Consider the following 72,089-nt stretch of genomic DNA (forward strand, 5'->3'; position numbering starts at 1 on the left):
AGAGGGAAACCATTTGATGCACTCCAATGGACATTGTCAAGGATGTTTATATTTTCAGTTAGACGTAGAGTGATAGGGTAGTTAGGAAAATAAAATTAAGAGTGAAAACTTTGATGTCTTTTTTTCTGCTAATTCTTGCATTAAAAAGTTTTAGTGATATTTGGCCAGTGGTGAATCGAGCTCCATATGTGCACTTACATACAAAGAGTTATGAATGAGACAAGAAAACTTAATGCTGCCAGCTCACACCTCTTGTGAAGCAGATACCAGTGTTTGAAACAGTACCCACAGAGTAGCTGAACTGAAAGACTGTTTATATCTCTTTGCACTGAAAGGATACGGATGATTGGCACCAGAGCTGAAACTTTAGAGGAAATAGAAGCAAGACTAGAATTTCAACAGGGCACCTCACATTCCACAGTGGCAAACCACGTATTTCTATGAATTTTGATGTGCTCGTGTCATGTTTCTTTTTGAACAGTGTATATGTAAGTTTCCAGAAGAGACACACAAATAAAATGTGAGGCCACACATTCAGAATGGAGGTCGATGTATTGAACCCTTTGAATGGTGCTAGGATTTAACTGGACTATTTTTGCTGAGAGAGTATAATAAAAAAAATTATATTCGGCAAACCAATTCATAAGCCAGTCTGTTACTGTTGCTATTGTCTTTGACCTGGAATGAATGAAATAAGCCAACAATGATGACAAATAATTTTAAATGAATAGAATTAAACAGGATTACAGTCATTTCTTATATGCAGTCAATTGACATTAATATATGTGCAATACATAGAGTATCTGCTTTGTTTATACTTTCTGGTTTATGCTTTTATTGAACCAATAAAATCTAAGAAAAAGTAGCAGCCAAGCAATGATTCCAGTCTCTGAAACCCATGCATTCACTGTGGGTGCCCTGTTTATTTTTTTACCATATTTATTTTACTGTTTATTTGGAAAGTTTAAGTTTATTTTAAATATTTTCCTGCTGATTTCTGATCATTCCTATAATTCCAGAATTTCTTACTAAAATCATGTTGATTTTTGCAAATCTAGTGCATAACTTGGTAAAAACGAATACAAAATTTATGAATGAAATCGAATACGTTGAATAAATGAAGAAGCATCAGGGAATGGAGGTTTGTAAAACATCTGTTTGTTTTACTTCAGTATTTCACTAATCTACTGGTGAGTTAAATCAGACTATGCAGTCTATTGTATACCAACACTGGTGAACAAGAACTGGATAACTAAAGGATGTCATAATGGCTGTCTTTTATCAATAAGGGCGTATGGTTAGTTGTTGTTGATGTGTTTATCCTTACTCAAGATGGTTGGGAAGGATGTGGTGTCAATAAATGTTGCAATTCTGGATATTAATGTTTTAATAAGTTTTGCCTTTAAAGAATTCCCTCATATAATGNTTTTTTCCTGTACTGTATAGTAATAATGTTTAACAAAGAAATTAGGTGATTGTAATACCCTTTCATGAGGTTTTGCTCGTCTGAGCAGCATATGAGACTGTTGTACACATACCAGTCTGGAAACAATACTTTAACAACATCACCTTAATGCAGAGCAGTGGTAGACAGGATGATGATACACTGTTGGGATGCCTTGTTTTGCATTGAGTTAATGCCAAAATAATTCTCTGGGGGAAAAAAAACAGATCTCAGTTCAAGCATCTATTTCTTTTACTGAGCTGCTCTGATTGTGCAGGAGAATGTTTGTTAGTTGATTTGATTTGCTCTGGGTCTTTACCTTGCCTGTCAGTGTTAACTGTTTACTGATTTTGCTCACATTACTCTAGACTGGTATCTAATTTACTTGTTGTTCGTCCACTGACTAACGTGGGACACTGAAATATTTCTGACTGGTCAGAAATGAAGAGACATAGTTCACAGAAGAGCAATAATTTATTTCCTGGTATTCTTTGATGAAAGTAACACTGAAAGCAAAACTCGTCCTAACTGTCTTACACCTTCCAGTCCTACATCACTGTCTGCTTTATTAACCAGTCACCTTTGTCATACTGCCTCCACCATGCAAGCTCTCTCAGCTCATCAGACGCTTAATGCTGAGAAAAATGCAAAAACATTTTTTTTAAAGAAAAAGGCTCTTCAATCTGTGTCACGTTCAGTAATAACGGCTGGCACTGAGTTCTGAAGCACTTTGGTGGCATCTCTAGTATTTCCTGGTTGAATTTTGGCCTTATAGTTCACAGTTCACTATGAACCAAAACTCGACTACAGCCATAAGCCTCTGCAGCTGAAACTTGTTTTATCAGAGTCTTTGCAAATTTTCTTGGGCAAGAAATGTTTCCAATTGCAGCTCCCTTATAGTAAGACAGGACCTTATACTTCAAAATAACTGTTTTAATATACAAAACAGTCACTACACTTGCCTGTAATTATATGTGAAGAGCTTTGAGATGTATCAACATAATGAAATGCAAAATACCATCTTTATATGAAGAACAGCTTTGTTACTTCTCACTAACTGTACATAGGTTTCACTAAAAATTACCCACCACTGGATAAATATATGGATATACTTTCCATATAACCCAGACGATGGTTTCTGGTGTCCCAAAAGAGTTGGCGTCTACTGTATAAAGCAAATCACTGAATGGGTTAAAACAGACCAGTTGACCTTGTGTTCAAACCCAAACAGATTTGTCTAAAACAGCAATAAACATTTTGAAATATCATTCCTGACAAAGGAGTGTAGGTCATATTATTAATACGCGGGCAAGAAATAAATGGTTAAATACAGCTAGAATTATGCAGGCAGAACACAGTGGAATACAATAATTGCGACTTTGCATTGTGCAGCAATGATAGCTGATACATCTGACACAACAATGAATATAACTGATGTTCCTGGTAGTTATTGGAGGATTCCAATTTAGCTGAATCAGTTTCAGCATAAGACCCAAATGTAATGTTTTTCAAGGTACCTGAGAGTGAGGCCTCTGATCAGCAGCTGCAGTCAGTGACTTGTTTCTTCAGCAGTATATCAATGCATCCTCCAGGCTTCAGGACCATCTATTTTTTATAATTGCCTTTCTTCTATACACCTCAGGGCATGCTATTCTCCTCTTTATTTCAGGCAGTGCAAGGAATACCATCTGGTGCTCTCATACAGTTCCCCTTTATTGCTTGTAATTTGGAAGGTTTGTGTGTGCACTGGCACACAGCCACCTCAGACCCCTCTGTCTTTGCTGTTTACCTTTCCTTTGGTGAAACGGATTCAGATGAATTGGAATGAAAATTGGCCAGTATCATTATTCACTAAAGCATGGATCCTGACTTGTTGGTGCAAGATTTTCATTTTTGTTTTATGGCAGTCAGGTTTAAAGTGTTTTATTTTAGAGAGAAGGTAGTGGAGAAATCTTGCGCTGAAAGGGGCTCATTGTAACATCCCTCTCAGAAGCGAACTAAGGGTGTACACTGCTTTGCTCCTCTTGGAAAGACCACCATGGAGCAGGGGGGCAATCATTTTATTTGGTAAATCCACATTAACTTAATCTTTTGCTCTTCAGTCTTTTGATTAGACACTGGTGATAATTATCACATCACGCACTGTATAATTCCCTCCATGATCTTTGGACATTGAGGAATATGTTTTCGATAAGGGTGAGTCTCTATAGCATTGCAGAATTATATCACAAATGTAAACATTATGTTATATAAAATATAATACAAAAATACAAAATTACATTTGTATAGTGCCTTTCAAGAACTGTACATGAATCCACGACTGTTTGTAGGACACCGCTGTGCGCAATTGGTTGCCGCATTTCGCCCACAAAATATACAGTCAGTCCACTCTACAGTGTATTCTGCGAAGAGCTTTGAGGCGTCTCGAAGACGTGATAAGGCACTATATCAAATGCAAGGATTATTATTATGAACTGTACTGTTGTGCTTGTTTGTGCTCAGCTAAAGTGGGCGCTTTTTTTTCATAAATAGAAACATTATGTTTTAATCTTTTGGAGGCTTGTTTCACTCAGTAGGTTTGTGAAAAAAAAAGGAGGAATCTATTCATTGATTTCCAGCAGGAGTCTTTTTAGCCTTTGTAGTCTTTTTTCCGGAGATGTATTGTCCATCAATTTGGCTTTGAAATCCATCTGTACTTGAGAAGGCCTGATTGACCTCAGAAAGGGAAGTTTTGCTGCCTTGTAAGTGCCCTTTCTTTCTTGCTCCAATTTGAGATGCTTTAATTTATTCATTCTCAAAATCTGTTATTGATTTGACCTTATGATCTCAGCCTCATGGTTGGGTAGCCTTGCTCTTTCTTGCACTGTTTATCCTTGCAGGGGAAAAGCTGCCTTGCTTGTGAAAATATCTTTATACAAAGGATTTTGAGTAAAAACTAAAAGGTCCATAAATCCTGCTAAAATGCATGCTGCACCTTTTCTAAAGAGAACAGATTTCAGTCCAATTTTCCCTGATTTTGGCAATGTGACTGAATTTTTGATCCAGTACATTTCCAATATTTGAAAAAGATTTTGTTGAATCCTAGCGAATTCTTGTGTTCTTATGTTCTTACGTTCTTACGTTCATCCAGCAGAAAGAAGCCAGTTATACAAATGATTCTATTTTGCACAAGATTATGCGATAGAGCTGGGTCCTCTACACTGCAGCCTCAAAAGCTTTTTCCCATTAAACAACACCCCTCAACATGGCTATCTTCCTCTAGCAGAAGCACATCCCGTTGCTACATGTAGACATGTGGTTGTGTGTATATGTTGTCCAGTCACATTGTCTCACAATCTATCACATTCCCAGAAAATTACACACATATACACACACACACACACATTGCCTCTGTGTAACATTTCTCTTTGTTCCATTTCAATCATAAAGCTCCAGGCGCCCCGATTAAAATATTAAGAGAGGCAGAGTGCGGTATGTGGGAACTATTACCAGCAACAATTATCATATCATTTACAGCATTTCTCCCCACTGCCTACGTTTTTGAAAAGATGGCAGACACGAATATAATTAATATATAAAAAAGATACCATTAAGTTAGCACTGCTCTGACCTTGTCAGTCCTTTGAGAGCTAATAAACAGAAGCTGCAATCCATCCAGCCTGATAATAACATTAACTGTACTACCGCTGGCGCTTCACCAGCTGACAGTTCCACACAGCAACATTTCTGTGAGATTATTGTATTGATTTTGATGCTGGATGAAGGATTCTGTAGAAAATCCCAATAATCATGGGCCAGTGAGAACAGACATTCATTGGGATAGCCTGTCCAGGTCACTTTCACTGGGCACAAATTTCACAATAGAAATCTGAGCATCCAGATATTAATTGGTGCTTTTTGGTGCATTTCCTTTCTGTACTGTACAATAGATAAACACTGCAAACAGACAATATTTTTCCTTCGGAGAGGATATAGTGTGACAGACGGTGATAACATGGCCATTGGCCATTGTTTATGTGTGAATCAAGATCAGTTAGATCACAACAGTAACAACAAACAACAAGCTGTATTTGTACAGCACCTTTCATGTCAGGGGGACGTCCCAAGGAACTGGATAGTCAGGGATTTGGAGCTGAGTTGGAGGTTGGGGTCAGGAGTCCTATGCCAACTCATGGGAACAACTGCTCTGACATTAAGTTCCATGATCTGGGCTGAGCTATTTGATCTCAGCCTGGTTATGGTAGAGGCACTGCAATTAACCTGATAATAATAAACCTTGCAATTCAATATGACGACTTATCACATTGTTGAGATGCCTCAAAGCGCGTCACGGAATACACTGTGACAGTATATTTTGTGGGCGAAAGTGGATGAGGAAGGGGGAGAATGAGATCCATTCCCATTTCTGTTGAAAAGTGCACAAGGATGGACATGAAGTGAAGACGATGGCAGTATTAACATTGTGACCTACACTGCTCCCTTCTAAGGAATGGCAGATTATGACTGAGCACAAGATGGGTTGCATTCATGTGCCTGGATGTGACTGAGATTTTTGGGCTTGTTTAATAACCCGTAACATGAATATGTTATTTAAGCACCTTGTGTGCACTCTCTGGGTGGCTCAGGTTTTCACAGCCCACCTTTTGACCTTATTATTTTTAATGGGAATCTGCCAGAATAGTGTGATGTAATGCTTTATTTGCCAGAATAGGTGGAACAGCAGAAAGATGTGATCGCTGAGTGGCTTTGGCAGCCTGCAACATTTTTTTTCATCATCATCTTTTAAGGATTCGAAAAGTATATTGTTAAAATTAACAGGAAATAATAACTTCTACTGGAGTTGTTTATAAAGGAAACAGAAGTACACACTTTAAATGACACTTTGGCATAATTCCAAAGGAGATAAGGAGGTAAAATCTGTACTGTAATTTCAACCCATTCCTTGTATTAATTAGCACAAGGAATGGGTTAAAAAGCACAGTAAATTTTACTCCAAGATTTAACTTCTTCCCATAGACTCGGGTAACTCTTTTTGTTAACTGTGTTGTTTTAAAGTGAATAAACATTACGAATAGTATAAACCAGTCAGTACCTGAACTAAGTGCACATCAGAATAGTAAATCATTTTAAGAATAGGGGTTGTGAAAAGCATTAGGGACTCCAGCTTAGTACCAGGGCTGAAAATGAACCTATTCACTTTGCTGTAAAATTACTGTAACAAAAGCAATAATTTGCATTTCTATTATGTGTTTTACTTAGGAAAGTCATCTCAAAAAACCTTTACAGGGACAATAGAACACAGAAACACAGTAAAGAGTGTCCAGAACACAGATATTAAGATATGTGTCTGGAGAGAAAATCCCAAAGCCTTCCCTGACAAATTGTGTTGGTATTGAAGTACCCAATGATAGTGACCCACGCCTGTCCTTTGCTTTATTTATTTTATCACACCATTGTGGGCACTTTGTTGGCCTCTTGAGGGAAACACACACACAGACACATCCCTCAAAATGATTGACTGGAAAGTTACACTTTTGACCAGACAAATATTTATGAAATGAAAGTATTTTATACAAAACTGCGACAAAGTCATTTACATTTTGACACATGCTGCATATAACCAGTCGAGTAATCTAATGACTGGATTATTATTAACCAGTTATGTATGGTAAGCCTGGTATATGACACTGGATCTCTAGAATGACAAGGTTCAGATTGGTATACTGTCATTATTTTCTGGATATAAGATTGTGTCCTGGTCTTGTTCTGGAGAGTGGTTGTTGATGCATTCACAAAGTCTAATTGTTTACCATACTGCAATGGAGAAATGCTACATGCCAGCTAAACATCTAACAAGAGCTCAAATTGGTACATGTCAAATGCCTGCCGACCAACAGCTGGAATACTGCAGCTTTGGCTGCCATTCATTGACCAGGTGTGGACTTGGTGAACTAATGGCTACATGCAGGACATTATTATTGGTTCACCAAACCACCTAGCTTTTTTTTACTAGGAACGAGAGGGACAGATATGCAAAGTAGAGGACTGAATTCTTGCCACTCGGATAATCCTGTAAATCAGTGTCTTAATGGATGGTATGGTCCTAACTGGACAAACAGAAGGAAGTTTGTGAGTGCCTTGCACCAATGTACAATATCAGTTGGTTCTATTTCAACGGTACCACAATGTACATTCTTACGTCCCTAAATGCTTTTGCTTCTGTACTTGTGTTCTCTGATCAAAGTGTAGTGTAGTATATATCGCCAGGTCCCCAGGGAGAGAGAATACGCACGGCAGAACTAGAAAAACAAAAATTTTTGCTTTTATGGGATCTCGGCAGCTAGGTTGAGAGATTCTTGAGCACGGCATGAGGTCTATGCGTGTGTCAGACTCCCGGTTGACTAATTTTTTTTGAAAAGTGACGAAAAATGCAGATGAATTCGAGCTTTATTCTAATGTTATTGCTGGCACTGAAGTACAAACACCGTCTTTGACACAGCTGCATATGTATGTTACTGTGGGAGCCAAGAAAGGAAATGCAATCGAATTTGAAACACATTTATTGCTCCCCATTGGTTTACACGGATAATGAAATCAGTGCCATGTTTGTACTGACTACTGGTGGCTTGATCCAGGGCTCTGGGTATCCTGTGCCAGTGTATTGAAGTAGTCCCAATTGCACTGCCGGTTCTCAGCAGGGTGTATTATACACACTAACCTGAGTTCTACATGTGCAGCGAGGCAATTTTTGAGCATCTCAATGTGAGCAGATTCCATGATATTGACACTCTCTGTTATTAGCCGTGGGTGTAACGGAATGAGATCAGGGGCTATATTTTTGAAAGAAAAAGTTATTCATTACTTGCTGCATATATCCATATCGAGCACAGCGAGGTAAAGCACCAACCAAATTAAATCAATATTGACTTTGAATTTGTGGGCAGAAATTCCGCCCTGGGATCAGTCTTTGATTTTCTTCTTTGGGTTTCAGACTGTGCAGATTTAACAGAAAATCAGCTTGAACATCAACACTCGATTTAAGAATAGTCCAAAATAAAAATGCTGTGAAATGCTAACAAAAGAAGCTAACAAAACTGTTGGATGTTCCAAGTATGTGCTGGAGATTGTACATTGTCATGGGAGCATATTATATTTTCATCTTTCAAAATCAGGTCACTGGAATGTTAAATTATTTCAGAATATCAAAGCTAAGTTCACTGCTATTGCCATACAACAGAAAACTTCAATACCTTTTAAGTTGCTAATATTCAATGCTACATTTACTGACATGTTATCAACTTAATTTGATAACAAAATAAATCGAGTTGTAACTTGGCTCTCTTTTTTTCAGTGTCTGAAAAGCTTCTCTTGAGTCTATCACAAGGAACATTTATCATAGTTCCTAATAAACATGATTATTAGAGTAGATTTGGTGGTTTTAGTGAACTGTTTATTTGATTGGTGATTGGAGTAAATGGCAAATAATCCTCCGGTAAAGCTGGCTTTACAGAATTGGCATGTCTCTATTCAATGTTTGTGCAGGATTGTGCTTCAGTCATTGTATCACCTCCAGTCTGCACCAGGATGTGCAAAATAGTACATTTGGTAATTATTCCTAACCTTTAGGATTTATACTTTTGTTTCTTTTAAATAAAGGATGACCATTAAGGCAGTTTCACAGGGCCTGGGAAGTATTTTACATTGCTCAATTGATTTTTTTTATATAGCTGTGGAGCCATGAGCCAGGAAGGAAAGTTTCTTTAAAATATAATATTATCCAAAAACAGTGTAGTGAATAAGGAGCTGTGCAAATGCAGAGAATCGCAGTTCATAAGTATGTTGGGATTACAGAGAATACAATTGAAACAGGGAGATTTGGGAGGAAGACGAGGTGAAAAGCATCTGTTATTTGTTTTTAACATATTCAAGCTCTGATCTCAGAAGCGCTTCAACAGACATTCCTGTTTCATTTATGGTTTCATTGTAATTTGTCAAGATGCTCCAGTGTGTAGAAAGGAACCATTTTAAAACAATAATATCCACCTTCCACCCCACACACACATTTTCATGCAAAAGGGTAGGCCAATTTTTTAAATCTGTTGCAAAATGAAATTCTGCAGTGTCATGAATACATTAACATTTGGATCCGAATTCTCAACCATGTCAGCTAATAAAAGAGTATAAATGGACCGCGTTTGCTATAAATAATTGTCTATTAATACTGTGGCACTGTGCAGCAAATTAAAGTCTCACTTGACTGAACACAGCTGTAGCAGGGAGGCACAGCTCACATGGAAGGGTGATTGCATGGGAAGCACACTCAAAGGGTGAATAACTTCCTCTTTCATATTTAAGTACATCTCAGACAATTAATATTTATTTAAACCTGAAAACAGAACACCTCAGGATTTAATAGAAACGGACATATTCTAGGCTTGGTTTATTAATCCTAATTTATAGGGACAAGGAATTCTTTTCAAAGTCTAAGGTTCTTTAATATGGTTTAATCAGTAGGATTTAACGCAAGAGGTATTGCAAGTCAGAACTATTATTGAAATGCATGTATAAAATGATGTGTTTAAATATAGAGAACCTTTGAGAAGAGAAGTGCTTTCTCCCACTTCAGTATAAGATCTGCCTTCACTGTTCTCTTTTGAACACAAAGCAGACGCAATTTACTCTTCTCTGCAATACTCAACAATCATTACTTTACTTTTTTAAACATTCGAGACAATATGCATGTTTTAATCTTTCCAATCAGCATTTGCTTACCTAATTGAATTTACTGTTAATATTGCTTAGGAATACAGCATTCCTTCCCAATACATTTCTGAGGAAACCTGTTTTGTTATATTTATAAGAATCCTTTTCGAATATACAGTATTTAACTGTATTGCTTTCAGTTTGTACTCACAATGCACACTTCAGCAGCAGATTAATGGTCCCAATTCTCTCGTTTCCAAATGCGAATTTGTTAATTGTCCTTCCAAACAGGTCAGTTTTACACCTCATTATTCAGTATCTACCAGTCTAGGCAGTCTATATGTCATACTTAAGTCCCCTAACTCCCTTAAACTGTCTTGTTATTTTAAATGTGAAACAGTACTTTTTCTTAATAATGGGGTCTTTGCACTGCATCATACTTCCCCCCATTTTACCCCCTACAGGCTCCCCTGCCACCACCCACTAGCAGACTTCCTCCTTCAGTGGACCAGTCTGGTTTGCAGACATTTTCATGATCACCCTCAGTGCCACACCATGAGCAGCTGACAGGAGGTGCACTTCTGATGTATGGGATGGTTCCTGTCAGTTTTTCCTCCTTTCAGAGATGGAGTGCTCCACTGCCACCAAGTGTTCTGCTTAACAAGTGGTGAAATGCAGTGTGCAAGGACCCTGATTGTCAACTCGTGGCTAGATTCGAACTGACTGGGGATTATTAATCTCCAACACCAGCGCACCGTACTTTATGTATGCACTCCTGTGACCCAAATAAGTTTGGAACCAAATTGTGCGTAATCAATTCGAGACGCACACACAAAATCACGCCGTAATAGTCTTGAACTCTTTACCCCATAAAATCACAAACAGCAAATACATGATCTTTATATCTTTATAGCTCCTGTTTTTTTTCCCATGACATCTATGATTTGCATTCATTCCACATCACACTTGAATAGTAATGGTCTTCCAGAAAGGACCTGGGTCTCCAAGTGTTCAAATCAAAACCATCAGACTGGTGCAATCTGGGGAACTCATTTCACTCGGAGCCAAAATTTCCACAGCATATTATGCCAATGATGCTTTCTGCATATGAACGATTCTCCTCGTCAGACAGAAACCTTCTCTCAGAACAGCCAGAGGGCATCTCCAGAAGAACCTCGGGAAAAAAAATGAACAAAGACAAAATGAAAATGAATACAGTAATTTTCGACTGATCATAAAATGACCCATTATACATCTCATGTTACAACATTGCAGTAATTTTGAATAGATAATGTTAAATTGTGCGATTATTATTTTTTCGTCTTTGTGTTCAATTAATTCATTAACAGCATAAGTAACTCTTTCCCTGTGTAGCTTTCACAACACAATCAGTTTCTATTTGCACAAAGATAAATCTCCTAAAAGCATTCTGCTGGCACTTTCATCTGTACAAAATATCTCCCTGATGGACACAAGTCTATTTATCATTGGCTTCTTTCAACACTCAGTGAAATCCTGGAGCGTTCCACAAGCAACGAAGCAGACAAACAGTGCTTGGCAGATATGCAAAACCAAGTTATTTGTAAAATAACAATTCGGAAACAATGATGACACTCACTGAGACATTTCATGAGCTTAGGTATAAAGTACACAGTGGAATGGACAGCTGAATACTGGGATTGCACTGAGCACTAAGTAAAACACGAATGCTTTTTCACCAATAGTAGGCACCCCCCAAAAAGAGTTGGATATCTGAAATAAAAACAGAAAATACTAGATCTATTAGCATCTGTTCTGTTGACGAGTTCCTCCCAAAATGTCAAGCTATCTGTCTTTCGAATGTTGATCAACCCAACGCACTTTTCTATCAGTTTCTGTGCTTAGTTCCTTATCAGTGATGTTCAGTGCAGAAGATAAAGAATCAGAAGCAGCATATGTTTCTTTAAATGGCACAAAAAGATATTTTATGGGTTAATTAAATGCAAATCATTTGGTTTCTAATTTAATAGAAAGGGATCGAGGAATCCTTCAGGGCACGCTATAAATACTTAGTCAGTCTCTAACCTTTTCTTATTGATGTTTGACTGCAGAAAAGGAGCAGCTTTTACATGTATGCCCGCCATGAACTCTTTGAATTCACAGAATGCAATAATACAGAACTGCATAAATTATCTTGCTTCTTGATTCTACAATGAATCAACCATCTGGTCTAATACCATTCCGACAGTGATATAAGACTGAACATTCCACGCCTGGTCTAGTGTGTGCAGAGGAACATATTTTAAAATGTCAAGATACATCAGCTACATATTTAGTATTATTTATATTCATAAAAATTAATAGTACAGGATAGATTGTGATTCAAGAGCTGCTTAATCACACTTGCCCGTGTGTTGTGTTAAAAACGTCAGTGTACTTGCTCCCTCCTCTGCACTACACAAAGACTTACAAGAGAATAAAATGAAATGACTTAACATAAGCAGTGTTTTAGCCCTAATCTCAACCCGTGGCATATCTGTGTAAATGCTAGTTATACTGGCCCAGGAGATTTGGTGCCAAAGGCCTATTGCTGAGGCTGCTATTTTCCTTGGTACCATATTGGAAGGAGGGAATCTACTACTTACATTTGAGCGAGGGAGAATCGGCATGTAAGGTATGAGTCAGTTCCAAACTTTCCTTTAACATGGAGAGGTATCAGTAAAGGGAAAAGTATCACTGCTGTTAACCAAATTGTACAATGTAAAAATAAAGCACTTAACAGAAACAGTGGATCGTAGGAACATAGGAGCCTGTTCCGCCATTTAATTAGATCATGGCTGATCTGTACCTCGACTAATCCTTTCAATTCCAATTTCCCTCTTTCTCTCCATATCCCTTAATACCCTGACCTACCAAAACTCTGTCAACCTCACTCTCGAAGCTGTGGATGGATCCAGCATTCACGGCCTTTTGGGGGAGAGAATTCCAGATTTCTGCCACCCTTTGAGTGAAAAAGTGCTTCCTGATTTCACTCTTAAATGACCTGGTTCTAATTTTAAGATTATGCCCCTTGTTTTGGATTCCCCCACCAGAGAAAATAGCTTCTCTGTATCTACCGTATCAAATCCCTTTATCATCTTAAATACCCGATTGATCTCGGATGAGACAGGGTGAGACAGGGCATTACAACAGTTGCTCTGTTTTTAATTTTTATTTGATGGATATGCCCCAATGCATTTTTATTGCTTCAAGGTCTTTAGTTCTTCCCTCCCCCAAACCACCTTCATTCTCTTAGGCTCTCAAAGGCCTCAGTGCCCATGTATTTAGTCAAAATCTGCAATTCATTTTGACTGTGCCTATCCAGAATTGTGATGGGGTCAGGCATGCAGTAGGCCTGAAGGAACGTGTATATCTGTGGCTGTTTTCGCAATTCTAAACACAGTATCTGCCTCACTCACTCACTCACTCACTCACTCACTCACTCACTCACTCACTCACTCACTCATGTGTACAGATGTACAGATGTCCCATAGATGCCTGTCCACTTGTTTGTCTCAGGGAATATCAATTGTGTCACCTCCAAGGGATTATAATAATATTCTTGTTTGGCTGGACTGTTGCCAGGTTTGAGTGTTTGGACAGACTGACATTTAGACAATTTGTGTGGGATGTGGTATACTCGGTACAGGAGATTGTACCGGCCTCTCCTATTCTGATGCAGGCTACTCGTGTGTAAGCAGATGGCTAAGGTTTGACACTGAAACATGTCGACTGACTCCAGGAAGGTCTGAATCTGTTTTTTGAACCTGTAGCAGACAACCAGGAAGCTCTGCGAACTGTGAACATCTGGAACCTGTGGAGCCATCGGCCCAGGAGCCCCCTATCCTGGACAAACACCTTCCCACCTGGAACACAACCACAACAACTTGCATTTATGTAGCATCCCTCATGCAGGTGGGCATCCCAGAGTGCTTGACAGTGATGACATCAAGCCAGGGGGAGGTGGAAGGTGACCGTAGTCACGGTCGAAGAGGAAGGTCTTGGTTCAATCCAAACAAATTCCCCAGAAAAGAAAATAATTTTCTTAAGAAACGCTAATAAAGGTGCTCAGTTGTAGAATAAAACTTTATTCAGGTGTTCAAACAGCAAACAGACACTGCAGGCAAAGAACACATGTAGCACTTTCTATTTGCCTTCTTTCCAAGCCAGACTTTGCCAGCACCAACATCTGCACTGACTGAAAGAATTTTCCTATTTTGAGGATGACAGCATGTTACAGCAGATTTTTATTAACAAATATCCAAGTCCATGTTTTGGAATGAAACATCTGCAAAAATAATCTGTTGGTATTTTATTTTAGATGCTAAATAATAAGCAGAAAAATAAAGTAGAGACCTTTGTGTGGGTTATAATGTGCTCCAAATAAAACAAAGTAAAATAAAACTATTTATAGTTATTATTTTTGCACTAAAATACCGTAACATTTCTCAATAGGTTAATTTGCCTCCATAACTGAAACAGTAGAATGGTTGCCATGGCTGCGTACAATTTCTGAGTTTGTTTCAGAATATTATTTTGAATGGGATGCTGAATTCTTTTCTTGCATATTTAAAATTAATATTTAATTTTTATTTCGCATCAGCTTTTCCGGAGTACTTTTTTGATGTGCTGAAATACAGGGTAAACCGCTTTCAACCCGAAGAGCTGATTTCATTCCTGCAGTGGGGCAAATTATGAAGGTTTACAATGTTTTTGATCTCGTAATCAGAAAGGAATATGCTCATGAAATTGAAAGAAAACTGCTATTAAATACGGCAACCTTTAACGTGAAAATAATTGTGCTCAGAATTATTAAAATATAATTGCAAATATTACATAAGGCAGTTATGGGACAGATTCTTTCCCCTCCAAATATCACAAGATAATTATAAAGAATATTCACATTTCTCTCCAAGCGTGAAGGCAGATAATAAAACATAAACTCCATTTTTTACTGTCACTCCTTGCTTCTTCATGAATTAAATGAAAGGTGGATTCATACATCTTTGCTCTCAGTAGCTGTCCGCTTTGTGTTACAATGACTGTACAGATTTAAAGAAAGAGTGCATTTCTTACATTAAATATAATGATAATCCTTGCAACTGATACAGCACCTTTCACGTCAGGAAGATGTCTCCAAGTGTTTCACAGTATCCATACAATATTATTTACATTGATATAACACCTTTCAAATCAGGAGGATGTCTCAAAGCGCCGGATAGACTGCAAAGTGAAGTAACTATGAATTTTGTTGGTGAAAGTGGTTGTCAATTTTTATATCTAATAATAGAACCAGTATCTTATTTCATTTCTTAAATACAATTATCGAAACGTAAGGTAAATTTCTGTAACAGATATTTCCCTGGATTTTCCTCTCAGTGGATATAACAGGTTACTGCATTTTATCTCGGGCTGGTCATATTCCTGTTATTGCTGAAAAACAGGAAATTGAAAGTCACAAATTATATTCCAGCTGTTATATCTTTTCCATATTGTGGTAAATGATCTATTTCTATGTTTCCACTAACAGCTAAATTATTCACGACCTGAGAACACAAAATTGAATTAATTTTTCCACCATATACCTGTGGTACAATTACCACTAATAATAATGTTCAGGTCATTGGCTGGAGCTATTTCAAGAGATGCTATTTGTTACACATCCAGACTATGTGGATAGCAGCTTAACAACAACTACCCAAGCAGCCTGCAGCCCCTCCAGTATGAAAGCTGCACCTTTTCCTATCAGCTATTATAATAGGCGGCTCAAGGTCTAACAATTGACCTTTGGAAAAGAAAGATACTGCCAGACTAAAGTTGTCTCCAACTACGTCATCTCATCTAATTCAGAAAGTGGAAAATATTAGCAGATGGCAGGCTAAAGCTAGTTACGCTTATTTGCCAGACTAAATAAGATTGCAACACAAAAGTACAAAGGAGAGTACTGCATTTACAACTAATTAAAGAGTTCATTCAGGAAGTTTCTTATAGTTTTTTACAGACATAATAGATGATAATCTGAACACTGTTAGACGCAGAACTGCAGCTCTGGATGGACAATTAGGAAAGGGCTCTAGATTTTCTCAGAATAGATTGATACAAGTATGAATGTAATTGAAATTTCACAGCAATTTCCTGATATGTGCAATATCAACATGACAGTGTTGGCTCACAGAGTACTATGACCAACCTAAGTGTTAGAAAGCTACTTCAGAACAAATCTAATTGTTTTCCAAAATTCCCTATTTAAACTATAATAATTATACTTGCATTAAGTACAGCACCTTATCATGTCATTGAGACGTCTCAAAGCGCTTCACAGAAAACACTGCAAAGTGAATTGACTGTATATTTTGTGGGAGAAACACAGCAGCCAATTTCACACAGAAGTGTCCCACAAACAGTCGTGGATTCAGTGACCTTATTATTATTTTTTAACTTAATATTTAATCTCAGAGCCTTTTTTAAAGTCAGTTTCACCTTCAAGGAATAAACTAAAACAATTTTCACATGTTTTACATATTTATGACTCTTTGAACTGAAGACAAAAGCTACTCAATTTGTTTAATGGCTGAGATTTTATCTTCCGATGACCAGATAAAAGATTGATTGGTATAGTTTTCAATATATTTTAAAACCTGTACAAATCTCACTATTTGTCTCGTTTCTCTTTAGTTCAAAAGAAATAAGTATTTTAGGATCTGACAAACAGAAGTTACACAAGGTCATTTTTAACACAGCCAAAACTAAACGATTGGGTTATTTGAAAGGGAGATAGTTAGAGGTAAGGGAATTAAGGAATATGAAAAAAAGGCAGTGAAATAGGAATAAAACTTCTACCATGATCTATTAAATTGGACGATCAGACTCGATGGGCCAAACAACCTATGTTCCTATCTAAACTTGAAATGAAAACTGATGACAGTTACATTGTCTTAATTTGCAATACACAATGCCTTAGTCTGCACAAACAGTAGTACGACCTAATGGTATTTTTTTGTTGAAAAGGTATATTTTGTATTTTGACTATTAGACAGCAATGACCAATTTATTGAACAAGTACAGGAAGTGGAAAACTGGTTTTAAATCAGGTTGCTGTCTTGCTTTGATGTTCGACAGACCCATAATCCAACCTGGACAGAACTATAAAGTATACTGGTGCATTTTCCAATATGAACTGCTAGATCTGCAGCAGAGAGTGAGATGCATATCCTTCAGTAGAAAGGTATCCCTGAAGATCAGTTAGATAGACCCATGTCAGGAAAGGTTGTACATGTTCTGTGGTAAGCAGTGGACTTGATGGGTCAAATGCCATTTCTTGTGCCATGCTTTCTTATGTTTTTATTATAATATTCTTGATCTGAGCAATGGAATTCAGCAGTTGTTGAGTGCAGTACTCCCCTGATAACACAAAATGGAATTAATTTGTCACTGCTATAACACAGTGCTGATTTACATTACCTGTAGTTCAATAGGTTGCACTCCTGGCTCTACTGTACAATCAATCTGTAATCTCTAGGATAGCTATATAATGTAGATTTAAATGATAGGGTTCAAACGATGCATAACATTCATTTTCATGCTTGGCGGGTATTTGCAAGCACCCAATCTTACGGAGAAGCAAAAAATCTTGTAAGAAAGCGTTTACACTCGAAGACACCATAGATTTATTAGTGGTGCATCTCTTCAGTCAGGCTAATTTATGCATTTCTATTAAAATAATATTTAAAAAATTGTGTCAGCTTAAAGTAACAGAAAAGAATACAACACATGCAGTTTATGATCACTTCTTCATAACATTACTTTCAATATAACATCTGTATATTTTGTCACTTATGGAAAAAGCAGATAAGTAAACTGGTTAATCTTGCCCACCACACACATACTATGCTCTTTCACATGAATCCTGAAAACAGTTTCATAAAACATCTACTATGTTAAAAGCATTCAATGGGACAGTCAGATTCTTTGTAAAAAAAAGATTGAAATTTCGATGTGCAGGCATGGAGGAGAAAGTAGATATATTAAGAGCAATGGCTCAAGTTCATTAGTTAGGGGTATGTTTCATGATATATCTATAAATTTACAATTCATTTCAGTTTTATCCTCAAATATATCTCTGCACATAAGCTTTGCTCTGTCACTTATCCTATTTGTTCAGGATGCTGGGCTATATTGCCAAATCAGTTCACATCCCCAGAAGTTATACTCAAACTGAATAGTATTCTGCTCAGGCCTGCAGATCATACTGCATACGGCTCTGATCACTATGATATAAGGGTATGCCCACACCCTAGAGGCAGTAAAGAGGACAGCAACAAAGATGATTCCCAATTTAAGAGGAATAAGCAATGATTCAACAAGCCAGGATTCTTCAGCCTTGAGAGGAGACATCTCTAAAAAATCTTTCAGAGATACATAAGATTTTAAATGGGATTGAGAAAGTAAACCCAGAACAATACATTTAGATATGCCAAGGGAGCAGAATAAGAGGGAATAGGTTTTGGGATGCAAAGGGCAGGATTGACGCTAGGAAGTATTTCTTTACTATTGAGGCCAGAACCCTGGACTCATTTTAGAAACAGCTTGATGCTAGAATGGGAGGATTTTAAAGGTGGTATTTGAGAAAAATGAGATCAAATGTGCCATTTGGCCTTCTTCATTCAAATTTCTCTTGTGATGTTGTGAGCTGGGGCAGTATTGAGTTTGCAATTCCATAAATTTGGTCTTAATTTGGGAGCTGGTTTGTATTAGATCTCAAATAAAACACACAAAATTAATTCCCAATTAAGACAGAATTTTGGGAAACTCTGAAATTTTAAGAAAAAGCTGTACATCTAAAACCAGGCGGAATTTCAGACCACTGGTCGATAAATGTAAATCACACCAGAATTGTCATATTTGGATCATTTTACCTTGGTTGGATCTGAACTCAACGCAGATCCACACTTTGGAAAAATAGGTCATACACTCTCATGGTTTCGAGAATCTGAATTTCATAGATGGGGACTAAGCTGACAAGAGATAACTAAAAGATGTACATTGGCATTGGCTGGGATAAGCAAAGTGCACTAACAAATATCCAGATGTTAAATCTTCAATGAGCATACAGATTTCATTATTGTCATTAGATTACAGATTTATGTTTTTATTGTTTATTAACATCTGATTTTGTTTTGTTCTGCTGTGTCTGTGGTTCTCCTATTTTCTCTTTGGGATAACAACAACAACAACAACAAAATGACATTTATAGAGCGCATTTCACGCCAGGAGGACGTCCCAAGGCGCTGAAAAAACAGAGGATCTGAGACTGTTTTCCTTCGGCTTAAAACCCGGATCGCATCCAATCGCAAAGCTTCCTAAGGGTTGCCTGTGGATGAATGTTTCTTGCCTGATTGATGTAATGTATAGTGTGACAGGCCAACTTGCAGATTGTCTCCATCTAACAGACAGATGAGGCTGAAGCTTATCTTACAGTGTGAACTCTGTCTACAGTGGTTATCTAACCTCTAACACACTTTAAGACTGCAATACAATCTGCTGAATAAACTCAACACCCCATATAGCTTCTTGAATAGAAATGAGTGATAAACCGTACAATTCTGCAGCTCAAAGACAGAGGTGAATGCATGGATGTGATCATTATGTAGAGAATATAATTACTAAGTCCATTGGGACGTCCCTTAGTGTTTATCAACAGTCAGCAGATAGAATTATTGACCCTCCTGCTAGACAGGAAATGCGACTTCTATTGCACCATTGTGTACCGTGGAACATTCCCACTGATGAAAAGCACTGCTCACACTCCACATTTCCTTCTCAAACACGCAAGCTACATCCATGCAGCAAAAGTGTTAAACCTGAACTCCTAATAATTTGTTAGCATTAATTTGTAAGCTTTAACCATAAGAATGAGATAAGAAGTTATTTGTACCTCAATGTACTGATCTTGTAGCACTGTTGCTCTGATAATTGTCTCTCGTTATAAAACATTAACCATGTTTTACATATTACATGATATCTTAGTAACACTGTGATACTGAATCTTTGAACTACAGATGTAACCTTAAAACCTGCAGGGAAGGGGCATTTGTTTCTTTTCACAGAACATAGCTTTTTAAAATGTGTTAAATTTATTTCAATGGATACTAACAAACATGCTTCAAGTTTTTCTCTTTTTCTTTCAAATAGCCTACTTTATGCAGAGGATTGGGTCTCAAAGTGTTTATTCCACTGTCCAGTTCTGAACACACAAATCGATTGGCCACAATGCACATGTATTAGGCTGCAATATTACCCACAGTTGTGAAGCTGAACCAGAGGTCCAATAAAATGGCTTTTACGATTTAAAAATCTCATTGGCGCACGCAAGTATGATAGATGTATTGTGATGGACAAATTAGGCTCAAGGTCATAATTAGAAAACACAGATGACAGGTGGAGGTAAACTACACACAAATCTAATGGTGATATGAATGGTTTGGAAAGACCCAAAAGGAAGTAAAGTTCTCCAAGCATGCCCATAAATCTCAAATCTCTGCCTTTTATCTAAGCTTGGAAAGACAGCTCATTATGGATAGCTGCCTATCTAGGAACAAAAGTAGGTCCGGCTGATGATTTCCAACATCAAGCTATAGGCTTCTAGTAATTATTTTGATCACTAGTTTTCAATTATTTATGCAGCTGTTGGTCCCCATAGATTAACTCAATCTGCCCCGGCAGAAACGAGCTCTGCTGTTATGTTTCCACTGCACAGAGAAAGAAAACAAAACACGCCTAATGCAAAGCACACATGGGAAGCACTTTATTATTTCATCATCCTCACCTACTGAGATCTGGCACTGTTACATGCTTAGGAAGAGCCTTTATATAACGTGGTCAAACAGGCTGCCAGTTTGTAATTTCCTCTCTGCTCATTCCAGAGGAATTCGGTTCCCATTTCCTTCTGGCACACCATGTTTCTCAACCCCCTTTCCACACAAGCAATGCCAAGCTGTTATTTACTTAACCACATAGTGGGCTGGAGGGAAGAGAGAGGGAGAGAGAGAGAGAGAGAGAGAGAAAAGCAACTTATGTAAAATAAAAACTGGGATTTCTTATAATTATGTCCAGGAACAAAAAAACTTTTCCGTGCATTTATAATTCCATTATCTTGCGATGAAAAAGTTCAGAGCGGTAGATGAAAAGCTGAATTTTGAAGCGAAATTCTAAAAACCTTTGTGATTGCTGAGGCATATAATGATCTCGAGAAACCTTTAATTTCATCACTTTTAACCACTCACCATCCCGTAAGCATTGCAGCCTGGAAATGTTTTCATCGGAATGAACATGGTAACAGATAACTTCACGATTCACAATCCTTAAGACAACTGCAGTAAGCAACAGGCCAAACAGGATAAAAATATTGGGTATAAACAGAAAGGAGTTTAACCACACATAATCTCACCCAGAGAGTGCCTAAAATGAACCATACAATGTGTGCATTAGTTCAATTGCTAAATATTTATTGAGGAAATTTATACAAACAATTTTCCAAAAAACAGATAATTTGCAGAATTTGAATTTGTGGCCTAATAATAATTTTTAGGTTTCCATTAAAAAAATGCATGGAGAAAATTACCATTTGCTGTTAATCTTTCTTGTTTTTCCATCATTCAATGACAATTTTCCACAATATTTGTTTCCCATACCTATTTTAATTTTCATAGCATTGGTGCAGTATTTCAAAATTAAGCCAAAAGCACAAATGTTATTTCTACTTTCTTTTTGCCTCAAGCTCTCAAAGTGCTATTAGAATATACCACAGTTCATGTTGATAGCTTCATCACACAGGAATGCTCCTTAAACTAATGAACAGTTTTAATAAATCACTAGAGTTAAATCTGTTTTATATCATCGACACAGACAGACAAGCACTTTTCCTGCACAGAGGAGATCGTTAACAAGGTAACAGGAAGTGCAGCCTGAAACAAAAGGTATTCATTTAAATGCACCATTTCTCATATCACGAGTAGCACTGCTGGAATTTTCCAATAGAAAAGATGCTTAAGCGAACCTCAGTTTTCATCCCCCTCCCCATTCTTCTCCTCACTCCCTTGCCGGCAGCTCAAAAACTATTGGGAAAAAATACCCCCAATCTGTGCGTGAGATGCCAGATTAACTATTTAAGATTTGCAAGCTGCCTTTTGGTTTCTAAGTGAATTTACCTTCCTTCATCTCTTGCATCTAAGATTATAATCTACAAGCATTGCACTGCTTATGATAGAACACAAAACAGGAAGCACTGAATGTTTCTTTTCACTATACAATATAGTGAAATTAATATTTCACCTTTTCTCAGACAATACACAAATATAATTCCAATTCTCAGACATCTGCAAGACTATCTTGCGTGGTAGAATGCGTCAAAAGGTATATTTCTCTTACTTATTTCTCTTTCTGTGTCATGACTGGTAATTAAAGGGAACAAATGTAATGTCGAATAATTGTCCAAACCTTTGGTCCTCACTGTGAATCTCTTCTCAATCTGAATAACTTACCTGAGCTCAGCTGTCACACAATGATCCTCTCGAACTCTTTCTCTGCCTCTGTTGGAAGATTGTGCTCTAAAATCTTTGGGGTAGCACAAAACAGAACAGAATCAAATTCACAAAACTAACGAGACATAAATGCTGGGCTTTTTGATACCATAACGGATGATGTTGCCTTTCAACTCATCCAGTTTTCTAAGTGATTGGTTGGCAGCTGTACTTGGTTAGATGTCAAGGAGAAGGAGGAGGAGGAGGAGGTTGTCATCCTTTCTGAGTCTGTCCATTTCTGTTTTGCTAAATTATAGGATAATTTTGGCTTTAAGAATGTCTTCCGAGTCTGTCCAGGAAGACTGTGCAACTGAAGTGTTTGGTTATAGAATTTCCTTTTAAGGGAAATCCTGAAATTTAGGAGAGTGTTGGTCTGAAGGAATAATATAAATAATATAATCCTTACATTTGATATAGCGCCTTATCACGTCTTTGAGATGTCTCAAAGCGCTTCACAGAATATACTGTAAAGTGAATTGACTGTGTATTTTGTGGATGAAATGGAAGAATACATGTATTAATTCATTATCGAGCCCCATCATAAATTGAAATTTATTTTCCTATCAGCTATTCTGCTTATTTAAGAGCAAACACATTTTGAAAACTAGCATTTCTAATATGTTTTTAGAAAGGCAAAGACCAACTCGAACATATTCAAGATGACTTGGGACACTTTACAAGACAGGAAAGCATTGTGCTGGGGATACTTTGTATTGTTATTTTGTTTTCAATAAGCATCTTAATGATCATATATTAGGAAGCAGAAGAAGGTTCAGTCTACATTTGTTAATGAAGGTTTACAAAGAAGGTTTAAAATGAAGGTTTGCAATGCAGTGCATGAATATGAAGTGAAAACTGCACGAGGATAAACTCCTACATCATAGATGATGCTGTAAACTGTTTGGAGTTTTAAGTACAGAAATATTAAATCAGGCAGAATATATCTGTATTTAAAACTCATTCACCCTCCCAGAATCACAGTGCCCTTTCCAGACTCCCTCCTTCCCTCTCTCTAGACCATCAGGAATATCAAACCTATACATAAATCATGTGGTGTCATCATGGAGATCAAACACACACGTGCATGTACTCAAACACAAATCAAACACACACATGTGCATGCACTTACACAGATCAATTACACACACACATGCCCTCGCTCAAACACACACATCGATCAATCACACGTGTACATACATTTACACGGGCCAAGATTAATCACACGCACATACACTCACACGTACAAAAATAGGAAATAAAAACAATCAAAATGTTTTAAAAGATTTATTTGCCATTCTCTTTCAGCCACCATGATAAAGACCACTGTATGTGAGACAACAACAACAACTTGCATTTATATAGCGCCCTTCACACGGGGTAGCATCCTGGAGTCATGGAAGGCTCTCGCTTTTGGAGCAGTGTCATACTACTACTGTGCAGGAATGGAACAGGCGACTGCAACAACATGCAGGCAGTAGTAAAATGACACCACTAGCACCTCAACTCCTTTTTTGCACAGGTAAAGCAATTTGTCATGCTTTAAGCCCACCACTGCTTCCTCGAGCAGTGACTATGGGAATATCTGTAAAATGTGGTTCCCTGCTGTATCTTTATGTATTAATATTCGGTTTACTTTCCCGGGGGATACTGAAGGCTGACACAATTTCCTGGAATTATTTAAACGGCACAGATAAAATCTCATTTACACCAACACGCAAAGGAACTCCAGGTACCACCGAGATAAGGAGTGATGGCAACACGTTGTGTTAGGACATCACAACATGCCACGGATGGTGTGATTTGAGCTTTAGCAATGATCCCACTACCTCACTACATGTGTGCTGCAAGTGGGGGCAAAGCCTGGCAAAGTCACCTGTGAAACTTATCATGTAAATCTAGGTGCTGACGTAAACTCAGTGGTGACCACACTGCTAAGAAACAATCTAGAACTGATGAGATGGCCTTTGTGATGGTGCATTTGTGCAATGTTTGTACGGATGGTTCTCTAGCCACTAGTACCTCAACTGAAACGGTATGATTTTGTTGATGGTGAAGGCAGAGACTTTTTAATACAATAAGTAGTTACACACTGAGGGATCTATACCAACAAGGGATACTGTGAGTCATTATGCAAGGCAGGCAACAGTATTGGATTTAACCTGGAGTAAAGTGCACAGTGTAAACAGCAAATAGTGTCGTGGGCCCTCCTGGGCAACTATATATTCTCATTCTTGCCTATGCTGACGTCAGCACCAAGTTTTGCAGCGGATTGAAACACAAGCAAGTAGGATTTTATTTAACAATGGGCATGTTGTTAACTGTAATTGCTCAGGCAGTAGTTCTTTTTCCGACTCTTTCAAATGGATCTACAATATGGGCCACAGGGGTAAATTGCTCTGGAGCCAGTGCTTTTCAGTAAGATGGTATACACTCAGAGCTTTGAAGTAACCTGTTCAAATGCAGTCAGTCGTGGCAATCACCTCTTCCTGATACCTTCTGAGGCGTATTGTGTGTGCTTTCCCACTGAGGCCTGGTAGTTCTCGGTGACATCATCCCAAGCTCAATTGGGAACTTATTTTTAATAATTCATCTTATTGCTCACTTTGACACGTTGCAAAACGATAGGTCACAGTAACAAATGCAAGATTATTATTATTATTTTGAGCATTATTGGTTATAAAAAGGGTTAACAAGCAATTAGCAAGAACAACATGGGACAATATCACCCAAACACTCTTAAAAACCATTGCTATTACCATGAGATAGAATGAAATAGAAATGAGTCATGAAAGGGAGGTAGAATGAACACATCTGACTGAAGTGGTGTGGCCCATACTCCTGACATACTTACAAAAGCCTTTGTAAGAACTACTTTTCACTTCGGAGAACAGGAATGTTCAAACATGCGGTTCATGCTGTTACTCTGCTGCCAATTATTAACGAACAGTAATGGTATTAGGTTTCTGACAGAATATATAAACAGCTTACTGCTCTGTGAAACACTTTTCTGTTAAACCACTAATATTTCAGACTAAACAAAAACTCCTGTCTCCGACTCACAACGTTAGAATTTATCAGACCTTTTTAAAGCTTTCTTTTGTTGTTCACTTATCCAAATGGTCTAATCGTGTACATCAGTATGAGATATGCATTAAAGGCATAACAGGCAAGTTGAAACCTAGCACCAAATCTAACAGCTTTTATGACTTTCCTTGATGCATTACAATCTAAAATTAAAATGTAACCAAGACAGCAATTGTACATTTTCGCACCCCTCTGGCTATTGAGAGGCAAAAGAAAGAAAAAGCACAACATTCTTCCTCTGAGATTTCCAACCATCAGTTGGAACTGGTGGCACAGAAGCACAGAAGCTCCTTTGGCAAATCACACTGGATTAGCTCGGAGACTCTCTGTGGTTTATTTTTCATCCAATTTCTCCCTGATCTGTTCCAGTGATGCTGAGACGTGTTGGGTTACAGTACAATGGGTGGCAGCTGTTCTCACTCACCTTTCCCGAATGGTCATTCTTTGTGTGTGAGCCCAGATTGTAAGTGCTGGTAGCAACTCAATTCAGGGCACATCTTAATCTTGTTTTCATCCAACATGCAATTTTCAGTAGAGGTCACTGAATAGTGATCAGATACAGGAAACCTGGCTGATTTTCTCCTCCCTAACCCAGGGATGCTGAGGCTAATTGTTCTACCCCTAACGTCCTTGCAGCTGACGTTAACTAATTAAACACAGCCTAGAAACACTATGCCATTGACAAGTCAAATAGCACATTGCATTCACTCCAGAACGGAACCATATATCTCAGAATATACTCATGAGGTTTCATCACGAAAGAGGCAGTATGCATCTTAAATTGCTATCCTGCCAGGCACTCACACATGCACCTGTACAAAATTATCCAGCAGGAGTCTAGTGATTTCCACTTATTCCCCAATGTACCACCAAAAATCTGATACTATCATCAGTATTAGACTGTATAATGTCGACTATGCAACCCCTATGCAACATAATGTCAACCCAGGGTTGTAAATACTCCTGCACTTCCCTCCCCACCCTTTCTAACACTGATGATTTTCTGCTTTGGGTTTACAATATACAATATCATCGAAGCAATGGAAAGAATGAACGACCCATTAGTTCCAAATCTTAGATCTTTGACCCTAGGACACTTAATCAGTTCACATTGGCCAAAAGAAGATGAATAGGGTTTTTATCAAACAACATAGAAAGAATGAGTGTGAAAGTGGAGAGGTACTACAGTATGTTTCAGAGCATTTGAAGACAATCGGAGGCCATCGAGTCACCATTGGGGTGTTGGGTCGGCGCAGGAAGAAAGGAAGAAAGAGTTGGATTTTAAAGCTCAATGGTAGGCAGACGATTTCAGCAAAGTGATGATGATGTCAGGGTCTGTTTACTGCTCAATACAGAGGGCAGATTAATATGATAAAATATGAGATGATTTTCTGAAGTGGTTTCAGTGCAGTGACATTGATATTCAGTGATATGATGGTGAGGAGCTGATTGCTAGGCAGTAGGCAATTTGCCTTGCCAATACCCCTCTGAAGGGTCTCCATCCTCCCACAATGACAGTTCTTTTTATTTAATTTGATTTGCCACAAAAATACACAGTCAATTCACTTTACAGTCTATTCTGGGAAGCGACTTGAGATGTCTCAAAGATAGAGAATTATTATTACTATTATTAATTGCCCCAGACTCTCTTTGCACCAGGCTCTTTCGTACTTTCCTTCGTCCTCACACCTGCCAGGTCTTGTACAGAATACCTAAGAAGAGAAAAGCTTCTCCTTCAGAGAATCCAAAGAAATAAATGGTTTGTATGCCAGGTCCCATGGAATCCGGACCCCATACAAAGTGACGGGACTCCGGTCATGACGGGACTCCGGTCACTTTGCCCCAACTTCGGAAAGTATTTTTTCAGTGTCCACAAATGGATGTTTTTTTAAACTTACTAAAACTGTTCTTAGCAATAACAAAATGAGACTCAGGGGCAGGAGATGAACATTTAAGATCTTAGTGTCCAGCCCAAGAGTGCCAACACACATGATGCATTGGGACAGGATATAGGCAGATTCCTGATTGAATTAGGAACAGAGGGCAAGGACTTGGCAAAGAAGCAGGAAGTAGGTGACTGTGATCTGTGGGATTTTTGAACAGGCTAATAAATGACAGATTGAACTGGATGGATTGTCAAGGCCTTCAACAGTTTCTACTTTCTTGTCTTTTATTTTCTTTGTAAGTACATTTCTGAGACCAGCCTTCCTATCTATTTCTTCCCAAACGTGTCATACCTATCTTGTCTCTCCTTACGAATTGAATTACTACTGTTGCTCCCTGCTTAAGGACTCCGCACTTCATGCTGTAATGCAGGCTTACCTATTGCCTGCTGACTCTCACGCGTGCGTTCAAATTTATGACAGGTTACAGCTTTGTTTCGATAAATTGGGATATGTGAAAGACAATCCCAGCAGTTAGCAGTGGAATGTCTGCACCCCCTCTCACCCCCAGACTTTACTGTCATCACCACCCGCTACAAGCAAATGCTTTAGGTGGCTGGTCGACTCTGAGTAACCTGGCCTCCAGTCAATCATTCCTGCCTCAGCTCTGCTGCTGCAAACAGGCTATATAATGTTGTAAAACGTGTCACATTCTTTACAGCTGAGGCGTTCATCAAGTCTTATTGCTTTGGCATACAGTGCTCGCTTACAGCCATCATTCTTGTGTGTCAAATGCTGTTTAACAGGAAAGACAGATGAGACTTTCAAAGCAAAATGTATCTATAACTGTTTGCTGATATATACATTAGATCTCATTTAGTCTAATATGTGGTTTTTCAAAAGGACAATGTTACCAGCAGTGATTTATCTCTCCCCTTGTCATGTAACCCTTTCACTTCTACTTATTTCCTGGATATTCGGGACTGTCAGACGTTTCAATTGTTTCATAATAACAGAATTGGTGTAAAAGAAAATTTTACATGAAGTTTATGAATAATGTGTACATAGGAAACAACAGCGGAAGGTTGCAGCTTGTTATTGCAATAAAAAGGCAACTTTACAATCCAACTTTCTACCATATCGATCTATGGTTTAAACCTTTCGGGCTGGCAAAGCACAAGGAGGCAGAATTCCTTTATCTTGTCCGTATCAGCAGCATTTTCTTACAGTGCTGTACTGTAAGCCAAAGCCTCAGGTCAACATTCTTTACATACTCACAGTGACAAGTTGGTAAATTGGAAAAAGTAATTTATAGTAACTCCAGGCTACTAAAATATTAGTTGGCCAACTAAATTTCAGATATTGGAAACCCACAGTCTGGCTACTTATTTTTTTGCCAGAAGGAGCTCTTTGCTGTGGCAGTGGATGTGTGCTGTGATAGCGACCATAAAAAACATTCGCTGTCAAATTGCTGAAGCTTTGATCTCCACGTGACATGAGCAAGCATCAGTATATTATGTTTTTATTATGTATAGATCATTCCTCCCGTATAAAGTATGTTGGAAAAAGGAAACTAAAATATCCTGGCATGGGATCAAGTCACTTGGGTTTGTAAAAGCCTTGGTGGCCAATCTGATGTGATCTGATGTGTGCTGTGCCAACTGGCATCCACCAAACAAAATTAATTTTTAGCTAGATTTACTTTAGCAAATAATAATTAACATTCTGGTTACAGAAATTTGCCATTGTCTTACAGGCCTGTGAAAAATATTATGAAATAAAATTGGATTTATTAGCAGAACTGCAGATCAGAGTCTCAACATAACCCTGCACTTAGTGTTGGGACATAACCTGTCTCCCTCAGTCTTTTATCTACTGAGTTACTTAGCAGTGAGGCCAGAGAGGTTTCCCAGGCTACCAGAACAACAGTGGCATGATGGGGGCCTGAAGTGAACATTTTCAGTGCCATTTTTATCAAGGACTATATTTCTTTTAGCTGGAACAGTGTTTATTAACAAAGTTGATGCATTTGCTTAAGGCAGTTCGTCTTCCACAGTTTTTAAGGTGACGTGGTGTTGAAGAACAAGTTACAAACTGCACCATTAATTTCCTAATCTGTGATCTTCTACCTCTACTTTATATTTCATATAATTGAACTTCAGCCTCGCCCGTTGATTATTGTTTCAGGATGGAAGACTTCACATCCACCCCTGGTAATACTAGGAAGTAGAGCAGCCACACAACACTGAGGGAAGACAGAGAGCAGGTCCTCTTGTCATATCCTGCACTATCAATGTCTCACAATCCTGGGAGATGATTGATCAGAGGAAAGCCCTGAGAAGGTGTGAAAACCCTCGTACTGGGAAAGGGCCATTTTACTGAAGCCTGCAGTAAACTGTAAGCTTCACTGGAGGGAGCCATAGCAATACACCTCCAACCATGAGCATTGTAATGCAAGATGCTCTGGTGTCATTTAGTATCTACTAATGACTAGTAAGAATTGAAAACTGAAAGGCTCAGAGCAGACTATTCATTTTGGCACAGCTTACATGTAAATATATCACTTCGGTTACACAAATTCATCTAAGTTATTAAAAATGTAACTCAAGTTAAAATATTACTTGAACGAGCTTCAAAGCCCCATTTCTACCAGCAACAGGAAATGCTTCTTGCGTTCTATTGTTCCATTGACTGAGCTATCCTGCTTATACAACCTTCTCATTGGAAGATGTCAGGTAATCAAAATGGTGCAGTTTTACAGATGAAAGCGTAGGGAATGAAGGTATGCTATTCAGACCTTCATAACTCATGGAGATGCAGGAGTGATTTGATCATTGGTACCTGGCATGACTGAGAAAAGGGTCAGTCCATTTCACCAGAAGCTGCAGTGATCTACATGCTTCACTGGAGGGAGCTGTGCACCATCAGCATTCCTGCCATCAGCATTGCAGTGAGCACTCCTGTATTACTGCTGAACCTTCATCAATGCCTATCGTAATCATTATATTATTAACCCTAGTATTTGATATAGCAAGTTATCACATCATCATGATACCTTAAAGCACTTCACAGGATTTATTGTTAAGTTTAGTGACTGTGTCTTTGCAGGCAAACATGACAGCCAATTTGTGCACAGTAATGTTCCACAACAGCCACAAAGTGAATGATCAATTTTGTCTGGGGGATTGTTGGACAGGACACAAGGAAAAATTCCCTTCTCTTTTCAAATCGTGCCAACTGCTATGTAGAGTGTTGCTATTTCGTCTTTCATAAAATGGCTTTGTTATGTACAACTGATCAGACAATCACACACAGACTTCGGACCATTCTGCAAATAGTTATTTGGTGGAAGACTGTTTCACCTTCCATGGGAATGAGATAAAATTACCTGTTTTCCTGGCAAGAGCAGCAGTGACTTGAGGACATTCATTTATGATGTGTTGACACCTGGCTCCTATTATGCCCTTCAGCTGAACAGGCAGTGCCCAATTCCTGACACAATTCCAACACTCCAAATACATTGAAACACTACTCCCTGATCATTAGTAAACTCTGAGTCATCTGAAATAAAATCAATGTATGTTCGGTAAAGTTCTCAGTTTGTTTAGAGATAACTGTTGAAATAAATAACCATAACCTCAGACTTTTGCTTTTTTTATCTGGAATTGAGGTACTGTTTGAAATTGATTGCGATTATCATTGTCTCTGAGAACATCAATGGAGCCACAGTAATTTCATTTCCTTTTTGTGAAGCAGCTTTTTTTTAAATATAAAAGTTTTCATCGATACTGAATAAACAACAAACACAAATATATAGAAAAGAGAGGAAATGCGAATGTAGGAAAGAAACTATATATTTACAACATATTGCATGGTGGGTCAGCTCTTGGGAACATAACATATCCTGCCATCCTCCTGAGTTCTTACCACAACAGTTGGGAACTTTTATTTGGTTGTGGCTACAGTGAGCTCAGGTCCTCTTCCCAAGCAATCCTGAATGATTCCATCCTGTACCCAAAACCATCCAAAAGATATGAGTAAAGGGCTGACAATGGGTTTGCATCAATGAGGCCTTCCGAGAGACCTCTTCTTCGACATCTAGTTCAAGCCAAAAAGTGTTGCATTTGGAGATATGAAGAGATCTCAACAACAACAAAATTACATTTATTGAGCGCCTTTCAGGTCGGGAGGACGTTCCAAAGCGCTGAACAGTCAGGTGTTGGGGCCCGAGCATGGGGGAGAAGTAGTGTAGGGGTAAGGGAAGGCAGAGAGGTGGGAGGGAGACCAAAGGTACGGTTGAAGAGAAGGGTCTTGAGACCGGCCTTGAAGGAGGCAAGGGAGGAAGCGAGACGTAGGGACCGTGGGAAGGAGTTCCAGAGTGTGGGGGCAGAGAGGCTGAAAGCTCGGCCACCGATGGTAGGGCAGGTCGGGCGGGAGACATGGAGCACTCCGGAGCCCGATGAACGGAGGGAGCGGGCAGGTTGGTAGGGAGTCACAGGTCAGAGAGGCAGAAGGGGGCGAGGCCATGGATGACCTTAAAGGTGAGGAAATGTCCAGATCTTTCTCTGGCCATTGAAAGGGCAAACGTTTCTGTTTCTCAAGCAGCTGGTCAAAGATGGTTTTCCCATTTTTCTCCCAGACTTAAATCCACTATCTGCCAGGTCTCTGAGAAACTAGTCATGCAGCTGTATATGAGCTGGATGTGCAACTAATGTACTGGTACAATTTGTCAGCTGTCTATCCAATGTAACAGTTAAGGATGGGATCTTTACCGTTGTGCGTCTGATACGCTACATTTTACAGTACATCACTTACTCGCGTGTTGTCATTTACACAGCATTCTGATGACAGCAATTTATGATGTCATTTGTAAATGTCCCTTTAATGTGTCCCATTAACAGTGAACTACTATACCTTTGATATAACAGAGGCAGATTTCATTGTTAAATATACTATTGTACTAAAATGTTAAGGATCATTTGAGGCAATTAAGGTGACTGAGGACCAGAGGCATAACATTGTTACATTTTTATGTTGTCTGCTCTGATATAATAGTACAATTAGGTAGTGTTTAAAAGCTTTGCGTCTTCGAGATAGTATCCTTGCCTGGGTGACAAGTGGAAAAGAATATCTATAATCGATGAAAAAACACGAAAATGATTTTGTTTTTAAACTTGCAAAAAAAATTACCTCAAAGCAGCCTTTTGATTTGTAGTTTTTAACAAAAACATACTACAATGCTGACCGATTGCAGCTTTGAATCAAGACTTCACATGAGACGTTAACTTGCTGAGTGGGAATATACTCTGTCCCTCAGCAGGAACAAAGTCTGTTCAAAGTTCTGTTATTTCATCTCTGACCATTTCATGTTTGTAGGTGTTGGTCACTAAAACATGGAAATCGAGGACTCTAAGGATTACCGTGCTTGCTAAAACATGGCAAGGTCTTGGCAGAAAAGAGGTATATGAAGCTTTAGAATACAATTCTGACAGGATGTTGTTGTAGATTAGGTACAGTGCCAAGTACACAAGGAAGTCATACTTGCGTAATACAATATATTTTGATATGAAAAAGGTCATTTTACAGAAATTTCCTTTAGTCAACTCTACACAATGACTCAGTGAATTCATGAAGAAATGTTCGTGACTTTAGATTCAAGCGCATTCCCTCTAATAAAAAGGGAATTTTGCCACCGATATTCTTTCTGAAAGCCATTAGAAAAAAATTACTATATTTTTAAAGATTACTAAAAGCTTTGAATTAAATCTTAAATCTTTCATTAGGAGTTTGAATTCACATAATGGAATTGATATAAACATGCTGCTGAATGTGCCTCTGTAATGAATGAGTTACAAACAGTTCATACAGCAGCAGATAATACAGCAACGGAAATACAATCTTTGCCAGTAGCTGATGTGATAGTGACAATAGGAACCTGACTAAAAGGCCATTCTGGTCAGTGGAAAATAACTAATTTATCTTGCATTATTGAAGTGTGGTGATGACTGAAATACAGGGCTCTCTGCTTTAATAACTAAGGTTAGTTCAACTCTCTCACAGTGTCCATTCCCTACCCAATGAAATACCTAATCTTGAGGTTCATCAAGAAAGTAGAGAGCGAAGGATGTAATGAAAATCAGAGCGGTCACCCTCCAGCAGTCAGATGAAGATTTATTCTTGAGACAAATCTGGGGACAGGTTTTTTTATGCCACATATGCGTCAAGGAATGGTGAACGAGAACAGAAAATAAATGTAATGAAAAAGGGGAGGGAATGGGTAAGAGTCTGACTCACAACAAGTACATTTTTCAAAAACAGTTTTTTAAAAAAATAAGTTTTAGGAATTATTGGTTTAATATGATTTTTTTTAAGAAACCATAACACGGGGAAACAAGAATGACATAACAATATAAAGCTTTACTTTTCTGTATAACATAGTAGTTCGTGTTTTATTAATGCAAGTTGGATCAGGTTTTTTAAGGGGATGAAACTTTTAATGTGAGCAAAATTCACAATAGCTTGTAAAAGTTAGAACTTGACAACCATTCAATTACAAACTGCAGAGAAGTCATTTTAATTAGCAAAACTCTTTGTGGAAATGTCATTTGCATCTGTTTTCTGCGGTGTAGGAGATGTAGGGCAGTTAGATTATATTACGTAAAGGTCAGACATATCCAAGAGCTCCACATACAGGCTGAGTATATTTTACCTCCTTCCCAAGTCCGTCAATAATATTCAGCACACGGCATCTCACACAGGACCCAGCAGCCAAGACAAAGAAATAAAATAGGCCGAGAAGAGGCGGTGACTTTTTGATTGAACTGATTAATTTACTGATAATTGAATATTGATTGTAATTAACTGAGCAGTTCTTGGGATGGATGCTGGGACCTACTACACTTTGTCCTTTAGGAATATCTTTGTCACTGGTAGCAGAGAGGCACAGGATATGAACTTTGTGCAATCAAATCCAGTAAGATTAATTCCCAAACTAATAAGATCCTATTGGAACCTAAATAATTGTAAAAGGGAGGAATAATGTATAGGACATTACATTGTCCAATTATTGGAAAGCAGTGTCTGAGTGAGCAGCTACTTCGAGTTGAATGTTTAACCGTTACTTCCTAACTCATGACTAAAGAGTGGGCTTGATGTATTTTGTTGATATCTACAAGGGAATGTGATCAGGGTTACATTTTTTGATCATTGTTTGCTGTAATTACTCATTCCGGTCATTAATGTTGATCATTTTTTGCTCTGACCTTTTTCTACCAACCATGGTTTGACTGACCGGTGCTAATAGGACAATTTACCTTTTCTGATTTGCTCATTGTTAATGAATAGCAAGGAGCCACCTCTCAAATACACCCTTCATGAATTTTCTAAATTAAAACCTGCAAGAACAGGACTGACAAAAATAAAAATAATTCTGTGAAGGAAACGTGAAGTGAGCATTTTCAGGAGTGGTGTCTTACATCTGACAACAAAGTCCATCCCCAGCATTCAGGTAGATAAAACAAAGAATAGAGTCACTAGTGGAGCATTGCCAGTCAAGGAAGTCATGAAGTAATGCAAAAGTACAATGGTGTCCGCTCCATAGAAGCCATTGCCAATGATATTTATAATGTGAATCTCAGGATGCTCCAGAAACTCCACTTACAAATGCACCATAGTTAAGGACTACTTTCCCCTTTGATCAAATAACCTTGAATTAGAGGTTATTCCACAAAGACAATGTTTATTATGGGGTTTAGCACTAGGCCAGTTTGGCACAGTGCTCACCCTGGATAAAGATATCAATGTCTTTAAAATATGCGCCTCTATATTTAGTAAAGCTTTTTACATTTGTTCTGAAGCATTTCAAAATATTAATCCCTGGTGAAAGGTTTTGTATAAGTGCAAATATAAGTGTAATATTTTTAAAAATATTTTGTTTTTCTGTAACCCTCCTGACTTTACAGCAATGAATGTCCCTGATGTGAGACAGTTTCTCGAGCAGAGTGAAGCCTCATCTCTGATGTGTCTTTTAATAGAGTTCACAGCCAATCACAACACTTGTTCAAGTTTATTCCTAATATGTACTCCACAAAAGTGTTATCCATCCATTGCAAACTGGTTTGTACATCTTCAGCTAAACAGCTCAGACGCAGTGAAGTGGCAGCAGTATTATATTCACTATGAAAACAAAAGAATGGAGGGAGAGTGTGCAGCAGAGACTGAGAGAATGCACCTCTTCTGTCTTATCGGGGGTAAGAAAACTATTTTACAGAAGAGCCTGTAATAAAAGCAATTTAATTGCTCAGTACAGTCACTACTAACATGATCCACGACTCAAATATCAGAGTCCTCAAGAGCCACTAGACACACATTTCTTTTCTATGGCTTCAGTGCTGACAGACCTGGCAGAAAAACAGCACTGCCAGTTAAAGGCTGATCCGAGACTAACTCCTTTAATCACCGTTTACAGCGTGCAGTTTACACTTAAACCTCTCTACCGGTCATTATTTTGCACTCTCCCCATGCTAATTGTCCAATAAATGAGATTTAAAGCCATCGAAAGCTTGCATCAATATAAATGTAACTGAAGAACTTCAGTAGTAACGTATAAAATTATCATTCCATGTCTTATAATAAATCTACAATGAGAGCATTATTAACATATCTTCTTCACATAATGACAAAGGCTACAGTTTATGGCCTGCTCTAGAAACACTGGTTCAGGTGCCAATGACCTTACGGATAACAATCTCGAGATTACTACCAGTGCCACTTGCTGGATCCACCAGGGAGCGACAGATAAGATACGTCAGTCACCATGTGTCTTAAGAAATAGTGAACGGAAGGTTGCTGATTCCTCAGATTCTTCTGGGGTGGGGGAAGTTACTCAAAGGGATCAGGCTTCACTTAAACCAGATGGGAATCAATGTTTCCAATGTGTAACTTAGCAGGAAGGGTAATTAAGGGAGTTTGTGGGGCGATGTAAATCTAAGACAGTGGGAAAGAGAAAGAAGGCTGGCCACAAGTAAGAGATAATTAGGAACTGTTTCTAATGGTGCATTATATGAATTCAAGGGGTATAATAAGGAACACAATGGTGAGCTTGGTGCGGTACTAAATTGGGAGGAAGTCAATAGTGTGGCAATAACTGCAACTTTGCTCAAAAATAATGATGTGTGGAGAATGAACCTGCAAGGTGTTGAGTGCTTCAGAGGATGAAAAGCATAGGCAGTGAGTTATTTATTGGGGTAACAATTATCCGCGGCTGAGAATAAGGATGTTGGAAGTAGGACTAAGTCTCCGTTTTGAAGTAAAAGGGGAGAAGGAACATGAGTGGCCGTTATAAGCTGCAGGCCACTGGACAATCAGAGGAGGTAGATGTAGTGCTGTGGGAGGTCATAGCAGATGAGTGCCAGATCCTCGGGATTGATCACAGGGGATTTCAACTTCCCCAATATAAAATTGTGATTTACAATGGGGATTGGCCACACGCGATTGTGATTGTATTGAAGTTCTGGTGGGATTCATTTCTGAAACAATGTGAGCGAACTAACCAGAAAAAATACAATAGTGGATCTGGTTTCAACTAAGAAAAGGGATCTGATTAGCAAGGGAACATCTGAAGGGTCTGATAACAATACGGTGGTTGCTCTCTGGGTAGAAATGAGGGTGGAAAATAAAAGGAAGCTTTTGAAAAAATAAATTCCATGCAGCCTTTGAGGGTAAGAGAGACTGCCTAAAGGATTCCAAGTTATTACATGATGAGATAGATGTGTCAAAGCAATCTTTTGGGAAGTTGAAGGGGTAAGTCCAAATGGGCCACTGGTCTATCTCTGTGTGAATCTGTTTCTTTGTTATTCCTAAGTAGTGGGATGGGTCACTTTCTTGCCTTACATTACATAGGCTTGGTTCATACTGATGCTGATAACAGACTCCACTAACAGAAGGAGAACTGGTAAACATCAGGCATCAAACTTACAACTCAAATATTTCAGCAGAGTATTCTTCACATCCTGTTTACAGCGAGGATTTAATTTAGATTCCATGGATTCAAACAATATTTACTTGCGCTAGTGCTTTCAATACAGCTCTACCACTGAACTGAGCCCTGGAATAGGTTAAGAACATTCCAACACATGCTGTGCCAGTTCTGTGGTCTCCGAGATGGGTTAGAATTTGCGTTGGTCTCTTTATGTCGTTCTGGTGCTGAACAAGCTGATTCTCAGGCAGTTTGAAACTTGCCTGGGATGTGGGAATCTTTTAACTTGGAGCTGAACTCATCAGGAGCTCAATGGTCCAGCACAAACCACAGAGTTTCTGTTTATGAAACAGCAGTCAATTTGGACTATTGTAGTTTGTGTCACAAATACAAATATTCAGTCCTTTGAAATTGTCCGAAAGCATTGATGTCATAAGCCGCTGCATTGGTTTCCTATTTTCCCCGCCAGCTTTGGCACCTGGACTAGTGATGTCTGTATAAAAAGAATTTCTGTATTTATTATCCAAGTCTTTCTGGTGGCAGTACAAATTTAAAATGTGAAGCAGAAATTTCTTGGCGGAAATTCAGGTATTGCTTTCATTCAGACAGTTCTGAACTCCTCTTTGCAGTTTCAATAGCTATTTCAGATACAAGCCTTGCTATGTTCAAGGCCTGGTTTTGTAGGCCGTAAAAGCAAACAGCATCTTTGAGATAATGCTAGAAAAGAGATTCCTACTCAGTTAAAATGGAATACACCACCTCTCATAAATCTCTTTTTAATTCTGTTTAATCCTTAAATTGACTCAACCCCTTACATTAATGACCCCAAACTGCTATTTGTCACAGATCTCCGTTCAAAGGGAAACCCGAGTATTTATAAACAATTTCATGTGCGGGGATGTAATTGTAGCTGACAGCCAGATGTCTCCTTGTCACCCATTCAGAGATAACTCAGTGAGTACCACAAACCTAGACAACAGACCCAAAGGTCCTGCATCAAGTCAGAATAAACCAAACACAGACAAAGCAAAACACAACAAATCACATAGGAAAACATCCTGCACTGATAGTTCTCCAAATTCTTTGGACCCAAGTTTTAAATGTGTTCAAAGCACACTGGGTAAAGAGTTGATTCTGTCCTGTTGTGTTGGACTTTATTTTAGTTTTAGTCAATGAGTTTTCAGAACTGCAGCATTGTGTTGTTTTGTGTTGTGTTGGACCTTATGTCTTCAAATCGTAATTGTGCAATATCCTCTAAAGATGGAAGTATTTTCATCCATCCTTTATCTTATATCAATATATCATGTATATGCTATATCAATATACAGTATATTCTGTGAAGTGCTTTGAGACGTCTCGAAGATGTGATAAGCCACTATATCAAATGCAAGGATTATTAGTAGTATTTATTACTAATATTACCTAGGTGTAGAATGGAGAAATGTTTAAAAATTGTTCATGATTTATTGTTCCTCTTCAATGGCCCATTTATTATGGAGGGATTATTACGTTCAAAGGTTATAGGATACACAACAAGCAGTGATGATCTCCATATGCAGTGCACCACAGGTACATGATACACCTTTAGATCAGGCACCTCTTGTATAATTGGACTGGTATCAACATGTGGGTAGATATTGGGATGTCACATACCACAGAATAACATGGTCCATGATTCATAATACACTGAAGAACTAACCTTCAAATGTCACCTTATGCTGGCCTGGCTCTGAACTAGATTGAATGTCACCGACATGGTAAGGTTTAGTATGATGAGCTTCAACACCAGAGCTGGCAACTGGCATTCCAGTTGTAGCATTGCTATTCTAGAGAGTGACAAATGGACTTTTGTACCAAGCGTGAAATGATCGAACATAAGGGAGAGAAAGAAGAAAAGATGTTTTCTGACCAGTGACGTGGAATGTCTTGTGTACTATGGAATGTCCAGCTCACTGGCCCAAATATTCCAACCTGATTCAGGCACAGCAGTCAGTTTCAGTCCAAAATATTGATTCAATATCTCAAATTACAGAGAAATTCCTGCCATTTAAATATAGTCACTACTAAATACTTTCTCTTTTCACTCTGGGACTTGGTGTTCTATTACACTGTACCTATCCAGCACGTAACTTATCAGCAAGAAAACTGTCAAATAATCCCTGGCTTTTCATAAAGTTCTTGGCATGATTATCTGAAGCCTAGTAATATTTCACTGGGTATCATAATAAAACAAGACCTCTGACAAGCTGCCAGTACTTCTGTGGACTTGTAAACATGGAACGCACCAGTTAAATTTTACGAAGTGTTAAAAAAGTCAAATAAAATGAAAGAGCAGAAACCCACAAAATTTACTGTCCCACCAATGCTGCGAATAACAGGCTCTCCAACCTCCAATAAAACCAAATTAGCAGGGATTAGACAGTGAAGCGACCCCAACCATGTGGCTGCAATAAAATCACAGAGGCAATGGGACTGCGCAATATTATACAGTAGGATTTAATCAGAGAATAGGGAAAAGGCATTCAGTTAAGAAAATCTGGCTATGATTGTTTATTTTATTACCAGGCTTGATGCAAGCCAATGTGGCAAAGTGACACTTTTTTTCTCATAAACTCAAAATAGGAGAGTTTAGCTTCTTGTCCACTAGGTAGTGCTACAAGTCTAAGAATCATGACTGAGCAATTGTATCAACTGAGCTCTGACCAGCATCTTTAATTCCCGCTTACATGAGTCACTCCACATGACTCCACTTGAAAAGTCTGAGGCCCTATCCTGTTTACTCAGTAACAAAGCTTTGATCTTTGAGTCAGGACAACAAGGATGCCAACACGGTGACACCCTAACACTTTGAGATGCATGGATGGTACTGACAGGACTGAAGAGAGTCAAAAGTCTTCCTTTACCTGGTGCCAACTGTAGACTGACTCTCACAATTCGTGATTCTTTCAGTGTGAGCAAAGTCCTGACGTAAAGGTAAATTGGTGTCAACAGCGAGGTTGGCTCATAGGAATTCAGAAGCTCACTGCTGTATTAACATTCAAATAGATTTGTGTAGATGTTTAAAGACGGGAGGGCAGGTAAAAAAAAATGCCATAACAGAGCAAATGGTATTCTACGTTTCACATGTAGGGGTATTTAAAATAAAGGCAAGAAAATGATGTTAATTTTATACCAGTCCTTGGTTAGGTTGTAGTTGGAGTTCCATGTTCTGGATGCTTCATTATATATTTTTTAAAATCAGAATACAGAATTAGTTTACAAGGATGATTCAGGGGATGGGAGATTATACGTATGTAGATGTGCTCTAAAAATTTGGGTTGTTTTCACTCAAACAGAGAAGATTTAGGAAGGGGGAAATCTGGTAAAGGTCTTTAAAAAGAGGTATACAGGTGAGATGGACAAGTCTGCTGAAGAACACAATGTACATGATGGTCATGTTCACTACATACCCTGATTCCCACAATGTCTTTGTCTCTTTTCAGGAGTATTAGTAGAGTTTTCTTAAAGCACAATTTTCCACATACTTCAATGCAAAGGTAAGCATTGCTGAAATGTGAACTGTAATCACTTCTGATATTTTGTGACTTAGCAGATTTTTGCGCTTATATGGTGTAGTAGTGCTCTCGTACAATTGTGGAAAAATCGCAGAGGTAGGATGGGAATGTGTATGGGAGCATTTGAAGGTTAGGCCAAGGATTTTAAAGTCAATTGGGTAGGAGCTAGTGAAGCCTGGTGAGGATACGAGTGTTGGGCTCACAAGGATTAGTACTGGAGAGAATGTGGGCTGTAGATTTCTGGATGATCTGGAGCTTGTGAAGGGTTCGGATGAATCAGTCAGAGAAATCAAGTCTTGAAGTGAAAAACCTTGGAGGAACAACAACTTGCATTTATATAGCGTCTTTCACACTGGGTAGCATCTTGGAGGAGGAAACTGTTGTCCAGGCAAAAATATAAACACCTAACAGGATAGCTTAGAAAGACTGCAGTAGATGTAGACAGATTAGAATATATAAATGCAAGTTGTTGCTGTTGTTGTCGAATATTGATCAGGCCATTTAATTTCTGTTCTCCTCAGTTGACTGTAGCTGCCATTTCCCTGGATATTCACGACTAGTTATGTACATTTACTTTCTGAAAAGTACCTTGTACATGCTGCTAATTTGTTTTGTTGCTGTTGTATCATTATTTTTCAAGCAACTTTAAAATACACTGACCTGAATCACAGTCGAAATGGGTTCCCCCTTTCCAGACAAATACAGCAGATGTGCAGAACTGTAATTTGACACCAAACAGTGTGTTATTACTTTGAGAGGAACTGCAGCAAACCAAAAATTGCTGCAAGTAATGGATCCCAAGCAAATTTTCACCTCTCATGTAAATACATTTGGATTTTCAATTTTCTTCCCATTAATTCTACAGGCATTGATTTAACGCCAAACTCAAAGAGTATGTCTGAGATTTTTGTCAGTTTATAGTCAGGCCACTAGGTGGAGGAGTGAACTTTTCCACCTCTATATGAGAAAGGGGTTAGGGTAAACATAGGGGGAACATTATAATGTACCAGTTATGGTAGTGTGTGAGGCCAGAGTCTATCTGTTGGTCAAATATAGTCAAGATATTATCAAGTGTGTGGGGTTAGGTATTGGGCTGATGTGGACGGAATGTGTCTTTGTTCTGGGAAGATATGGAGGAATTGTTCTCCCTGCACTGTAAATGAGTCACTGGTAAATTCACAGATCATAGACAAAAGATAAACCATTTGTAAGAAGAAAGAAATTTAGTTACAATTGATGACAATACTCTACATGGCTCGTGTCTACTTGCTGGACAGATCTGGAAGGCTATGGACCAGGTGTTGGGGAGAAATGGACTTCTGGCAAATTGTAGACCTTTCTACAAGAAAATAGTGCCAAGTTACATCTACTGGTGGAAAGTTACCACCATCAGTTGCATTATTCACTTTTTACTGCCTTAATCATTAGAATTAAGTTTTAGACCCTATTGAAACCGTCAGTACACTTTATAATGTGTGAAAGGCTTTTAAAGACAGATATACAATCAACATTTTCTGAACTTTGAGTGTTCTAATAACACATAACCAAAGAAATACGTGCAATAAATTGAACAGTGAACAATTGCCAACAGTTAAAGATTTCAGAGTGTCTAAAGTTACACATAGACGGAGTGAACTGAAGTGTTGCAAAGATCAAAAAAAAACACCAGTGATTCAGTCAAGAAAAAAACTCTTCAGCAACCTAATAAAATCTCCACCTATTAAACCATGTTCCATTACTTTATTTAGAAGACTCAGCTTCTGTCATTCACATTGTACAATAACCATTAAGGTGAATATATGTATGTTCTTTAAAGCAAATGTGATTGGTGGGTGACACTCAATGATATAATTCACACCAGCATGTGAACTCTGTCTGTCCAGTGCCTTGCGACGTCCTCCCGACGTGAAAGGTGCTATACAAAATGTAATTTTGTTGTTGTTGTTTAAAACTCTTGCCAAGCATTACAATGTAATTCATTCAATTTTTAATCAACTTACCATAGTACTTTTTAAAATAAATTCCCTTTTGAAATAAAAGAATCACCTGTATCATTATTTATGCATCCTGATTTGCCTTTTCTTCATTATAATAGGATTGTTTCCCCCATTGCACATAAAAACAACAGATCAGCCAGCGACTGGCAGCACTACCTGAGTGTGCCTCTTGTACAGTCTCTCCCATGCGACCCCTTTTATACTGCAGGTCTTGGCTTAATTAACATAATGTGTAGCAGGTGTCTTAGTAGAAATTACTCTCCACACCCATAAATTTCCACACAGACATTTTTTAAATATGGCCATTCATAGGTATGCCATGATATTACAGCGCTGACAAGATTTACGTTATGAAATGTTAGCACTCGGCAATGAATGAAAGAGCCATTGGTTTGGTACAATAATGGAAAAATAATGTTGTAAAAGTGTGTTATATTGTAAATCAAACCTATATTTCAAGTATCAACAATGTTTTCTTTGTGCCTTACAGACTGTGCAGTTTTAAACCTGGTCTGCCTGAAGCTTCGTGGAAGTTTGCACTTACAATGGGAACGTTTATCATGAGCCTGGAAAGGCAACCTGCTGGTATAATAATACTAATAAGGGACTAGGTATCGGTATTTGGTTCTATGCAGAAAAGTTTCCGTTAGAGTAGATTTGGTGGAAAATTCACACTGGCAGTAAGTAAATAACTCCAAATATCTGAATGCAAGAAACGCTGATGGAAATTAGGTCAGAAATGTTTGGATGCCAGGATCATGTTTATTAACAATAATAATCCGGGGATTTGATACGGCACCTTTCACGTCAGGAGTACATCTCATAACACCTCATAGGATTTAAGTAAACTATAGTGACTGTATTTTGTAAGTGAACGCAGCAGCCAGTTTGCACACAGCAATGTGGTACAAACAGCCATGATATAAATGACCAATTTGGTCTGAAAGAATGTTGGCCAGGACGCCAGGTGAAGGACCTTTCACTTTTTGAGTAGAGTTATGGGATTGTTAACGCCCTTCTTAGCAGGCAGGACCTCAGTTTTCCTCTCATCCAAGCAATGGCATCTCCACCAATGCAGCACACATCCAGGAACACATTGGAGATTCAGTGTAGACTGGTTGAGTTCAAGTCCCAACATGGGGCTTGAACTTACAACCTTCTGACTCAGAGGTGAGAGTACTACAAACTGAGCCAGGCTGACGCCAGCAAGTTAAAAAATTCTGTGCGCCAGATTGTAACCTCATTAAAAGAGGGATTGAGACAAGTGAATATAAGGCAAAGAGAACTGGAGTAAAAAAAACACGCATGGGTGTGAAATTGAGCCCTGTGGATAATGGGATGAATTACTGTACAAGCGCATCAAGTACATGTAGTTCCCACACATAGATGCAGTTCCGAAGGAGATAAAATCAAACCAGTCAACTCTTCTACTGTTTTTTTTAGGTCAGACCATCCTTTCCCAATATGCAGCAATATGTCAGTGCTGTTCATCCCAAATTGACATGTAATCATAGGTGTGGCCACTGAGACAGAAATGGCGACTCTATAATAAAAAATTACTCAGAGTAGATAGAATACATACCGAACATTGTTTACTTATATATAGTGTTTCGCACATATTTTATGTGTTGCATATTGCTCTGCAAATTTGCAGCGGTACATTTTTCTACATATCAATAAAATTTCAGCAACTAAATTTTACCTCCATCAACCAATTGAAACGGTAATACTCTACTGTATGTCCACATATATAACAGCGCACAGTATGCACTGAAACTCAAACATGGATCAAGCATGGAGCAAGCAGAGTACATGCTGCTGCTGTGTATGTGTGATAGATGACAACAAAACTGCACAATAACACGTACAGAAAACATGCAAAACAAGTCAGGTCACACAAAGCGAGTGATTTTGCAGTCTATATTCTATTTTGTATATGAACTGCAAGTTGTTTCATTAATGCGGAAGTGGCCACATCTGACAAGCAAAGTTGCCCCATATGGAGAATAGCCACTGGGTTGGACAGCACAGGTGTATGTGAGATGGTAGGCATCTTATGTTCATCTATATCTTTAGCCCAACGGTGAAAAATTATAAGACATAAATATTTCAGTGCCCAGCGCGTGGATAACTCATTACATTGAGATTCAAAAAGCTGGTGCTGCTGTGAATAATTGCCTAATGGTCTTAACTGAGCCATGCATTGATTCAAGAAGATGTTGAAAATGGAAACATAATTTTCCGTGTGACAAAAAAAATATTGCATTGTTGCTGTACCAAATAATGATGTTCTTTTATTTGTGTGCAAGAACGTCAGACCACCCCCCCACCCCCCATTAGTACAGAGCCCATTAATAGCAGTGGAGTAATGTCCAGACTGTTCCAAACCCTCTGCCAACTTTTGTTTCAAAGGCTTTGCACGGAGTGCGCGGCTGAACCAGGAGCTGATCTCTTCATTGCTGCAGCCACCACTGGCATACCCTAGCCAAGGTCATGAAGTATATTGATTCAACCTTTAAAAATGAAGCTGGCAGAGACTGCAGGAGAAACAGTAAAAAAAAACTGGGCATTTCTAAACTCAAAGAGTAAAATAGAGGTTTAAAAGCAGATCCAATATGTTTTTACAACATTTATAACTTGCATTTATATCTCGCCCTTCACGTGGGGTAGCATCCCAGAGCATTTGACATTGGCGGAGTCTGACCCTGAGCCAGGGGGAGAGGGAGGGGGAGAGGTGACTGTAAGCATGGCGAAAATGGAAATTCTTTAGGCAATTTGTTTCAATCCTGGTCAGATTTTACCTATACTATTATTATTATTATTTATACTCACATGACGCGAAGGGCTTATTAAAAGTCGAAGGTAGTTTTCAGTGTAGCTAAGGGAACTGAGGCTACTTATAATCCAATTGGCCCGCAAGATCATTTTGACTTAAATTTTAAGATTGGGAAAAATTATGAAAACATTTTAAATTCAGTTTTATTTTGAAAACCAACTCGGAAAAACAGCTTCCAAATGAATTCAAAGCTCTTCCAAATGAAGAGTGAATCACTGCGCAGCCATAAATCTTAAGACAAATTGGTCTTGCGGGCTAAGTCTAAATGGAATTTCAGGCATCTGGTCACGATTTTCTCCTCACCAGCAGTTTCCTTATGTAGTTCTTGGGCTTATTTGGTTGATCAGTTGTGCCAAACCGAAAAACCACAATTTTCACAAAGGCAGGATTGTCTTGTGAGATTTTTGTAGTTGTGTTCTACATCTTCATGCAGTAAAGTTTAAAATCAATGTCTAACTATCGTAAATGAGCAGTAGCCCTGTCAGAAGATGATTCCCTCAAGGCATGAGATATAGAGTATTTCCACCACCAAGTAATTTAGAGATATTTCAGCAGACACACTTTTCCAGGGCAGAGCTACTGCTCAGATTCTGCTCCTTGTTATTGGTTTGATTTCTTTAACGATTTGTAGTTAAGAAGAAAGAATCTCAATGATTGCAGCACCAGAGGTCGGGCACTTGAACAAGGGTTCACCCCAGCTGAGAGGAGTCCACTTTGTACAAGACATTCACAGCTCCAGTCCTCGCTGCACGGCAGACTTCAAAGACGGAAAGGGTTACAGGAACTGACATGGATCTTGTTTCACCAAGCCGCCGCTGCAAACTGCCAATTTCTGGAGCTAAGACCAGCCCAAGTTACAGGGCTGTTGTGTACATGTTACTCTGACATGAGAATTCCTCTACCAAGGGACTCCCAGATAATAAATCACATGTGATGACAAGCTGGAAGTAAATCCAAAACGTAATTCAACAGCATCTCTCCCAACCTCACAACAACAGTTACATTCATAACAAGGGCACCTCACTTCACGGGCTCCACCATTTTGGATGTAGCGGTAGCAAATTGGTGATATCCTCCGACCCATGTGATATTTATAGCCACTGTCTCTCTTCCACCCCCCTCCCCACCCCCACAACCCCCACCCCCAACAAAACATTCCACACTGTTGAGAAATGAACAGATACAACAAACATATTTGTGCATAAGTACACTTAAAAAAATAAAGTACAGATTCAGGCCCTTTCGCACAGTGGAGAATCGTTGTTATCACTTAATATTGATGAATATTAATGTTCTTGTAAATACTCTTTACTGTTCAAGTTATCCAGTCAACAATTAACGGCTGACAAATGGGCTTTAATCCACTCCATGGATCTCTGGTTGTGGCAATTAGCACAGGTTACTAACGTTTGCTTTTTAAGAGCTCCACTGGTAAAATATTAACTTAATCCAAAAACCGAAATATGCTCTGGTTAATTACTTTCCACATTTGATGTCTTAGTGTAACATTGTCACGCCTTTCATTGGAGCTAGGATAAAAGCAGTCAACTCCAGGCCCCATATGCACAGCAAAATCTCAACAGGCAATGATCTGCCTCCTGTTAGTGGACTGAGCTGAAGTCTGAGTCAGGCCATAAAACTGAAACTGGAAGGAAATAGCCCCAAGCCATTTAGCCACCTGGACTCTCCACTGCTCACTTATTCTAATAGAGTAGGATAGTCTTCAATCAAACTCCTGACAGTAGGCTGAAAACACTGTGAGCCATTACTTAATTATCTGAAAAACAAATTCTCAAAGATGAGCACTGACTCAAAATACCGTTCACAAAATTCTGAGTGTTAGAGGAATGTAAACTGTTGGAAATTGGCAGTATTTCTGATTCCCATGCGCTAGCCCGGAATGACAATGTAGCCGGGTGATACAACAGAGCCTGTCTATTTGTTCTGATCATCCAGACAGAGCAAATGGTGGAGGACATTGGCTGCAAAATACAAAGAAACATATCTAAATGTGTTTAATTTTATAAACCCGATGAAACTCCTGGTATTCCTGCGGTGCTGGGGACAGAAGTCCAAACCTAACTTTTCTTAAAGTTAGTGCCTTTGGTTGTTGTGTTAACTCCAGTTCTCGGTTGCCCTTATTCACTACGGACTATCTTCAAGAATTTCTAGATGGGAAGTTTCCCCACCCCTCAGAGCTCCAATCTCTACCTTCACTATCACTGCTCTGCCACCAGGCTGATGTTACTGTCGGGTTTCATATCATTACTGCCACCCAGTATTGTAAAACACGTCTTTGTTGCCAGTACTGGGACAAAATCCCCTTTTTCTGTAGTGTTACACCCCAAAAATACAACAGTCCAGCTGCATTGCAAGAGCTAAACATTAAAGCTTAGAACATAGGAATATAGAGGACTGGAAAATTCCTTTGGGGTCTATCTGGGTGGTCCCAGAGTGAAAATAAGTGTTGTCCCTGCTGGCCTTCTCAGAGGAGACTATTACTGCACTCGTAACTTCTGCCCATAACCCCCACAGCGGGCAGTGCTGTGTGAGTGACTTCAGCCTTCCTGTTTCCATCCTTTGGAACTCCATCCCACAGTCCCATCACCACGCTACCTCCCTTGCTTCCTTCAAGGCCCATCTCACGACCTTCCTCTTTGACCGTGCCTTCGGTCACCCTCCTTCCCCCACCCTCCCTGCCCTCAACCCCTCCTGATCCCAACCCACAGCTTGGGTGCAAATCCAACGCCTTAGAACATCCTCCCGAAGTGAAAGGCGCTATACAAATATAATTTTTTGTTGTTGCTGTGAGACAGTGGTCAGTACTGTGTGAGACAGCGGGCAGAATTGGACACCTTTTCAGTACTGAGTGAGACAGTAAAGAAGGAAGATGGAAAACTAGATGGAGAAAAAGCCCTGCTTGGCATTGCTGCTGGTAAACATTTAGACCGGTAAACGTGGGTGAGTAATATTATTACAACAAAGGGTGGAGCCAGCCCTCTGTGTGTATCATGAGGTAGAGTTTCACAAAAATAAAATAATACCCACTGGAAAGCTTTACTCAGGACTTTTCCAGTGTGCCTCGCAGAGGTTAATTTGTTCGGACCTCAGCAAATGAACTCATGGTTGGAAAGCATCGTGCATACAGGATGCCATGGCAGCAGGAACCATGGATCTGACTTCCTGTGAGGTTGATCCTACACTGAGGTGTGTTGCTTGATGGGTCACAGGCTTGACATATCCACCAACATGCCAGCGTCAGTTGGCAATAATGGCCTGAAAGATTATTGAACGCTGTGTGGTTGTCAAGGTAATGTAGGCTAATAGAGCAGCAAAAGAATCGTATTTTAAAGGATACTTTTCCGCGCTGGAGGTTTCACCCTGAGGATAAGGTCACAGCTGCTGCATTACCTGCGAGAATGCAACATGTAAGTCACACCCTGAGCAACCCAGGTTCACGAGTTTGGTAAATGAGCACATTTCCTCTTTTAAACAATGGCATTTAACCTCATCACTAGCAGCCTTTGAATGTGCTGTTCACATCGCTTCACAGCACGATGAAGCCTTTCAGTGCAGTAACACTGTTTGTCTGCCAGTGATTTTGCGACATTTTCTACCCTTTCTCTATCCTCTTGCTCCTGAGGCAAGAGATCCTGGTCGATCTGATTTCATGCTTCCACTTGCCATTCCCAGTGCCACTCTGCGTTGGTCAGTAGGTCATCAATGTGCCTCCCTACCTCTGAAGGGCAGCATTCCTCTGCACTGAAAGCACCGCCAAAATTTAGTAGCTTGGTCAAAGACCGACAAGCCTCCCTCACAGGAAGAAAATGAATTCAAATAACAGTCAGGGTGGAGTTTGCACTCTGATTTCCTGCTTGAAAATCCAACACTGTACCTTCCATTGAAAGCCCCCAGTGATGGGCTAGGTTATAGTTACTCACCCGTGCGACTTCCTGATCTCTTCGTTGCCATCAGGTAGATGCGCTTAGCTGATCCCGCAGGGAGGAAAGGGAAATCAGATGGGGAGTCACCTTGCACTCTGTCCTTTTAGTTTGCCTCCCAACGTTCTCTCTTCCTCTGCCGAAAGCACTGACGTATATTGGGAGCACAGTTCCACAGACGTTGGCTGCCCTCCAGTAACTTGCCCAAGTAGCCTGCCTTCCTGTGTAGTCTAAGCAACAAGTGTATGCAGGCCGTTCAGCCATTAGGGGGTATCACAGCAAACACAGGAGTGCTGACACCAACTACAACACTCTCTGACTACTGTCACAACTAAGATTAGCAAACTCAGCACAGACTGAGAATTGAACATGGCANTTTTTTTGCAATGTGACTGGCTTAGTTACACTCTGGCAGTGCACTCATCAAATGAGCCACTAGACAAGTTTATGCTTTGGGACTTGTGCTAACAGCAGATTTGTGTCATTGCTTAAGAGCAATGAGCACATGGAAACTACAGTAACAGAGACTCCTAAAATTCTATCAGGGTTAATCTCATGAAACATGCAGTGGACCTTCTGTTTCCCCTAGCAGCAGCAACCCTTCAACTTGGGGAACACCCTGCAGGACATCAACATAATCACAACCTCATAACATATAAGGGACTCAATTACAGAGCTTGCTGCTGAGATGTATGCTGTGAAAGGGCTTCTCAGCAGAGAAGTGTGCAGCAAATATAGTGTGAAGACTCCAAAAGATCCCTTTTGGATCCATTTGGCAAAACAGTGAAAGGCACTGGTGATCTTCACTGCACTGGTTAGGGCTGTCCCTGAAACGTTTGACCTGGTAACACACTTCACTAACACTCTCTCTGCCCTCTCAGTGGGCTTCACACTCCTCAATCACTGTTCCTGCACCAAGCCCAGGGAGCTCACACGAGTTCAGTACACACAGTGGTTGTACCAACTGCCTGCTGCGAGTCATGTCTGTCCTGGCTCACCCTCCCCTCTCTTTCTCCATTGCAACATACCAGTCACTAGCCTCTGCACCATGCTTTGAGTCAGAAAATCCTCACCACTATTCACTTCTTTCACTGTGAATCCTTGAAATCTGCCCTTTTGTTAAGCTCACTTACACCAAGTCTGACTGGGAGTATTTTGCAGTGTATTGTACCTTCTTAACTGGGAAATGCTGCAGGGATCTACTTAAAAAGCCTTAAAAGGATAAACTGATCTTTTCTTCCCTTCCTTTTCCTCTCTTTAACTCTAGTTTCGGAAGGGAGGAAGGAAAGGCTGAGAAACAGGTGATCTGTCAATTAGTGCGTTCCCTGACATTGCATTTTTTTTGGTAAAACACAAGAACAGAGAAACGTTGGCCCAATTAACTTTAATATTTTGTTTATGTAGAATTCTTTGGCAAGGAAAAGGGCAGGATGGTCAGTGTAGCGGTGGCATTATCAGATCGGAAATAACAGGATCTGTTGAGAAGCATTGTGGCTTTAGAAAAGAGTGACAATGAAGCGACTGCCAATAAATGGTCTCTAGTGTATAGTTCTGTGAACACTCATATGACTGGTGTTCTGTCTGTGTGTACTGGAATTATGTCATTCGAACAAAAGCTGCCACAGTCATTCTCTCTCCGTGGCCTTATTTATGAGTTGCCAAGTGATTCCACTTAGGAGAGAATCAAACAAACTGGCATGAAACATATTTATCCCAATTTTGAAAGAAAGATGATAAATTATTCTGGTGGATTGTTTTATTTAGAAAGTCCAGGATCACGTGAAAAATTCCTTCAAACCTATTTGAAATTGGGATTGTGTGAAATGGGCTCATACAGGCTCCTTTGTGATCATTTCCATGTGGAAGGGAAAATGATTGGGTTTAATTTCTTTTCATCGTGCACTTGGTTTCCCTTTATTGGTTATAAGTGGGATTGTCCATAGCTCCTCCGATAAACTAGTGGGTTAAAGCACTACAAGGTACAGACGAAAAAAGGTCTGAATCTTGGTGTGTGCTGAGTGGGTTGATCTCAGTCAGGCCACCAGTTGGTGAGGATGAAATCAGACAGTTCCCACTCACTATTGAGAGGCACTATTGGAAGATGCAAATTTTGATGTAAGGCAAGGACAGCATCAGGTTTAGTTCTGATGATAATAATAATAATCCTTGCATTTGATATAGCCCCTTATCGCGTCTTCAAGGCATTTCAAAGTGCTTCACAAAATATACTGTAAAGTGGTGACCCCTGCATAGCACAATAAGCCTGTGACGTTCACTGCAAAGGCTCTCAAGTGAAGAATTGCCACTCGGTTGATGTGCTGAAGGGTGCCTGGCACTTGTAAACTCTGAAAGTGCAGTCTCACCATCTCATCTGAATTTTATTCACATTGTATCACTATGCAGTTGTATTGTTGACTGTTTACCTATTTTCAAATCACTCATATGACAGGGTGTGTCACTGTGGAGACAGCAGGAATCTTGCCACTGACATTTATTTCTTCAATTTCCACCATTCTCTTCTCTCCTAACATTGTTGCCTTGAGCTGGAGTACAGTTCCATGAGGCCTTTTAAGACCTTGCCCTCATTGCAAGTTGAATCGTGTTCTCACCTGCTGATATCTACATAAATATTAATAGGAGAACACTGGATAGCAATCAAAAATGGGAACCCTGTCATATTTTCTGCTCTTTAGCTCAGGGGTGCCTATTGTAGCCCTCCATCTCCTGCCCCAATTTAGATCAGCTAACTCCCCACAGACTGGGAGACAAACTAGGAAAGATTGGGTTTAGCGGTAATGCTATTCACATTAAATAGGGTCTTATTGGCATTTTCTTGGCTCACGCATAAAGAATGAAAGGTTGTTGACATCTATGAAACCATACTTCACTATGAATCATTGCCTTCAGGAAGTAAAGGAGGAAAATTATGGGAAACATTACAAAAATATATTCACTTACACAAAGCGTGAAAATCCGAGGGTTCCCAGAGGCCTGTGTGCAGTTCGCCTGAATGCTTTTATTTCTAGTCCTGCAGCAGAAATGTTCCTTTAAAGCTCTGCCCCTTAGTGAGATCATTTTTTCCCTGGCAGTCTGTTTAAATTCTAGCACAGTCGAATGCAAAAATTCTGAAAATGAATGTAAATGAAATTTTAGAAATATGAATTTGTACTGGAACTTATGCCAAATAAAATACCTAGTACATCACACTGAGAGGAGTTGTGCCTTGTGTGCATAAGGTGTTTTTGATGTTAAAGAAAAATAGTAAACGAGATCCCAAGGCCACTTGCGCTGCTGGGGTGCCAACAAGTAAGAGAAATTGCCAGAGAAAAGAATAGGTAGAGAGGTAGGATAAAACATCACCAGCTACTTATGATGAGCAAGCGATACACAGCTCCTCTGGTTGTACTCCCTCTACAAAAAAGAACATTTGCCAAACAGTTTTTTATGAAGACTTTACCATTTCAAATTTCCCCCAATATTTCAAGTTATCAAAGCTTTTTCCCCACCTATGTTAAGTATCCCAATGCTGCATTGCAGTTTGAGACAGAGAAGATGTGCATGAAACCTGCTCGCAGCATGTATCGATGATGTACTTCAGAGAGCCACTAGGAGGTCTGCAAGAGCAGCCGTGATAGTTCACTCTTAAATACTTTCTTTTGGGTGAACATCCAATACCTGCTGCATACCTCTGTCACAACATACGTCAAGTGGGGAACTCATAACATGGGAAATTTCAGACCCAATGTTTCCCTAAGGAATCCACGACTTTGAATGCCTTTTATTTAAACATTCTTTACGTTGTTACAATCAAAACAGCAGTAACAGACAAGTGAGAGTTCTCGAGGTTGTAGCCTCGGACAGGCAGCTTGCCTGAAGGCCTTGTCTGGGAGTCTCATCCTTTTCTGTCTCAGCCCTCAGTTCCATTGGAACCCGCTCATCCATTTCATTTCAGAGCAATTGGCACATTCTTACTTCCTTTAAGAAACTAGTATTCATTTTAACATCCATTATCTTTTCCACTTTGTTTTCTGGATTTCTTTCCAATATTATTGTTGAAACACTGAATGCGGATGATATTACTGGGAGGGAGAGCTAACTCGGGATATTTAACAAAGATAAAGATGTTGTTAACTAATGTTGATTTATGATTGTTAACTGAGAGGCTACTTCAGCAAACAACAACAACTTGCACTTATCCACTCTGCTCCACACAGGGCAGCGTCTCAGAGCAGAGGTGACCGGAAGGATGAGGGATTGAGGAAGAGTGTCCAAAGTTTTGGGGTGTAGTGGCTGAAAACGGTGGAGAGAGGGTGCGAGGAACAAGCAGGAGGCTGATGCCAGTCGAGCTGAGGTGCCGGGTGGTGGATTGGGGAGTGAGGAGATGACAACTTCTAATTTCAGCAAAGAATGTTAACGAGGTATCATCATCACTAAGAAGTTTTTTGGCTAAATTCCTGAAAAATAATACAATATATTGAAAATGTACTTGCCCGGGAGGTTGACTCAAATGTTTTCCAGGGCTCTCTCCGTTTACAAGCAATATTCCTTTAGTCCAGATCTTTCATCGTGCTGGGCTCAGAAACTGCTATTTATTTGAAAAGTACATTTGTACAAAGTTGGTGAATCATCATTCTTTAAAAACCTTGCCGAAAAGAATCTCCTTAATATCAATGTTCAAGATTCATTGCTGTGTGCACACTTTCTTGCCGGTATGAAAATGACCTCAGCCCTGACAAGACAGAACATTTCAAAACACAGACACAACTTAGAAGGCAAAGCCCAATGTAAGGTTAAAACCAGCAAGGGAAGGTGAATACCAGATACATGACAGAGCACATAGTCTGTCTTATCAGCATTCAATTAATGATCTCCCACAGCCGGGGAGTTTGTAAAGATGACAAAAAACTGATTTATTGATATCTGAAAGCTGGCCATTACTAACAAAACCGCAGCATCTTTAAGCAGTGAGTCAATTGATAATATTGTGATCTGAACTTACTATGAATTAAGTGCATGCAATCCTGAAAAATCAAGTGCAGCAAATGCTTTAGTTTTAAATTTGATTCAAGTAAAGATCATGGAAACCATTCCAAAGGATACAGGCTGGGTTGTATGTTTGTGTTGTGTGCCTGTGTGCTGTGGTTTAATAATTGTGTGTATACACTATCTTCATTATGAGAATTCTCCATAGGAAGGCTCACCCCAAATGGCTATGATTTGTGGCTGAAACACCACAGCCCAGTTCTAAGCAAAACATAAACCAAGGGCTAAAAATACCAACTGAAATTATGCCTCTCAATATATCAATCCACATTAAAAGTTCTAATTGTCCACCGACTTCCTCCCGGTGGAAGATAAACTGCCATACAAATTAGATACAGTAAATACATCTAGAAAATACAACTGATTTGCTTGACCCCTGCCCAATGTTTATCAAGTCTGTGGCTGTGGTGATACTGTATAAATGCTCAGTCGGTTTAATTTGCATGAGGGTTTTAGACATTTGTGCAGTTTGTTTTGTGTGTGGAAAAACTGAATTAGAACATTATGAATCATGTGATGTTTTTCAAACATGATCAAAGCTTAGAGATTTAATTTCGACCCTTAACTTAGCCCAGTAGCAACTTTCAACATGCCTTGTCAAGTATTGCATTGGTTTAGTACATGAAAAAAGAATCATCCACTCTGCTCCCATAAAATATAAAACTCCATTATAACACATTGTTTTAGATCCACAAATCCAATGGTGTACAAAGCCAAAATGGCTACTGCAACATCGCTTTCTGTGTGCTGCACATGCATAGGTTAGAGTTGTGATTGGAAGGGTGGGATTCAGGATGGGTGAGATCAAATGAGTTGGATGACCTCCTTCAACCAAATCTTGTGATCTTGTGATCTTGTGATTAGAAGCTGCATTGAGAGTGGTCAAGAACATTTTACGTAACTTTCATCTGAATTGATGAAGGTTCAAGAGAGAAACCCAACCAATCTTTGCTTTCTTACACTTTGGTCTGACGTGAATTGGAGGCATAAAGTGATGAAGGAATGACCAAACTCATTTTAACTTTCACCTGATAAATACATATCATATGATACCATGGTATAAGCATTTCACTACCCCATATTTATCAACTTTCACATTAGCCTCAAATGTGCAAAGATAGAATAGACACCTTGGAATGATTGCAAGTCAGTTATCTAACAAGGGGTTTAAGTGGACATGCGCAGCAGTTCATCGCTGTCATGGGAACTTTGAGATTTGATACAGTCTTCATATCGTATCAGTTTTCATATTATTACTACGTAGTGTATAACATTTATTGGTTTTGTTTGGTGCAGGGTTTTCATGTGTATCTGGTCAGTTTTGAGCTTTCACCAGTTGTCAGTACAGATGGCAACTATTGTGCGGCTCTACATCCTCAATGATGTTTGCACTAGAAAAGAATGATTGCCACAGCTTTTAACCTGAAATAACTACCAGCTCATTACCGTGAAATGCAGCATCAAATCTAAAAATATAATTCTCATTGAATCTGTAATAAAATGCCACCAATTTAGGCCCATGGTATTATGTACAATAGCAGCCAAGTTACATTTCAATGTGTAAGTGATATTGTTACTAATGTATTTTTAACTAAAGTATTACTCAGTATTTTCGTACCATTCCGCTATATTAAGAGAACAGGACTGTAGTCCATCAAAATAGTTTGGGTGCGGTTCCAGCCACTTCTGGCAGAACCCATCGCTTGGATCTGGCTTAATGTACTGACACACCAGCGAATGGTTTCTCTGCACAAAGTGGTTTCTTTCCTTGAAGACAAGAGCACACGGAAGTAAAATAAACCGGTTCCTTCCCGAAGTTTACCTCTTCTACATTACCCAAAAAGAGCCAGCTAGGTGTTAAGTCACTTAGTGGCCAGATGTCATTTGCCAGACAAAAAGCCTGATACCAGTTATTAATGACTCCGCAAGGCCTCTGTGTAATCAAAGGGCACAGCTGCAGTGATATATGACCAATGTCAGACCTGAAAACCCTTTCCGAGAGTACATGCCTACCAGCTGATGGCAAACATCCCCCAGCCTGCTTACGTGACGGACAACCCAAAGTGCTGATTCCCCTCATTTTTATCCACGAACACTATCCTTACAATCATTTTGTCACCTTTCTCACCAGCAGACCGCTCGGTTGTCATGTGCCTCCAGTTTTAAAGTGTGTTCATATTCCCATTTGTTTAGCAGGTCTGTGCAGACACTTGCCTTCTGGGTATGCTATTCAGAGATGCTATGACCTCAGCATGAACCTAAGTTTCTGGAAAAAAAATGAAAAATTCATTCGTCTCTGCATCATTTCAGCGTCGTATGAAGACTGATGTGAGTGCTGTTGTATGTGACTAAATAATGTCAACAGCATTTTCCTGAGTAATAAGCAATATCATAGCACTTCACATTGACATTTGGCAAAGAAATAAACAGAAGAAAAATCAAACAATTATGGTGTGTGAAAGCACTGTATTTCTTTTGGACAACAAAAGTGGAACCAATTTCTAATAAAATGTGGAATTGATAAAGCTTTAAACTTCAAAATCGAATCAGAGCGTTCAAACTTTTGAGGGACATAAGCGTGTGAAAATTTCATGATCACACAAGAAACATTTTAGTTATTCAGACTGTTTTTGCCCTGTTATTTTAACCCTAAAAGAATGTCTAAGAATGGAACCATGTTCCAATTACACACACTCCTATTCTTTCGCACAAAGTGTTTGATTTGCCGTCTTGATGACCCTCTTGTTACTATGAAATATTCACCCCTTTACACTGCAGGGCAATGCATAGTCTGCACTAATTCTGATTTATTCTAGAAGGGAAAGTGCCTCAGATATGGCGGAAGCTCTCTCCCCTCCACAGATCCCGTCCACATACACACCACACACCAAAGAGGAAGTCAGTGCAACTCAGTGACCCTTCTATGAACTTTCTGGGAGACGAAAAGATCATTCTGAAGAGCAAAGGTCACCCGTCATGCTGGTCACAAATGAAAATCAAATTATTCATGCAAGGAAGGCTGGTTACTTTGTGCTGTTGACTTCAAACCCAAATACAATAAAAAAAACATTGGACTGGTATTAACAAGGCACATTAAAGAATGGATGCAGTGAGCTGGGGTCTGGGGGAAGGGGGGAGATTAATGTAGCACAAACCAATTGAGCACTGCAGTGATAAGAGTCTGCTGCTTTAACCCAGTCCATAACATGCTATTAAATACTGTATGAAGGTGTAGGTGTAATAGGTTGATCCATATGCCTGTGAGCAGCTCAGCCTAAAGTCTTATCACACTCGTTAAATAAGATTTGTTTCCCAAGTGGTAAAGCAAATGACCTGCTTGTCCCGTCCATTAACAGATGGCTTTCCAAAATGTAAACTACAAGATTACTTGGGAGCTGCACTGTGGCCATTTGATGCAATCCTTATTTTTTTCATCTTAAAGAAGGCTTTGTAGACGCAGACATTCTATGGCACTGCACTCATTTATTAACTAGGCTGCCTGTGTGCATCCACCCAAACAACACACAAATCTGGGACTTGTCAATGTGATGGACATTCCTGGAAACACAGAGCTCGGGCTTTACCTTTGCATGGTGTATGCAGGCTAGACAGAACACAAATACTGAGTTAAACCTAAGCAAAGCTTGTTTCCATTGTAAAAGCAAAGCAAGCGTTTGTGCTGTTACCTACTCAGCCCATTTTACAGTCGTCCCACCTGCTCAGAAGCACTTAACTGAATACTTCTCATAAGCAAATGCAAATAGAGCTAGCATCCTAATGATCCCAATGTTAATTCATCACCAACAAGGCTGCAGTGCAGAAAGTTGGGCTAGGGGGTGGAGAGGAAATTTATGGGCTTCTTTGAAACTGGATAAAAATGGTTCCTTGAACAAAACCTGCCATTACCCTGTAAATTGTATCTGGGACTTCAAACGAAAGCAAACATCCTGGTAACATTGACTTGGATAACATCCTTGTTAATATCTGGTCAAAAACTGCCCTATATGTCCAATTTAAGGTGAGGAGAATAGGCAGGAACCCAGAAGACAAGAAGATAAACAATGGCAACATGGAATAGCAGTATTCTCTTGTTATCAGTTAAAGAGGCCGTGTAGCAAACAGTTTAGGTTATTTTTTTCGCTTTGCATGCTATCGCTACAAAACAACCCCTAGTGGCCCCTTATTCTGAACCTTTCTTTTTGTGCATATAAAGCAGCAATAACTAACCTGTGAACAATCGGCTTCAACAAAGGAGAACTTTGTATTTACACAGGAAATGATTTAGATGTGATGGGTCACACTGTTGTAGCAAGGGGAAATGCTTTGATTTTTCTACCATAAAAAAAGTCAACTTTCTGGGTATCATCATATTGCTTGGCTAGGTTTAGAAAAATGAAACATAAGGAACATGGTTATGGCAGTTGGTAATTATGATTTCCTATTGTCTTTTTCCCTCAGATCTTCAAATGACTTTTAGCGTGAAAGAAGCAGATATCAGATCAATCAGTTCAAATACTTTATCCTGTGGTCTCTTGGAGGAAATGCATTTTTATTACACCTGATGGATTCAGAACCACCAGCATGACCTCCTTCTATGCTGTAAAATTCTATGGTTCTATGATTATTCCATTACCCGTTACTACGGTGACAAACAAATCTCTGGCATTAAAATCTGCTTCATGATTTGTTATCCAGATTTGCACAGCTTAAAGCCCAACATGTCTCCTCGTCTTACCCTGCGGAAAATTCTTAAATTCAGTCTTGACTTAGAAGCAGTGTTTTTTTACAGAATATCCTGGACAGAAATTATTTCCACAGTCAGTGACAAGAAGGCATCAAGTTAAGATAGATACCAAAGGAGCAAAAAGGTTGATGAGGAGGAATTTGTTTACATGTGGACTTGTAGTCGAAACAGGATCCATATTAGAATTCAATATGGAACTGGATATCTTACAGAATATGTGGCACCGAACACGGCAATGGATCATTATTTGCCATGAGAGTGATGGTGCTCATACTCACTAATCCTCTGGACGTCTAAATACAGTTAAACACTTGTACTGAATACAATTAAGTACGTCTAAGGTCAATTGTCATCATTCTTTCACATGTTTCAGTTGTTGGCCCCAAAAAAATACATGGGGTTTAAAAGACTTTGTAAACACCCCGTTGATAACTGAACAGCTTGATAGGGCATCCTTAGCTGAACTAGTACTGACAAACTTACCCATGTTTTCTATTGAGCTGCACGGATACCATTATTTAGAATATCCATTACTAATTTTAACAAAACATTTAAAAACACTTAAGATGTAAGTCCACACCCACGACTGCTTGTAGCATTTCCTGGACTATCGACTGTCTCACATGTAAAAGGTCACTGAGAAGTCTCACCTCCAGTTCCAATATCCTCATCCAACAATTGAGTATGTTTATGACATGCACTGGAAGGAAGGAATCACTTAGTGAGTGATGGCTGGAGTGCACTGCCAGAAAACGTCAGGAAAGCAGAATTCCCTTCAAAAGTAGCCTGGTTGGTAAAAGCCCAGCCTTGTTATATAAAAAATAACAGATCCATTGCATGAAAATCCAATGTTCAATAGGTCCAATTAATTTTAAGACATGTCACTCAATTGCACATTGACTAGATTACTTAACCATAGCTCAAGGTTATTTATACTAACAATTATGCAGTGTTGTTTACTGCTATCACATAATGCATGCTGTGTATAGATTATATGTTTTTATTAATCTGTCTTGGCTTTTGAATGTGTCCTGTTATATATGTTTGCAATCGCCGTTATATACAGGTTTTAATTATATGTCAGTCACAGATTCAACCTTATTGAAATAAGGAAATGTCACAGATATTGTGTGGGCTGTGGTAGTTATGAATATTTGATATCTACTCCAGATTTTTTATATAGTTTTCTACTTATCAGTTTGCAGCCTTCCTGCAGTTCTAACAGGCACAGAAAGGAAGTCAGCAGAATATAAATCACAGATCAGATCAGATTCTAAATAAATGGCACAGGAAAGCAAACATGGCCAACAGCAGATAGCCATATCAAACATAATGCAATATTTACTTTTCAGAAAATAAATTAAAAATATAACACTCACAGTTGCTGGCATCGTGTCGAAATTGCAATACTTTGGAACAATCATTAATTGTTAATTGCAGTGGCTATGTGTGCTTCTATTGGATAGTAAGAACCTTTTCTTAGCTCTGTTAAATATTAAATTGGGTATATTACTGTTTCAATGTAGTTATTAATGTTATCTATTCTATACTATTGATAATGCTATCTATCTCATCAGAGAAAACCAAGTGAAAATATTTATGCCTCAAGTAATACTTCTGCTATACTTGTTGGTACAGTGAAATACAGTATGTCCAGATTTCTGGCATGTTTGTAACTGCAGTAAATCTAATATGAACCAGATCACACTTGAGTATGACCCAGGCTGTGTTTTAGCACATTGTGAAAGCGCTCCTCTCTGTTATTAGGCCAGGTGTAGGTGGATCACAGAGAGTAAAACTTGTTAATCTCCAGTGTCATGTACCCAAGAAGGTGGTATGCAGCCTGTTCCCAACCCTCCCCTTGCCCCACTCTGTAGCAGGCTGGTCACTGGTTTATTGCTCTTCCCATGGGAATGTGAGTCATTTTAATGTTGATTTAATTGGAAACCCACCAACAGAACTCTTGGGCTTATGAAAACAACTATATTTTTAAACTATAAAAAGGACCGTGAGCGCTCAAAAATAGATTGTGATTCCATTTCCATTTTGAGTTTAATTGAAAATCCTTTATTAAAATCCTTTATTGAAAGCTCTGCACAATGGTATATCTCAGCAAATGCTTCTTCTGTCTCTGTACTGTGTGTGTGACTTGTGCATTCAGATGTACTCTGCCTCTGTGCCCAGGAAGCTTGTGTCACTTCATGCATTACATTCAATTATCTTTCAAATAATAAAATAAAATAAATTCTAACAGAACTTTATACAAGAGCAGTGTTGTGTCGCAGAAAGAGTTAAATTGCCTGGTCTGTCACAGTTCAATACGAGACAGAATCAGACTACTGTAACCTGCCAGTGAACTCTGGAGTTAATATGATGAAGTTATGATTTTGTCATCAATCAGAACAGGCTATGGAATGACCAAATCTCAGAGCTCTGCTTCAGAATCTAATTGTGCCAGAGCTTCATCAGTTTCCGGAATAATCCATTTCTTCCCTTGTCACCAGCCCCAGCCAATTCTACAACCTTACATTACCATCTTTATCTTATTATCACATTTAGCAAGAAAGAAAATGAGGCTGTTTGGAGTTTGCAAGACAAGGCGGCTCTGCATTCTGTTATTACTTGCTTTTATTTATCTGCCTCTCGTGATGCATAAGAAGGCAGTTTGCTCCTCCATTGCTGTAGGGAATCTGATGAAAATTAGGATCCCATAAGGGAATTCCATGAACTTTTGAACCAGTATTAGACAACTTAAATCTAAAAGGCTACAACCTCATTAGATCCCTCACTGAAAAGCAGTGGAATCAGGAATGCTGTACATACTGTAATCACCAGCAAATGGAAATAGGCAACCATGTCTTGTTTTATTAACCTAAAAGTGCCATATAGTATATTACAGCTCATTGTAGCCACAAATCCATTGCCAAAGGTCCTACGGAATATAACGTTACCTTATAGCGATTTATTGCATCACAGAAGGTATAACACAATTTGACCTGAAGAAAGCCTCAAGGCTTCAGACAACTTTTGTTTAAATCAAGACAATAATGAACAACTTGCTGCTGGGCCAATTTATGTTTTATTTCATGTTTTAATTTATGTTGCAATTTATGTTTTATTTTAATCATTTAATCTACCTAGTAAAAGCCTGTTTAAAAATGGGGCATTTTTCATTTACTGAAGGATCACAACTACCTTTTTGTCACTAACTTTTTTGCCAACAAAATATACAGTTAATTCACTTTACAGTGTATTCCCTGAAGTGCTTTGAGACGTCTCGAAGACGTGATAAGGCGTTATATCAAATGCAACGATTATTATTATTATTAAATTTCAAGATCTGGATATCTAGGAGTTGTGTATTTATAATTCCTGATCTACGTTCTACTGGCAGAATGTAGGGTGGCATTAACACAAAATGGCCTCTACTTTTGCTGAACCCTATTTTTTAATTAACCCGATTCCCTTAATGCTACATTTCTAGTTTCTTACCTATTGTTTGGCAAGCAGCGGGACACCAATAATAGGTGTTATAACAACATTTCAAAGAGTATACAGCCTCCATCAGACAAGTGGAAAACATCTTTGTAGATTAAACAAATTGAGGCTGAAGGTTCAACACTGCAGGAGGAATATTTGTAAAAATAGATGTGGCTCCAAACTGAAGGGTCTGATCAAATTTGCACTAAGATCAATTTGAAATTAAACATTGGAAAGAGTACGTTTGCATTTTACATGCTCTGCCCATAGACACTGACAAACAGCGATCCTAAGATGCAATATTAACAACAACATAACATTTATAGAGTGCCTTTCACGTCGGGAGGACGTCCCAAAGCGCTGAACAGTCAGGTGTCAGGGCCCGAGCATGGGGGAGGGGTGGTGAAGGGGTGAGGGAAGGCAGAGAGGTGGGGGGTGACCAAAGGCACGGTGGAAGAGAAGGGTCCTGACACCGGCCTTGAAGGAGGCAAGGGAGGAAGCGAGGCGAAGGGACCATGGGATGGAGTTCCAGAGTGTGGGGGCAGAGAGGCTGAAAGCAGACCAGAGCCCGCTGAACGGAAGGAGCGGGCAGGTTGGTAGGGAGTCAGCAGGTCAGAGAGGTAGGAGGGGGCAAGGCTATGGATGACCTTGAAAGTGAAGAGATTTGCACAGGATTTGTGAATATATAATTCTATTGAAAACCAGATATGTGTGTTGTATTGGGAAGAAGTTTCCATTGGTTGATATGTGTGACTGTCGGCAGGTTTCACTATTCAGAAATTCTGGTTGAATTCAGATACTGAATCACGTATCACGTATCACGTATTTATCTCAAACATTTCTTCTCACACAGGTTGAGAATAATCTCCCAAAGATGTCCAGTGAACATTAAAGGATTTCATTCTCTTTGATTCCCTGATAAGAAGACAGCAGAACTGAGTATTGCAGATCCAGTCCAGTTTCCAGTCAAACAAACACCAGAGAAGGATCTTTTTCTGAAAATGCAGATAATTGTCTCATCGCATAAGTATTGACATCTTCTTAAATTAATCTTTTTTAAAATAATAACCCTATAATTAGGATCCAATAACATATTTTCACTGGTTGCTATTAAGCAAAACTGGTTGTGTATGTGTGTAAAGCACAACTTTATGAGATCGGCAATGCAGCGGTTTCCATAGCTGTGGAATCTCTACCTGAAGCAAATAATGATTACAAGACGCCTGGAGCCAGGTGAACGAACAGAAGGCAATGCCTCTGTAGGTTGCCTCACCAAAACACTGCTACTTCTCAAGCCTGTGATCAGACCCATTAACCACAGGTTTAATGCAACAGATTGCTTGTTATATATGTGTTTTCTAATTGTTGGATGTTTTACAGTCATGTTACAATTTGCATATTATTTGAATTTTGCATTTCTAATTCTGCAGATGAAAAACACGGTTCAGAAAATGCGTTGGAAAGCTGCAATTCAAAGATGTAAAATGTGTTGAAAACAACCACTAGGATTTACAAAAAACCAAATTACTGTTTACAGCACAGACAAACAATTATAGCAGAGTTGTGAGAAACCTTGATTTTTAAGTTGTTTTGTGGTTAGTTTGCCATCTCTTTGAGACTTCTTTCCAGGGACAATTTATTCGCTTTTAAATCTAGTGCAGCTCCGCATAGGATAATAAATAAATGTTTCTTTCTTGCCATTTTGCCAACTCTTTCTCTCCTTGACATTCCTGAAGGATTTTTTACTAGTGTGGATGCAGTTCCATGGCCCTGATTGCCCAATTACCAAGGCGGGATTGCTAGATATTCATCAGGGCTGATTTTATGGTCCCCAGCCTAGGGCACAAAGACCAATTGTATCAAACATATTGCCACCCCAGCTGAGATTAGCTAACTCAAAACAAATCAGGATTCAAACCTGGGATCTTTTTTGTGGTTAGATGGATATCCAACACATGGGGAAACCCATCACTATACGATACTTAAAAGAGTTTCCAAGCCACACTGAGAGTTCCACACATATTGTTCTTTCTGTTTATCTTCCCAGTCTGTCTGGCTCAATAGCTCATAAACTCAGTGAGTCTTCTTGAAAGCAAATAAACTAATATTTAAATCTTGAAGTGTTCTAAATTTGTTAATAACTACTGTAAATCCATATACCGTGCTTTGTAGTACTTTGATTTAACAAACAAGCCTCAAATTTGTGCCCTAGAATATTGAGAGCATTAAGCTGAGTAAATTGGAAATACAGTACTTCTAGTGGACTGGATTTGAAGAAGGTTAGTCCACACCTCTGGGACTTGGGTTTGTTCCAGTCCAGGCTGATTGAATGAAAGTCTTTTCTCTCTGCTGGCTTTTAAGGGTCCAATGTGAAATAAGTTTTGTCTGAATCATCCCAGTTTCTGGAGGTTACAGATCCACACCACAAAGTGTTCTTAACTCTGCAGAAATTGGTAATATCAGTCAAAGAGACCATAAGGAAAGCAGAAAAAAAATCACATGTACAAAAAGGTTTTTTTGATGCTTGACTAAAGCATGTTGTATAGGGAAAGGGAGTTCTACTCTCTGGCTGGCTTTGCTGTAGTTTATCTCTGAGTGCTGAGTGCTAGCACTGAATGGCAAAAGTGGAAGAAGTGTTCCTTCACCAGAAATGACACATCTTCACCTTGGTGAACACAAAAAGCTTCTGGAGGAAAGAAGAATGCAGAGTGTTCATTCTACTGCATTTCAACATGCTGAGAAATGTTTTCAACATATTCAAGCATCAAACTTTGGATATGTCTTGAAGACGTGATCAGGCGCTATATTAAATGCAAGGATTATTATTATTCTTTTTGTCGTCAAGATCGCTCTTGATTTGTAGCCCTAGAGACAATGCTCGTCTCTTTGAAAAGGTACCTTATTTTTACATACCATCCCAGCTTCTCATGCCATATTACATCTTTCATTTGCTCTGTCAAGTTCCTATCCTTTAAATCTTCATTGCCAATCCCACCTGTCACATTTCCAGGCTTGGACACTGTACAGTGCTTATGGCTATACAATAATACAGATGCTGCTCAGTGCAATACTCAACTCTATTACCACCTGCTCTGGAAATGCAGAAAAATCTGTTTAATTTCAGCTCGGTGACATGGGCTGAGATCCAGGCCTTGCCTAGTGAACCACAGCTGCTGCTACTTATGCAGATTATAGAGCTCAGTATATTACACTAATAAAATAAAATTCAAGCATACAATTCCAGGATGAAAACACCAGATTATCAAACACAAGTAAGCATATGGGGGAATATGACATGAATCAATAGGAAATGCCACCCTAATTTTACTAAAATGTTGTATTAAAAAGTCATGTCATATAACAAAGTTTCACCTCAATAATACATTTATATTGTTTATTTAATGAAGGTTTGGTTCTGCAAAATACCTTTTAATAATGGCATTATAAAAAGGCAATACTACAGTATTGCACTCCGGGATGCTACCCTGCATGAGGGATGCTTTATTAATGCAAGTTGTTGTTGTTGTGTATTCCTGTCTGATTCTCACTTCTAAACTCCAGTCTAAAGCCTTTACTTGAAGAGGAATCGTATCTCTCTAACAAGGATCAAAATATATTTTAACCACAATCCTGGAATTAGCAAAGGAGCATTTCATTAGTAAGGGATGAGCACCCTTTTCAACTTTAACTGGAACCTTGCTGTATCTTTAACAGAAAAAATAGTTAAAAGGATATCTAGGATCAGTTAAAGCCCTAGATAGTCTGAAGAAAGGATAATGGCCATTAATTTATTAAATACACATGAATAAATTGTGAAATCCCTTGAAGTCGTAAGTGAAAGTAACTGTAAAGATCTTATCAATCGACCTACATGTGTTAGAATGTATACGAGAGATTGTAGCTTGAACACTGCCAGCATGCTTTCTAGAAAGCTCATCCAAAACATTTTTATGTGATGTATGCTCTCTTTGAAAACATGATTTTTCATTTTCGACATTTCACATATACTGTTTCCAGATTCCTGACTTCCATAAATATTATGCTCACATATCATCATGTTAGTACTATAACAATTTACTGGAACGTGGTTTCGGAGACTTTGCCAGGACCTGGGTTATATTGTGGTTGACATTACACTGTCATAGCAAATGGTTCATAAATCTTTTATAGGTTTCAGAGATTTTACAAACCTCCTGTGTTTCATATGGTATTTCTTACCGCCTGAGAAGTCCTGTAACATACCCCCTTTCCTTGTAACAGTTTCCTAATGGTTTATGAATCTAGTTTCATCACACTCTTCCAATTATGAAGTGTGCTCCTTTCAGCAGTAAACTGATCTCTCCCTGTATACACATGGTATATTATACATATATTTACACAGACAACATTGTGATGTACTTAATATGAAATAGCTGACATTTTAGGTACAACTTTCAAGTTATGGTTTAATCGTAACATGATGCTTTAACAAATTCCAATTCATCCTATTCAGCTGCTTGGATCGCAGGCTTTTAAGGGATCTGTCTGTAGGAATCTGGCCAAATGCTTTCTTCCATTGCCAACACCTGACATCTTCTGGAATGTTGCTCTTTAAAGAGTGACTGAGTTATGTTGAAATATGTCTATATCACTTATACCACATGATCAAGTGGTTTATTGAGATATTGTATCCTTATATCATGGTTTTAATGTCATAAGTCTATAGGAATATCACAGGAAGTGTAATTACACTCACATAATTTCCACTGACGCTGGCACCCTGAATGCAACAGGTCCTGTCTTCCTTTATAATCCTGCCATCATTATAATGTTTAAGTCTTCTATGTGGTCACTGTTCTGGTAATTTACATTTTAAATCTCAGTGACTTATTTCCAGGGAAACTACATTTTGAAAGAACGCATGAAGTTGAAGATGGTGAGATCACAGTTATATTTGTAGATCTAGATGTATGTATTCAGCAGTTCCTGTGTGTAATGAAAGGTGTCTACGTAGATAATACACAACAGCCTAACGCAGAAAGCATGAAACTGGGAGCAGAATGTTGAGAATCTTGTGCACTTTAACTTATTGTAATTTTGTCTCTGGTAATGAGTAAAGAAGCTTACATTATAAACTGCACATTACTTGAATATCATCTCTTTGAAACTCAATCCTCATTTTATTTTTGTATGGGGAACCTCTAATTTCCTAAAACAATGTCTCATATTGAGGTACAATTGCTCTTGGGTGCTGACAACCTTCAAGTGCCCCAGCCCAGTGGATTGCTTCATATTTTAACCCAAGATGGTTAGGGTCAGTGCCGCATTGAAATATGGGGAATATCACAGCCAAGCCCAAACATCTTTTCCTGTGTCCCACTCAGAAGGATTCCTGATTAGCAGCAATTGGTACCAGGAACCCTTTCTTACAGTCTCCCCTAGCCCAGGGTTGCTGAAGTCAATTCGGTTGTTCTACCACACTCTGAGATCAACTACCTTAGTGTGAACTAGGGTACTGAAGTTGGGACTTTCCTTTTCTATTTCACTCAGTACTTTGAGCGAGTTTTAAAAGCGTAAACAAGCATCTAGGAAAAAAATAAGAAATGGCTCTTACAATGAGTTCTAAATGGCTTCCTACCTACTTCAAATTAATACAAAGCTCTAAATATGTGCTCTGGGACTAACTCAATAGTAATATGTTGTGTATAGAGTAAATAGGATGTTTCATTACCTGTAGAAAGACATAAATATCTCTACTTTGTATGAGACTGTTCATAACCTACTCTGGTCAGCCTCACTTAAAAGGACATTTATCATATTGCAATGCGGTGCTGGCCAAGGTATATCCACACTCTCTTATATATATATATTGCATGTATTACCATCAATTGTCAACCTCCTACACTATTCTCATATAAACTCAAGATAGTATGACAATTGGGTTGGCAGTTCTACACAATCAGGAAAAATACCGAGTTCACTAAAAGTAGCACATCAAGGAAGAAATATGATTTGCATCTGCAATATTGATTTCATCATCCCTCCTATTAGTCAGTATTAAATGTTTATGGAATAGCTTTCTTAAACATTTCAGATGAAGATAAAGATGTCTGCATTCTGACAGCTGTGGGCAAACTTCAGTGTTTAGTCCCTTAACATAATCCCTGGGTTCTTCTTTAGGTCAATTTAGTCAACAATTCTAAAACAAACAGTAAGTAATCTTCAAACCGAGTATATACCGTAGGCACGTTGATGTCCCTCGTTTCAGAAAGCTGGATTGTTTTCTCTAATGTATGTGTCAATGGTATAAAATGTAACATTTTTGAGCTGGTGCTCAGGTCAGTGGAAAGAAAAGCACGGAAATATATATTTCACCAAAAATCACTGACTTATTCTGTCCTTGTTAGGTGGACATCCCATGAACTCATTTGTAAGAGGCCTTGTTGGATGACAGCCAAATCTCATCAATCCACATCATAGGAGTATAAGAAAACATGGACTGATGTAGGGTAAACGTAGGCTGTGGAAATGGTTTTACAGGTGAGCTTGAAGGTAGGAACTGTCACGAAATTTGAAAAAAAGTACAGTATGTGAAAAATAATCTTTATACGTTGTAAAATGTAAACGAATCAGCTATATATAGCATCTCAAGTCACATCATGTATTGGTTAGAGCACTCGCCTCGCAAGTGAGGTTTAATTCCTGGGCGGGGAGAAACCTTAGGCAACTTTCCTTAATCCACATGCCTCTATTTACATAACAGTAAATAGGAACCCAGTTGTTAGTTGATTGGCAGATCGCTTTTCTGGCGGTAATAGTCCCTCCAAAAAAAATAATAATAATTTGGTCACTTAATCCGCAATTGTTTGTGGAACACTGCTGTGCGCAATTGGCTGCTTCATTTCACCCACAAAATATAGTCACTTTACAGTATATTTCGTGCAGCTCTTTGAGATGTCTCGAAGACGTGATAAGGCGCTATATCAAATGCGAGGTTTATTGTTATTATTAGAGAGTTAATAATAATATTATTATAATATCTGAAGAGAGTTGGAGTTATAATTGAGCTCATGCATTAGAATGGTTCCAAAATCCACATATTTCATGCAATCATGCCAACAAAGGACATTTCATTCACTTCAGATGGATAATACACAGGCAGATCACGAAAAAAAATGCTGCATCATTATCACACGCAGAACCATACAAAACAGATAGAAAGGTGGCAACAAACATGAACACTGGGCAACCACAATGGACATAAACACAACTCACATAACACAATGACTCCACAAACATACACACAACCTACAGAGGGACAGGGAACATAATACACGCTTCTAGTCTCCAGTCATCTCTACCCAGAAGGTGAATACAAATGATCAACCAACAATGAATATTTTATGTTTTAAGTCTTCATTCTTTGAGCGAGACATTCAAATAAAAACGCTGGCTTATGACAATATATGTTGATAGCAAATATCTCCCAGGCAACACTCATTTATGTATTGAATGGCTCCTGTGATTTATACCACTTTTGTCAATGTAGTTTGAACAGTTGGCACTCACTAAATCTTTGCCTTTATCTTAGGTACATTGTAATACTGCTTCAGAATTTTCACAGAAGGTTGCTTTTTTTTCCACATTTGCATTACACAACCGGAAATCCACAAACTGCAGCCCCTCATCTCTTTGCAGTGGTTGAGTTAAAGGATTCCTTCCTGCAGTGTCATTAGATATACATACAGAGCTAGTGTTCAGGTTTGGGTGGCTATCTGGGAGGCTGGATGTTCCTTCAATTATTTGGCGCAAATTGAAAGTTTAAATTTAATTTTGAGTTTCAAAAATACCAAGATCTGGTGTTGTGTCATTCACCTTCAAATGTGTTTCTGCACAAAACATAGACATTGACAACATTGAGATGAAAAGGGGTGAGATATTTAGTTAGAGATTCAAGGAGATGCTATATGGCCTTGTTTTTATAAATGTAGTCTTTATAAATTTATGTCCACGATGCAATGGACAAAATTAATACAGTATTTGGCTCAAGGTATGTGTGCTGAAAAACACAGGATGAAGTTTGTATTTAAAAGCAGGGTTTATTTCTGTGTGCGAAACCCAAAGGAAAGATTGAGAAACAGAGTAAACAAAAGCACTTTGACTTGTGTGGATGTGTCATTCATAAAACAAGGGAAGACCACAAGAGCACTTTGAACTGAGCTCCTTACGAGGCGAATGGTTACATTACCTTATTATAGGCCATCATAATAAATCTAGCAAATGGCACAGGCACAAATAAATACATTCTGTGAAAGGACTGTTTATATTAAACTGCTGAACTGCTTTTAGGACAGAAACAAATCTGGTGTGGGAAAAAAAACCTAAAAGAAACTTTACTGATTTTAGATATATAATAGGAAAAATAACAATAAATATGAAGGTGCGAAAGCAAGAACAGACACACGCTCTGGAGTGAAAGAGTTATGTGGATCCCTGATGTACAGTTTCCTCTTTGATACAGTATAGAGTTTCCACTTTGAACGAGGATACACTGACTGGATTAACACAAAAACACACATTGGGCCCCTCTCCTCGTCCTTTTTAAGACATTTTCACCTGCTTTTATTTCTTATTTCTTGTTAGAAACCTCTAAAAACGCCTTTATGTTTCATCAAATACAACCACCTCACAGGCAATGAATTCCACAATTCAATTCTCCCACATAAACCTCAATTGCTTTTAAATTGCAGAGAGCAGATATGTTTGAAGACAGGCGTGTTGGCAATTCCCCCCCCCAAAAAAAAGGTTGAAATTCCCACTGATTTCAGG

General features: G+C 38.9%; 1 long non-coding RNA gene across 1 annotated transcript; it reads right to left on the bottom strand.

Moving 5' to 3' along the window:
* Nucleotides 1–11,017: 11,017 nt before the first annotated feature.
* On the bottom strand, nucleotides 11,018–50,150 carry LOC103176488. The gene is made up of 3 exons (XR_487604.2): nucleotides 50,015–50,150; nucleotides 22,705–22,777; nucleotides 11,018–11,321 (listed from the first exon to the last, which is right to left on the bottom strand). It is a non-coding gene; the product is annotated as an uncharacterized LOC103176488 (long non-coding RNA).
* Nucleotides 50,151–72,089: the final 21,939 nt, after the last annotated feature.

The sequence above is a fragment of the Callorhinchus milii genome, unplaced genomic scaffold, assembly GCF_018977255.1.
Source record: "Callorhinchus milii isolate IMCB2004 unplaced genomic scaffold, IMCB_Cmil_1.0 Scaffold6, whole genome shotgun sequence".
NCBI classification, from domain to species: Eukaryota; Metazoa; Chordata; class Chondrichthyes; order Chimaeriformes; family Callorhinchidae; genus Callorhinchus; species Callorhinchus milii.